This window comes from Amphibalanus amphitrite, unplaced genomic scaffold, assembly GCF_019059575.1.
Source record: "Amphibalanus amphitrite isolate SeventyFive unplaced genomic scaffold, NRLGWU_Aamphi_draft 000934F_arrow, whole genome shotgun sequence".
Lineage (NCBI taxonomy): Eukaryota > Metazoa > Arthropoda > Thecostraca > Balanomorpha > Balanidae > Amphibalanus > Amphibalanus amphitrite.
In genome coordinates, this window is record NW_024882428.1 from 28,138 (window position 1) to 87,703 (window position 59,566).

The 59,566-nt window shown below is 49.3% G+C and overlaps 2 protein-coding genes and 1 long non-coding RNA gene across 7 annotated transcripts; 1 reads left to right on the forward strand and 2 right to left on the reverse strand.

Annotated features, from left to right (window-relative positions):
• Positions 1-26,170: 26,170 nt before the first annotated feature.
• Positions 26,171-32,076, reverse strand: LOC122368255 (SAP30-binding protein-like). 5 transcript variants are annotated; one of them, XM_043342014.1, is made up of 6 exons: positions 32,014-32,076; positions 29,638-29,840; positions 28,870-29,090; positions 28,343-28,495; positions 27,821-27,931; positions 26,171-27,060 (listed from the first exon to the last, which is right to left on the reverse strand). In XM_043342014.1, coding segments are annotated over exons 1-6 (873 nt in total). In that variant the 5' UTR covers positions 32,016-32,076; the 3' UTR covers positions 26,171-26,877. The 5 variants fall into 5 exon arrangements, with proteins under 5 accessions (XP_043197949.1, XP_043197953.1, XP_043197954.1 ...); XM_043342018.1 differs by having other exon boundaries at positions 31,983-32,022; XM_043342019.1 differs by having other exon boundaries at positions 31,993-32,019.
• A 1,295-nt stretch (positions 32,077-33,371) lies between these two features.
• LOC122368257 lies at positions 33,372-37,983 on the forward strand. The gene is made up of 2 exons (XR_006254206.1): positions 33,372-33,599; positions 37,224-37,983. It is a non-coding gene; the product is annotated as an uncharacterized LOC122368257 (long non-coding RNA).
• On the reverse strand, positions 34,091-52,795 carry LOC122368256 (interferon regulatory factor 2-binding protein-like B). Its single transcript, XM_043342020.1, has 4 exons — positions 52,074-52,795; positions 37,263-37,463; positions 35,973-36,235; positions 34,091-35,599 (listed from the first exon to the last, which is right to left on the reverse strand). Exons 1-4 carry the CDS (start codon positions 52,732-52,734, stop codon positions 35,474-35,476), a joined length of 1,251 nt encoding a protein of 416 aa, XP_043197955.1. The 5' UTR covers positions 52,735-52,795; the 3' UTR covers positions 34,091-35,473.
• Positions 52,796-59,566: the final 6,771 nt, after the last annotated feature.

Genomic DNA, 59,566 nt, shown 5'->3' on the forward strand with positions numbered 1-59,566 from the left:
ATGGCCGCCTGCTGGAGCAATCAGCGCGTCGTCCAGACGAAAACAAAGTGGCGCACAGGCGGCAAACGAGCGCGTAATGCCGCGTCCTCTCGAGGCCGACACGGTCAGAGACGCAGCGTTTCCTAGCTGAGCGCTGATTGGAGGCACAGCAGGGAACGACTGGAATAGGAGACAACAAGAGCGGTAAATTATACGCACGTGTTTCTGACATGTGACCGATATTGTCAGGAAGTCGGCTTTGGTGCATCTGTATGATGTATAGGACGGTAAATAGATACTCAGACAGTTTGGCCTGAAGTGCAGGGTGACGGTAACTGCAACGCCGGCATAGAAAGATAGCACTAGCCACCGCGTTGTGTATTGCGGCGCAGCATACCTTCCCAGGCTGAGAGCGATGGGCGTAATACGGGACTGCGCGGAGACACCACTCACTAACTGAGATGTTATTTTTTGTGATGCGTACTGCGTAGTGGTTTATACAGGAAACTTGATTTTGACCAGCAGTCAACTGACACACATCAGCAATAGTATTTTATCCAGAATTGGAAGACTAATGTATTGTGGCCACCAGCGACCAATCATCATAACGTATTGAGAGTATACGTCTACGTGTTCAAACTACCTTCTGTTCAGTTACAAGCAACACTTTTCGTTCACGGCAAATGACTCTGTTTGTGCAGAGGGAAGCAATCGACAACTTTGGCCGCCGGACTGGCCACGCACTCGGAAAACGGATGATCGCCACTTTGCTGAGCCATTTCCCGTGGCAAACAGGCCCGGCCGGCTGAGAGGTCAGATTACACGGGGCGAGCCACGGGAGGGCGACCGGTCGCCGATCATCGGCTACTTGACCGTCATCGGTTCCTGGTGTGATCCGGTAGCGAGCTGGAAAAGGATAATGATTGGAAAAAAATAGTTATCAAAGTACGCAAAAAGAATAAACAATATCTTAGAAGAGGCATCTTGCTAGCACATGCCGTCACATTACTTTACTGAAGTGTTCAACTGCAATGCTCGCTGGAATTGATTACTTTTTCACTGTTGGTGTCAAAGAAACAAATGGCCAACAGCGATTTGTTAAAAAAAAACATTAAACCTAAATCAAATATATTTTTTCGGAGAACTTATCACATGATCTAGAGCTCGACTTTTGTTTTTATGATAGACGATCATACATCGCGTTTAGGTAAGCTGCTGCCCTGGTCAACACTCGTTCCTAATGCAGTTGGTCGTCGCACTCTGTCCAAGCACAAGACGAATAGCCGACACCGATCACAAATGGTGTCTGGTGCGTTCTATCTTGGCCGGCCGACCTACCGTCAGCTGTTGTAAGGAAGATTAATTGTCGGACAGATGACCAGACACTCACAGAGCGCATCATCTTCTCTGACTTACTCCCGTCCTCTCTCTATTCTCCTCTACTCTCCCTCATCTTCTCGGTGGTCAGGTCTGCAGAGTCTACAGTTGTAATCACAAACACAAATCATCCCTCTGTAGCAAACGCCCAACACGGGAAGTCGCGTCCCGTGCACCCAATTGGCTCCACCGTTACGTGTGCATATTAGCACAGCTGTATTGGTGAGTGGTGGGGTCAGAGGTCAACCGTGGCACGTTCTGGCGAGGTCAGGGGTCGTGGCGGCGGCTGCGGAACGTCCAAGGTCGATATCACCGAACATCCAAACGGGGCCGATGACGCTGACAAATCGGCGAAGCAAACGAGCAAGAAAGGCGAGGATTTACGGCCGGTTTCCAGGATAGAGGGACATGAGTGGCGCCCGCCGGGCTCTGAACGGGACGGAGGGAGGCGAGAGAAGATTGGCTCTTAGTGGCGTGGAGAAGGAAATCATCGCGTATGGCTGTCACGTTGTTGTGCTACAATTGTCTGCACTTATGGTCATTATTTTAGCGTGCTTTAATCAAGTCTAATTATTTGATTGTCAATAAATCTTGTGAAGCATTTGCTTAAATTCATCCACCAGCAAGCAAGCATACCCACTGGGTACCTATATTTCTGGTCAAGATGTGAAATGTTAATGACCTATTAATGTGGTTCCTTTTTCTGCTTATTTGCAGGCTGACATGCAATTTCTTGAATAGTTAGCCATCTGACTTTTGCATCGGGCATTGCCATTTAGGTATAGCATCTCATTGATTTGCAATTACAACCCCGCTAACTGTCACCTTCAAAGCTCACACGCTGAGCACACCCTCTTCGATTCCCAGCACTGCGGCTCCGCGAGGGCTTTGATGACCATCTTAAAAGGAGATCCTGTTTCAATGACAGAACTCACTCCGACACCGACACGACAGCACATCCATCGAGCCAATCACGTGGTCTCGTACTACCGCGGCCGATACTCTAAGTGACACCAGACCGCCGATACCTCTGATCCGCCGACAGTGACTCGAGTCAGTCCCGTTCCTACCAGAACTCGCCGTTCCGAGTGACCCGCACGTGCTGTCCGGTTCAGCCCGAACAATGGGTGTCTGACAGCGGCCGACGCGGCGCACGGGACGCGCCGCCGCTCGCCGACGCGCACGCATGCCGTCTCGGTTCGTATTAGCTGTCCTCGATGAATGGCCTGAACGTGGGTTGATCGTATGTAACCGCGAGTCGTGCCATCACTCACAACAAGAGTGGCGCCGCCGCACGCATGCAGCAGAGAACGCGCATTGAATAGAGCTCTGTGTTGAGGAAACTATTCCAAGTGTATCGTCCTGAGATGAAAATAAAACCAATTGGCAACACGCAATCCTCATTGAAGCTTGCTATGGAAACTTGCGGTCATAAGAGTATTGCGCATATCTGAGGCTAATATAACGCAGAGGGCTAGCGAATCAATTGACGCTCAGGTAACAGCCAAAATGCTTCAAAAATGCTTGATAACCACTAAATGTATGTAGTAAAAAACGTTTGTAGGGTGCATCTACTGATGTTGAGTTGTCTACCAGTGGCGGCGGAAGCGGGGGGGCAGCGGGGGCACGGCGCCCCCCCATCTTCCAGGGTGGGGGGGCAAACATATCTTTTTGCCCCCCCAAAATTGTTATCGACGAAGTACCACAATACTTCCATACTACCTACGTCAGGAACATATGCCAGTTTGGCTGAGTACCTTTTTATTAAGTTGATATAGCGAGTAACTTGGATTGATAATAGCCGTTTTCACGACGGGCTATCCGGCGAGCTAGTCCGTGACGGACTATTTCCACCAAACGCCCTCCACACATAATGCTCAGAAATCAAGCAGAGCTATCTACGAGCTACCGGTAACCGAAGTCTGGAAGAGTAGGACGGAACGCGAGTGGCCCGGCAGGCGGCACGGACGTCACGAAAGTGCGTCTGAGCGTGCCACAGGCCTTTCCCCGCGACTCTGCCAGACGCCAGCCGGCATAGGCGCGTGAGCCGGGGGGCAGCATGGGGGCAGCCTGCCCCCACAACTCTGGGGCCGTGGGGGTCTCTGCCCCCGCAAAGTTTCAAAGGGCCAGGAACCGTCGGGGCAGCTTGTCCTCCCCATATTAGCGGCCGAGGGCCTCAAAGAAAAGCTGAATGGAAGACAATACCTATTTAAGTAAAAAAATCCCCCTCTGTACGGGGACCCGCAGTTGCTATTGTACACGAACCCCAACTCTAGCCGTCTGTCCTGTCCAGTAACAACCGATAACATTGATATCGACTGCCGGTCCCTGCACAAGAGCAGCTGAGGTTTTCTGTGCGTGCCCTCTGACAGCTTATCGTTGTTCCCTGTGAGGGTGCTGGGACAATTTACTCAGGGTCGCTGTACAGTAGCAACTGCGGGTCCCCGTACCTGACTTGACAGCTCATGTGTGGAAGCTTTAAACGTTTATTCCAGGTTACCAAAAAGCTAGTTTCTTGACTCAGATGAGACTAATTATCTCACTTATTTGCAAATGTTTTATTTTTTATTTTTGTTGTAAAGGCCAAGAGGTGAAAAATAAGTGGCCTAAAACCGGTGAGAAAACTAGATTTGGGGGTACCCTAGGTTCCGGGAAGGATCAGGTGTGCCCCCCCATCCCAAAATACCTTCCGCCGCCACTGTTGTCTACTGAGCTTCTACTTACTTCAGGAATGATTTAAACATAAATACCAGAATGGGAAGAAAACGCTTTTACCGGTCATACCGCACCGATTGGACATACTTCTCGTGCTTTTCTAATGCTTTGCAGCACTCGCAACATGGCATAACAAAACGGTGGCTTCCATTATACCCCTCACTCTGCCTCATGACGAGACTACCATACCGCAGCGCTCAGGTGGTGTTCGTACGCTATATCTCGGCAGATTACCGCCCGTTCTGCGCTCTCTACCGTCCCAGAGGAAGAGTCGCATCCCCCGTGACGTGTCCTATTGCCTTCTTCTCCCCCGGTCGGTCGCCGCGCGAGGCGGGCACCCCTTCGATCGTGCCGCACTCCCCTGCCTTTGGGCACGTCTGAGCGGCCCGTGCCCTCTCCCTCCGCCGCTAACCCCTGTGTCTTCCTGCCTCGCCGGTCTCCCCGTCGTCCCTCCTCAGCCATAAGCGAGATTGATCGAAATCCGGCTCCCCCGACGGGAGGTCTTCTCGGTCGCTTGTCGCGTGCAGGCTCGCTGCGCCTGAGATGACGGCGACGCGGCGACGTCGGTACCGACGAATGGTGGCGTCGGTACCGACGAATGGCGCGTGGGGTGACCCGGGACCCGGGTTCCCCGTGGCTAACCAGCCGACGAACGGTCGACGAACACAAAGCGAATTATTTGCATTACTGATATTTGGCAGTATTAGTTAAAGTGATAATTCTGAGAGTATATAGAGTAGGCTACAAACGTGATGTAACAGCTGTTTTTCAGCCTTTCATTATGACAGACCGGTAAATAAATGTTCATTCAACCACAGAAGACTAGCATTCCTTCGCCCCAATTATTATTATTATTATTATTGCCGCCTCAAACCATTGATCGGGTAAAAATAATTCTGGTGCAGGAACCATGAGATGCGTCGTCCTTTGGTCATGCTCTAGGACGAGCAACAGATGCTACTTTCTACCGCAGAAAGCCAAGGCTCTTCGATCTTCTCATTTTTGTCACACCTGGCAAGTCACCATCCCGACTCGCCGTCGCGCAGGTGGGTGCCTAACTGCCTACTGCCTAGGCGCTCGCAATGACACTCTCTTCAATGACATTATCTGAAGAGCAGCTCACCGGCACAGTAGTCAGTAAGGTGAAACATGACACAAGACGTTATGATCGTAGACTTGGCCTTATTAGTGGTGACTCCGTAATAAGCGGTTTAGAGGCACGAGTGGCGTATGTGTAACATTTAAATGCCAAGATCTGGCAGACCACTTAGAAGAGCATCACATTTTTCCTCTTGGAATGGGCGAGTTGGGCAATTAAGAGTGCTGGTAGGGCAAGGATGTAGTACCGGCCTTGTGCAAGGGTATAACATGAGACACATATGTCTCAGTCATGACGCGATATTTCAGAGTTGCTGTAAGTGTAAATTATAGAGATCCTTACGGAAAGACGCTGGGACTCAGGATGAAGCTGCTGTGATTCTGTGTGCTCTTTTCTTGCTAAATTTGTATTATATTCTAACAATGAATGCCGAGATAAAAGCGATACTCTTAAAATGTGAATAAATTGATGCTGACATATCTCATTAGCGGAAATGTGAAACTATTTTGATAATGAATAGAACCGCTGATAGTTTATGTTAGTTTCCATATGGATTGTCAAATTCATTATAATAAGGTGTAATAAGGTATATAATAAGGTAGGTATAGAAAGTTTGACGTCGCGGGCTTAACGCGCTTAGGAGTTATTGGCGACCAACGGGAGGGGGGCAGATTATGCCCCCCTCCCCAGCGGGGCGCAGGATAATTGTTTCACAGGAGAGATTGAATCGCAAAAAGAATCCTACCCCATTACCAAAATTTCAAAAGATGTGCAAGCAAGGACGTTGGACAGCAAGCAGCAAGCAGCAATGGACAGTAAGTTATAGTGACGTTGGCGGTATACATAGGTCTAAAAGGTGCCAGGAGACTTTATCTGGCCTAACAGGACGACAGAAACCGTGACCTCCGGCTCGATAAAGCCTCTGCGTTCCTTTACGCGCACAAACCAACTGAAATTATAGATCTTACTCGTAAAGACCCAGACGCATTACATACTGCGTTACTCAGCATAATTAAATTGATCCTTGAATCTTTAAGGTACTGGTTAAGTGGATAACCACCCTCGGCAACATGCGTGTCACTCACAATGTTGCAAGAGCTCATCTAATATCTGCTTATTAAAATGGGAATCATCCACTCGTCACTGCGCCCTACTTGCTTGCTATTCATCCCATATTCATATCTGACGCAGGCCGAAAGCTAGATGTTAGGCACGGTTCCCATCACAGCCACTGGTTTGCTCCAGGTAACCGCCTGACTGATACAATTATCGCGCCGGGAATGGCGTCATTCATCATGTGCGTCAGATTTGTCGCCTGTTAGTGGCGTCGCGGTCGACTTTATGCGCTTCACGCACACCTGCAATTACGCTGCGTCCCGCCCCGCGTCTAGATTGAATCTCACCGGCGCGATATCGTCCGCTAGCATCGGTCGGCCGCGCAAATTGGCGCACGGAATGCGCCAGTCACGTCTCGCGGTGCTGTGCAGGCAAAACAGAGGGCTCCGTGATGGGCGACGCGGCGACGAAGAATCCAATTAGCGCAGCGCTCTGGCCGCCCCGATGAGCTATGGTTTCATCTCGCGGTTGCCGGGATGGCCGGCCGCTCAGCGATTGCCGCTTCTGCGCCGGATCTGCCGCATATCGGTCGTCTGGCGGCCCTGCTGCCGGCGCTGTGTGCTGAGGGCTGGTGTCGCTAACTGGGAGGAGATGGCCGTGGCACGGAACCGTCTGGAACGCGCTATGGCATTAGCCGACTGGTTGTCGGCACGTTCTACCTATATACCTAGCCTGCTGGACGCATGGTGCTAGCCATCTCAGACTTCATGATGCCAGAAATACCTCGCGCTCTGGAACGCTGCAGATACTGACATACCATCGTCCTGTAGGATGGAGGTCATAAATACAGGCGATTCCGTGCCATGGTGGACTCTTGTTATTGAAGACTGCCCGTGCTCTCTAAGAGGACTCACGTTTGGCAGGCTTCTGAATTTCTGATGCCAAGTGAACCTCGTGTTTTACAGGCTGATTGCACGGTTGTCTCAAGCGTTGCGGCGATTCTATGGAAGCCTGATGTCCTTCCATGATATAATAAAATATAACACAAACCAATGCATTTAATATTGACAATATTGTTCATAGATCATAGGGAGAGTCATCCTAAACAAGCTCGGTACCTCACTGATTTGTAGTATGCATCCACGATAAAAACAACGGACGCGTTGATATATGGTTATTGGTTACCAAGTTGATGCCTTCAATCAAACGAGCAGGGGATGGGAGGGTCGTTGTGCCTGTGTTTCCAACTTTGAAGTCGCATTTCTGCGAGTGGCATGGCTCACGGGTGACCGAGCCGTCAGTACTCTGATCAGAGATCTACTGTGGCAATATGCGCCCTAGGTATAGGTAAATCTTCATTACCAAACGTCTACAAAACGCTTTTCTGAATAAGTTCATCTTTTATGCTATCACTAGAAGATGGTCCTGCCTCCCCATGCCACTGTCACTAGCGTAGCAGCGCTTTGGACACATATAGGGTACCTAGCTCAGCGCTTTGGAATATGTAGCTTCATACAATGCATAGAAGTATGAAGGGTTACGAAGTCTGTCAAGTCTTAATAAAATATGGAATTTGAGTTCCAGTACCTATCTAAGCAAAACACGGGAAACATGCGAATGAAATGAAACCAAATTGTAACGATAAAATGAAGAAAAAAAATATATTGTTATTGGCAGAATCTAACGGGAATGTTGCTCAAAATCGAACACGGAGTGACTCTATCATTATTACCTATACCTATAGTTAGGCAGCCTCACAAACATAAAGAAGCATAAAGCAAACATAAAATAAATACGCGTAATCCAGCTTGCGATGCTCGAAATGCACCACCACTGCTAACTGAGACTTTCTTCTCCTGATCCAACCTCCACTCCGACCTGTCAATCAGCCCTGCCCTCCCGGGGCTGGTCTGTATATACGTCCGCAGGTCGACTGGACACCGCCCTCCCGCCGGGCGACCCGCCGCCCCACGAGCCGCAGACCCGCAGCGTCCACTCAGTTCCGCCGGCACTCATTAATAACGGGCAATTTACCGGCCGGCCCGTGCGTAACGCGCGGTGACCGGGCGGATCCGGTCCAATGCCGCTGGAAACATGGTAGGTGGGGAGACATGGAGCTGAATTGAACCAGGAAAGACTGATTGTGGGAGGTGTGGTCGGTCAGAAGAGAGTTTGGTGTTTGAAACGGTCAGCATTAGGTCAGAAGTAACAAAAAGGTTGAATGCTGATCGTGCTGAAAGAAAACTGATGATGCTGCGAAGGGCTGTTAATCAATGTCATGTAATGGTGAACCTTATGAATGCGAAATACCGGTGACCTCCCGGCGTGTGGTCACCGCACCTGGTGACCTTGAGCCGGCCCGCGGCCAGCTGACCCGACCCGAGCACGGTCGGCTGGTGCCGCCGTCGCCCACCGGACCAACAGCTGACGGCGACCCGCAGCCGCGGCGCCGTACGAGGCGCGGCAGGCGCGCGCCCAGCGCAAGGAAACGGGGGAGCAAAGGCGCAAAGCACCGGGAGCGACACCAGCGGCCTGCCGACAGCGTGTCCCTGGTCATCGGGACGCTGAACGTACAGAGCGTCAAGCCCAAGCTTCTGGAGCTCTCCACCCTGCTCCATGGACACAACTACGACCTGATGTGCCTCACTGAGACGTGGCTGAGGCCGACGACGCCGAACCGACTCGTGGTGCTGCCGGGATACCAGCTTCTCCGCGCAGACCGGTCCGACGGCAGGGGTTACGGCGGTGTGGCGCTGGCGACCAGAGACGGCGTCTCGGTATCGCCTATCAAGATGCCAGCAGACGCCTCCTGTCCCGGGAGTAAACTGGAGACGCTCTGGACACTCATCAAACCGGACAGCAGACGCCAGTTCGTCCTGTGCACGGTATACCGCCCGCCCCGTCACACCGTCGCCGACCTGACTGCCGACTTCACGGACCTTCAGGCGCAGCTTCAGCACGTGACTGTCAATTACCCTCACCTCAAGTTGTTTATTAGTGGCGACTTAAACTGCTGTTTTTTGAAGTGTGACACGCACCCAGCCAAACGTTGCCTTTTAGAGTTTTTATCGGATAACTCCCTCGTGCAGTGTGTAACGTCTCCTACATATTTTACTGGCTCTTTGCTCGATGTTTTCATCACCAACTGTCCCGACATTGTAAAGTCTTGTTTTACGAAGTTTTGTCATTTTAGTACACACAAAGTTGTTCGCGCCGCTATCGGCATGCCCCGCTGTAGGCCGTCACCGACTGTTATACTCTCGCGGAGTCTTAAAAGAACCGATTTTACTATGTTGAATCTCGACCTCGCACACACCGATTGGGACGCTGTTTTCTCCACGCCAGCTGTCACCGATAAGTGGAGCAACTTCTTGACGACTTTCTTTGACCCGTTCTGAACGCCCACGCTCCCATCAGAGCCGTCAAGATCCGGAACCCTACTGCCCCTTTCGTGTCCGACGCCACTAAGGATTTGATGTGTCGCCGTCGGGGGGCGCTAGCGCGGTACGGGCACGGCTCGAGCGAATACCGCAACGCGAACAGGGCGGTACGCAGCGCTATCCGGCGTGACAGCCGTGATGACGTGGAGCGGCGCATTCGGGAGAGTGGGCGCCGGGGCATGTGGCGCATTATCAGACCGTACGTGGGTAGTAGGCGGGGGTCGCGTGCTGTGCCCAGCACATCGGCGGACCACCTGAATGATTATTTTGTCAGTGTCGGACCGCGAGTAGCTGCCGAGGTACGCGGGTCGGGTGATCTGCCGACCGCCCCTTGCCGTTTGCCGCGTGTGGGCGCCTGTGCGTTCGTGCTGGCGCCGTTGTCGCTGTCAGAGCTGCGTGCTGTCGTCTTCGGACTTAGCAGCTCGTCGGCCTGTGGCGAGGACGGTGTCAGTATTCACGTGCTCCGTGCGTGTTTTGAGTCGATCGGTGAGGTGCTCCTACATTTGCTCAACTCCAGCATTACCCAATCCGACGTCCCGCACTCCTGGAAACATTCCCTTGTTCATCCCATCTTAAAATCCGGTGATTTGTCTAGCCCGTCCAACTTCCGTCCCATATCCATCGTACCTGTCATCACCAAAATCCTAGAGCGAGCTGTCCACCAACAGCTCTATTCCTACCTGTCTGAAAACCATCTCCTATCTCCTAACCAGCACGGTTTCCGACCTCACCATTCCACGGAAACCGCGCTCGCATCCATTTCCGACTATATCCTATCCGCATCTGACCATGGAGAGGTTTCCCTTCTCTGCCTGCTGGATTTGAGCAAATGTTTTGATGTGATTGACCACTCGAAGCTCCTTTCAAAATTACAGGCGCACGGAATTGACACTTCATGGTTTTCCGCATATCTTCAAAACCACACTCAGAGCGTCACCTTCACTGACAATCACGGTGGAATCAAAAAGTCCCGCCCGCTACCCAACAGCATCGGAGTTTTTCAGGGTTCAGCCTTAGGCCCCCTCCTCTACTGCGTCTTCGCCAACGACCTTAGTCAGTTTGCCGAAGGCGCAGTAGTAGTACAATATGCAGACGACACACAAATTCTAGTAAGCGGCAAGAAATCTCAATTTCAATCACTCGTCACTCGTATGGAGGACACATTGGCCTCTCTTGACCGTTGGTTCCGGGCCAACGGCTTAAAAGTCAACGCCGCTAAGACTCAGCTGATGCTGTTGGGCAGCCCCCAAAATCTTCGCACATTGCCTGAACTTAAAGTAAAATACCGCGATCACGAGTTGTCCCCAGTTTCCTCAGCAAAAAATCTCGGCATCATTTTTGATCGTCACCTGACCTGGGGTGATCATATTACAACGCTCACGAAACGCTGCTTTGGAGTTTTGGGTGGTCTCTCGCATCTCCGGGGGCACCTACCGCCCAATGTGATCTCCGTGCTGGTCAGCGCACTGGTCATATCACAAGTTCGATACTGCATCGCAGTGTATGGTGCTGGCACCAGACACAATCTCTCTCGGATACAAAAAATCTTAAACTACGCAGCAAAAGTCATTTTCGGCCGCAAAAAGTACGATCATGTTTCCGATTTGATGTGCCAGTTGCGCTGGCTCAGCGCGGAGAACCTCGTCACCTACCACTCCCTGTGCCTGCTGCACAAAGTGCGGTGTCACGCCTAGCCGGAGTTGCTAGCGGGTAGTCTGGCCACCGTGGCTGAGGCGCGCGGCCGGGACGCTGCTGTCAGCACGCGGCAGGACACACTCCTGCACGTGCCGCGATCCCGTACAGAGATGGGCAAACGCCGGTTCACCTGCCGAGCGCCGGCTGCCCTCAACTCACTGCCATCGGATTTGCCCCGACTGCCCCCGGGGGCGTTCGGACGACGCCTACGCAGGCATCTGCTCGAGGAGCAGAACACTAGCAACTAGTCATCATGAGTGTCTCTCTGTATATGTGTTCCCCTTTCATCTTTTATTGTATTTTATCATCACCTGTTTTACTGACGACGGGCAGTAATAGCCACATGTTCCAGTGGAATGTCCTGAATAAACTGTCTATTGTCTATTGTCTATTGAAATAGACATGCTACTGTTCAGTGTCGTAGGTCAAGGAGCGATAAGGAACGGGAAACGGAACGTTTCAGCATTAGCTGTAACAATAAAGCAGAGCCAGAGACCGAGCTTTAAACTTTTTAAATGGTCCTAATATTTGTGTCATTTAGCGATACATAAACAGCAAAGTTTCGAAAAAAAATCCTCATATTCTTCTTGAAAACTGCAGACTTGAATTACATTGCGACGTTGCCTAAGCCCTTACCATGTGAATAACCTTGAATTACCAAACAAGTCAGAACGTAGCGAAAGAAAAACAAACCCATTTCATTCGTTTCCCGTATCTCTCTCTCTCTCTCTCTCTCTCTCTCTCTCTCTCTCTCTCTCTCTCTCTCTCTCTCTCTCTCTCTCTCTCTCTCTCTCTCTCTCTCTCTCTCTCTCTCTCTCTCTCTCTCTCTCTCTCTCTCTCTCTCTCTCTCTCTCTCTCTCTCTTTCTTTTAACTGTCCGCCATAAACCCCTCGGTTGCTGGCCTCTCTCTCCACCCACACCCACAAGCCGCCCCGGGGGCACCTCTCGCGAGCAGGTCGTCTCGGGGTCAAGTTCGGGGTCACGGCGATCGCCGGGGGTCATGCTGTCCGCTAATCGGCTGAACGAACGATCGTGCCCCGCGGCGCCTGCGTGCGGCGACCACTTCCGGCCGGCGGCGCCCCCGGCCAAAAGGAGAGCGAGTGGAAAATGATACCCGATTGGCTTATTGACGGGGCGGACTGGATGCTGATTGGACGGCGCGAAACACACGGATAATGACGCGTGATTAGGTGTCGGTAATGGATTCTAGAGCACAGACAATTGCTGATATCGTTTGAGGTTTGAAATCATTTGAAGACGCCAACCTCTGGGTGTGATCATCATCAGTGGCTTTCATCAAAGAACGTGCCATTTATTTACGCCTACCGATGTCTACCGCTCAGTTTGTCCATTGTCCAAATACATTAGCAAGCTCGGGCTCTGCCAGCATTTCTCCCATAGGAGGTATTTCTATTCACATGCCATTCCTAAGTCACTGCCGGCCTCGGCACCTTTGTTACGGTGTGGCAAGTTCACACCTAGCACATTCTCCGATCAACAGGTGCCCTAATCACCTTCCGTTCACCGCGTGGCGGCCGCGTGAGCCTCTCATTACAGCGCGCGCCTCGGAACACGGCCCGCCTCCGGAACGCCTGCCGGTCACAGCCGACCGACACGCAGCGCGGCACCTAATGAGAAGACGTCATCACTCACAGGCACGAGGTTATGGCCCTGGGACACGGAAACACGGCCCCACCGACTGCCGTAAAATACTGCACTGATTGCCGGGGCGTGTTGTTTTGCGTTCGAGGATAACGTACGATTTAGAGGTTCGAAAATGATCTTGAAACCGAGTGTTTTCTCTGAAATTTAGGGTCATTCTCTAGAGATTGATAGCAGTTCACCTTGCATTCGTTGCAACGACTGATAACTTTTCAATTCACGTCTCACACGACTCAATCAGTGTGTAGGAAGGAAGGGAGTAGGAATTGGTGCGATATTCCCGAGTATAGAATAGAGGGGAGGGAGATAATAGCCGTTTTCACGACGGCCATCTGGTAAACATTTGGTGCAGATAAGGTGCAGATTTGGTCAAATTATGTTCAGTGTATCTCGTAATAGCTATCAGTTAGGGTTGCACTAATTGCTTATATGCCTGCTTTGTCATATTACGAGTATCAGAGAGTAGGGGAGAGCGGGGCCAGTTGAACCACTTTTTATATATTGACGTTCACAACGAGATATAGTTGTCATATCGAAAAATGCACAATGCCATGAAAAAATATGCTCTTTTGGCTTTATTCTAAGATATGTAAAATTATGTTTCAAACATATTTTGCTGCCAAACGCATGCTTATAAAACAGCTCTACGCCCGTTTCAAATGGCCCCGATGCGAGGGTCAATTGAACCAGCCCATGGGGTCAATTGCACCTATCCTTAACAATGGGATGTTTTCCTCTTTAAGGCCACTTTCTTAAGGAGATATTTTGTCCGGTTTACTTTTCTAGATGCTACATTCAATAGGTCGTTGGAAAGCTAAAAGTGCAAAGTTCCTCATAATAGGTGACATAAAGTACATAGACTATTGTAAAATGGGCGGATGAGAAAAATGAGAAATATCTCAGGCTATAGTGTGCTTTCAAACAAAAGGCTGGAGAAAAAGGGGTCAAAAATTGAGCTCTATTTAGCTACTATTTCAGTTTAACCCGCGCACCGACGGGGGTCTGCGCCAACTTAGTACCAACGGGGGGGGGGGCGGATGACCGCCCCCCCCCCCTGAGATCTCGAGAACGAAGCAAGATAGCGACAAGCGGTAAACGGCATCGGATACGCACGGTCAAGATCTACAATTTTTACAAAGGTCATTTTCAGGTCAGGTCAAAGATGACGTCACAGGGGTCGAAAAAGTCAAAATGGCGGCGCTAAATATGGAGAGAGTTTTTCTCGAATAACTTTCGAATTAGTCAAGATAGGAACAAACTAAGGGCATCATCGTGATCCTCTCGTCAATCCGCATCGAATGATATATATGTTGACCTCGAAAGGTCAAGGTCAAAGGTTGACCTCAGGTCACGTGACCTCGAGGTCATTATGTATATCATTCGATGCGTCTTGACGAGCTGAACACAATGAGACCATCCACGCGTCTGTATCTTGTTCCTGTACGGAGTTATTGGCCAAAAACCTTTGGTGACCTTTGATGACGTCACATGACCTCACAGCTGCCCAACAGCAAAACAGACCTCAAGGTAGTGAAGGTTGATCGTATATGAAGTCATGTATGGTATATGGGGCCATTCCGACCCGTTTTAGTGGTAAAACAGGGAGTTGATTTTTCCCCCATTGACTTATAATGGGGAGGTCGCGAAATTGACCTGACCTTAGGTCACCGATATCAAAATTCCGAGATATACAAATTGTAGCTACTAATGACCTAATAACATCCTGCGACTTTCAAAGGCCTCCGACATCTACTGTAGCTCTGGCACGGTGACAAAGTTGCAAAAAAGTGACCTGAGGTTGGGTCATTCAAAGTGACCTGGTGACCTGACCTTGAAAGGTAGGAGGTTCAAACTTGCACACCATGTGTAAAATTGATAAGGGAATAGTCATACCAAATTTCGCGGCGCTACGCGCCGCGGTTTTCCCGCTATTCGCGAAAAACCTCAGGGGGGGCGGATATCCGCCCCCCCCCCGTCGGTGCGCGGGTTAAAAGCTCATTTCGAAGGTGGACTATTTCCTTTAATGTTTACAGCCCCTGAACAATAACCATTGCAAAGGTCACCGGGGTCCATTGAAACGGCCTGTGGCCCTGTTTCAACTGACCCTCAGAGAAGCGTTTCAATTGACCCCATCCGCTCCCGCCATCTCGCACGCGCCGTAAAGCACATGTCAAACGAGCTGGAGGGACGGCATCATGCTGAATGAAGGGCCAAATAAGGTGTTATTCCGGAACCAGGAGTTCTTCTTTCAGCAAACAAAGGTATATGAGATATCACAAAATATTCATAAGAACGATTTCTCCCAAACGCCCCTCAAAAACACAAAAACAAGTGTCAAATCAAAATTACCGTCCGTTTGCCGCCCAAACGCCGTTGACAAAGGAAGTGGTCGAGCGCGGATGCGCAGTGGTGTCGGCAACGCCATATGTTGCATACTGTTGAAAATAAAGCCATGTTTCATCTGACCCCGTGTTTCAACTGGCCCCGCTCTCCCCTATATCGATTAAAACACTGAAATACATTCACAAAATGAAGATATTTCCTGTAAAAGAGATTAGGTGCAGATTTGGTCAAATTAGGTGCATTCGCCGGATAGCCCGTCGTGAAAGCGGCTAATGTCGCGAAGTGAACTCACCGCAAGCGTCGATGGAATAATTCGCTGATGGATTTCAGGGTCAATGTCAGGTCATTACCATACCTGACCTCAGGTAAACTTGCGACTTGCGTTATGCGTATGTTTACGATCAATGGGATTTTGTCAGGTCCTGAGGGCTGGGTCAGATCAATGGTTAGGTCAAGTCACTGACCCTTTGGACGTCACGTGAACCCTTTCGCTTCAACAGTTGCCGTGCTGCAGTTATCAGACCTAATCTTGTTGGTTTTCATAGAAAATGAACACGCCAGTGAGGATATGCAAAGAAACGGTGTGCACTGTACTGCATGTGCGTTTGTCGTATTTCACAAAAGCATTCTGTTTGTTTTGTGTAAGCGCAACGCGAGTTGGCATGTAAACTGGGTTGTCATTACTCATTGCCGCTTGACGGTATACCGAATTATACGATCACCTAAACAAACTAAGCCAAAACAATCGTTATTCATCCGCAGTCATTTACGTAAGGCGCAAAACGCTAAATAAACAGTAGGCACCGTTTGCCAGCGGAGCGCACACACAAAACAAATGACAGTGTTGAGTTTGGAATCATGCGGCTTCAAGACGGGAAGAAGCCGGGGAACCTGCTGCAGCCTGCGACCGATATTTTAGCGGACACCGTGTGTCGTTCCAGTGTCCTGGTGGCTGGTGTTTACATAAGTATAGGCACGAAGCCAGCCTGGGTCGAGCCTGCACTGATTAGTGTCCATCAAGTTAGCGTCGTATTCGTATTCGTTTTCAGCGTCGAGTTCAAAACATCGCCAAACTATGCCAAACGATAGATCTTGACACGCTGATTCCAAAAATATCACTCATTTTTTCCTAGGTCAAATATTTTGACCTCTAGGGGCAAAAAACCTCTCTGGCTATAAACAACAATAAGGTACTTCTTTATTTACCGTCCGATCGGGCTGAAACTTACACAAAACATGTGCCGCCACACAGGGATGCGTCAAAATCAACAAAATCGCCGATCGAGGTCAAAGGTCAAGGTCATATTTGCGAAAAACCATTATTTTTCGACGGGGTACCAAATAAAAACTTTATTTACCGTCCGATCGGGCTGAAACTTACACAAAACATGTGCGGCCACACAAGGATGCGTCACAATTAACAAAATCGCCAATCAAGGTCAAAGGTCAAGGTCATATTTGCGAAAAACCGTTATTTTTCGACGGGGTACCAAATAAAAACTTTATTTACCGTCCGATCGGGCTGAAACTTACACAAAAGATGTGCCGCCACACAAGGATGCGTCACAATCAACAAAATCGCCGATCGAGGTCAAAGTTCAAGGTCATATTTGCGAAAAACCGTTATTTTTCGACGGGGTACCAAATAAAAACTTTATTTACCGTCCGATCGGGCTGAAACTTACACAAAACATGTGCCGCCACACAAGGATGCGTCACAATCAACAAAATCGCCGATCGAGGTCAAAGGTCAAGGTCATATTTGCGAAAAAACGTTATTTTTCGACGGGGTACCAAATAAAAAACTTTATTTACCGTCCGATCGAGCTGAAACTTACACAAAACATGTGCCGCCACACAAGGATGCGTCACAATCAACAAAATCGTCGATCGATGTCAAAGGTCAAGGTCATATTTGCGAAAAACCGTTATTTTTCGACGGGGTACCAAATAAAAACTTTATTTACCGTCCGATCGGGCTGAAACTTACATAAAACATGTGCCGCCACACAGGGATGCGTCACAATCAACAAAATCGCCGATCGAGGTCAAAGGTCAAGGTCATATTTGCGAAAAACCGTTATTTTTCGACGGGGTACCAAATAAAAACTTTATTTACCGTCCGATCGGGCTGAAACTTACACAAAACATGTGCCGCCACACAAGGATGCGTCACAATCAACAAAATCGCCGATCGAGGTTAAAGGTCAAGGTCATATTTGCGAAAAACCGTTATTTTTCGACGGGGTACCAAAAAAAACTTTATTTACCGTCCGATCGGGCTGAAACTTACACAAAACATGTGCCGCCACACAAGGATGCGTCACAATCAACAAAATCGCCGATCGAGGTCAAAGGTCAAGGTCATATTTGCAAAAAACCGTTATTTTTCGACGGGGTACCAAATAAAAACTTTATTTACCGTCCGATCGGGCTGAAACTTACACAAAACATGTGCCGCCACACAAGGATGCGTCACAATCAACAAAATCGCCGATCGAGGTCAAAGTTCAAGGTCATATTTGCGAAAAACCGTTATTTTTCGACGGGGTACCAAATAAAAACTTTATTTACCGTCCGATCGGGCTGAAACTTACACAAAACATGTGCCGCCACACAAGGATGCGTCACAATCAACAAAATCGCCGATCGAGGTCAAAGGTCAAGGTCATATTTGCGAAAAATCGTTATTTTTCGACGGGGTACCAAATAAAAACTTTATTTACCGTCCGATCGAGCTGAAACTTACACAAAACATGTGCCGCCACACAAGGATGCGTCACAATCAACAAAATCGTCGATCGAGGTCAAAGGTCAAGGTCATATTTGCGAAAAACCGTTATTTTTCGACGGGGTACCAAATAAAAACTTTATTTACCGTCCGATCGGGCTCAAACTTACACAAAACATGTGCCGCCACACAGGGATGCGTCACAATCAACAAAATCGCCGATCGAGGTCAAAGGTCAAGGTCATATTTGCGAAAAACCGTTATTTTTCGACGGGGTACCAAATAAAAACTTTATTTACCGTCCGATCGGGCTGAAACTTACACAAAACATGTGCCGCCACACAAGGATGCGTCACAATCAACAAAATCGCCGATCGAGGTTAAAGGTCAAGGTCATATTTGCGAAAAACCGTTATTTTTCGACGGGGTACCAAATAAAAACTTTATTTACCGTCCGATCGGGCTGAAACTTACACAAAACATGTGCCGCCACACAAGGATGCGTCACAATCAACAAAATCGCCGATCGAGGTCAAAGGTCAAGGTCATATTTGCGAAAAACCGTTATTTTTCGACGGGGTACCAAATAAAAACTTTATTTACCGTCCGATCGGGCTGAAACTTACACAAAACATGTGCCGCCACACAAGGATGCGTCACAATCAACAAAATCGCCGATCGAGGTCAAAGGTCAAGGTCATATTTGCGAAAAACCGTTATTTTTCGACGGGGTACCAAATAAAAACTTTATTTCCCGTCCGATCGGGCTGAAACTTACACAAAACATGTGCCGCCACACAAGGATGCGTCACAATCAACAAAATCGCCGATCGAGGTCAAAGGTCAAGGTCATATTTGCGAAAAACCGTTATTTTTCGACGGGGTACCAAATAAAAACTTTATTTACCGTCCGATCGGGCTGAAACTTACACAAAACATGTGCCGCCACACAAGGATGCGTCACAATCAACAAAATCGCCGATCGAGGTCAAATGTCAAGGTCATATTTGCGAAAAACCGTTATTTTTCGACGGGGTACGAAATAAAAACTTTATTTACCGTCCGATCGGGCTGAAACTTACACAAAACATGTGCCGCCACACAAGGATGCGTCACAATCAACAAAATCGCCGATCGAGGTCAAAGTTCAAGGTCATATTTGCGAAAAACCGTTATTTTTCGACGGGGTAGGGTAAGGTGCCTAATTAGCGACCCTTTCCGATTTGCGACCTACCTCCCTACAGAAAAACTGGCAGGAGAAAACGGGGTAAAACTATCGTCAAAAGGTCAGCCATACTTTGGTTATCAAATTAAATTATTTTCCGGTCGTCGATATTTCTGGTGGGACGTTTCAGGTGAGTTTAAATAAAAATGACGGGTTTCTTATCCAAAACGTGTATGTTTGGGCCCTCTCTGATGAAAAACGATGCACCAGAGGTGAATAAAACTCAAAAGCTGTCACCTTCGCGATGTCTAGCTGTCACCAATTTTTTACAAGTAATCTTGAAAATAGAATGTACTTTTTTTGGCGTTTTCTCATCACCTTTTTAGGCCTAAAAAATGAAACTGAGACTAGAATGTGAAAAAATGACCTTTCAAATTTTGGACTCTGGGACCTTCTTTCAAACTTCGGACCTTTCAGATTTTGGACAACGCATCACCACATTTCAGTGACACAACACAACAAAAATAAATCACTACCACCCAACTTACCTTATAGGTCTGATCGACGTCCTAGCTCGTCCTGGCTTCCTGATCCAGTTCGATCAGAATTCAGAACTCACGAAAGGATTGCCAGTTGTCACTGATTCACTTGCCTTTGCTTCAGTAGTCAGAACCAATTATCAACGCTCCTACCAACACCAAGTTTCTGGGACCGATGGTCATGGACCTCACCCCAGTTGTGGCCCAGATGTGACGTCCCCCGTCCCAGTCGCCCGGTCCTTCCCTACTCCGGCGGCGGCCAAGGCCGCGCCGGCCGCGCCGGTCCCGCCACCGTTCAACCGGCGACGAGCGGGGACGTGAGCTGTCGCGCTGTCGCCGTTTTTCCTGCGTTGTCTATGGCGCTTCACAACGCACCGGCTGTCACACCGCCGGGATTTTTCAGCCCCAGCTGTCTACAAAGAGACGACGCTGTTCAATTTTTGTGCCGTGGTCCATAGTGGCCGTCTATGGGAAAACAGCTCTGATTTTAGCGGAAACGGACTAGTTATCTATTTTAAATGCATCAACTGAGATGCTCGAATCTGTCTCGTTATGCCTATTGGCTGTCACCTACGCACGCAGGCGAGTAGCAGGGTTTTTTCACCTCTGCGATGCACATTAGGATGATGCACCTTTATTATTCTGAATCGACATTCCTTTTTCAATTGATTGCCGTTTTCCCATAGTGAATCGCTCAGCTGTGCACAGCATGACGGTTAAAAATGTGTCGCAACTCATATTTCCTATTTGCGCCTGACATGGTCGCAAATAGCTCAAGAAGGGAAAGAAAGGGGACAAGAGAGAAATGAAAATGAGGTGTTGCTGAAGCTTGCAATGTGTGGCAGGGGATGCCAAATGTCGTCACCGACTGCAGGGGTGCCGAATTCAGCGCGGATCTCGAATATCATACGAGATAGCCCGCAAAATTTGGGTTTCCGCCTTCTTTTCGCCTTCGGTGCATCACGTGATCAGTTTTTACTTACGCAAATGTGTTGGATAAACGTTCCTGTTCGAGTAATTGAGTGCTTTGCGCATATGTTACCTTTTTGAGATCATATTTCATCTTTTCAGGCGTCGCATTTTTTTTTGCCATTTTTAATATGGGGGAACCCATAGACTTATTAGCGACCCTCCCCGGTCGCTAATCGGGAAGAGTTCCCTATTAGCGTTTTTTGCAATGGTTTGCCAAAATGCTCACTACAAATAAGTTAGTGAATATTGGGGCAGAAAATGACTATATTTTAATAGAAAAATGAACGATCTCTCCGAAAATCAAGCCAGTAATACAGTGGCACCCACAGAGCGTGAGCAATGACGGTTCAAATTAAGGGGGTCGCTAATTAGGCACCTTACCCTACCAAATAAAAACTTTATTTACCGTCCCATCGGGCTGAAACTTACACAAAACATGTGCCGCCACACAAGGATGCGTCACAATCAACAAAATCGCCGATCGAGGTCAAAGGTCAAGGTCATATTTGCGAAAAACCGTTATTTTTCGACGGGGTACCAAATAAAAACTTTATTTACCGTCCGATCGAGCTGAAACTTACACAAAACATGTGCCGCCACACAAGGATGCGTCACAATCAACAAAATCGTCGATCGAGGTCAAAGGTCAAGGTCATATTTGCGAAAAACCGTTATTTTTCGACGGGGTACCAAATAAAAACTTTATTTACCGTCCGATCGGGCTGAAACTTACACAAAACATGTGCCGCCACACAGGGATGCGTCACAATCAACAAAATCGCCGATCGAGGTCAAAGGTCAAGGTCATATTTGCGAAAAACCGTTATTTTTCGACGGGGTACCAAATAAAAACTTTATTTACCGTCCGATCGGGCTGAAACTTACACAAAACACCCCGTCAAAATACCCCGTCGAAAAATAACGTTTTTCGCAAATATGACCTTGACCTTTGACCTCGATCGGCGATGTTGTTGATTGTGACGCATCCTTGTGTGGCGGCACATGTTTTGTGTAAGTTTCAGCCCGATCGGACGGTAAATAAAGTTTTTATTTGGTACCCCGTCGAAAAATAACGGTTTTTCGCAAATATGACCTTGACCTTTGACCTCGATCGGCGATTTTGTTGATTGTGACGCATCCCTGTGTGGCGGCACTTGTTTTGTGTAAGTTTCAGCCCGATCGGACGGTAAATAAAGTTTTTATTTGGTACCCCGTCGAAAAATAACGGTTTTTCGCAAATATGACCTTGACCTTTGACCTCGATCGGCGATTTTGTTGATTGTGACGCATCCTTGTGTAGCGGCACATGTTTTGTGTAAGTTTCAGCCCGATCGGACGGTAAATAAAGTTTTTATTTGGTACCCCGTCGAAAAATAACGGTTTTTCGCAAATATGACCTTGACCTTTGACCTCGATCGGCGATGTTGTTGATTGTGACGCATCCTTGTGTGGCGGCACATGTTTTGTGTAAGTTTCAGCCCGATCGGACGGTAAATAAAGTTTTTATTTGGTACCCCGTCGAAAAATAACGGTTTTTCGCAAATATGACCTTGACCTTTGACCTCGATCGGCGATTTTGTTGATTGTGACGCATCCTTGTGTGGCGGCACATGTTTTGTGTAAGTTTCAGCCCGATCGGACGGTAAATAAAGTTTTTATTTGGTACCCCGTCGAAAAATAACGGTTTTTCGCAAATATGACCTTGACCTTTGACCTCGATCGGCGATTTTGTTGATCGTGACGCATCCTTGTGTGGCGGCACATGTTTTGTGTAAGTTTCAGCCCGATCGGACGGTAAATAAAGTTTTTATTTGGTACCCCATCGAAAAACAACGGTTTTTCGCAAATATGACCTTGACCTTTGACCTCGATCGGCGATTTTGCTGATTGTGACGCATCCTTGTGTGGCGGCACATGTTTTGTGTAAGTTTCAGCCCGATCGGACGGTAAATAAAGTTTTTATTTGGTACCCCGTCGAAAAATAACGGTTTTTCGCAAATATGACCTTGACCTTTGACCTCGATCGGCGATTTTGTTCATTGTGACGCATCCTTGTGTGGCGGCACATGTTTTGTGTAAGTTTCAGCCCGATCGGACGGTAAATAAAGTTTTTATTTGGTACCCCGTCGAAAAATAACGGTTTTTCGCAAATATGACCTTGACCTTTGACCTCGATCGGCGATTTTGTTGATTGTGACGCATCCCTGTGTGGCGGCACATGTTTTGTGTAAGTTTCAGCCCGATCGGACGGTAAATAAAGTTTTTATTTGGTACCCCGTCGAAAAATAACGGTTTTTCGCAAATATGACCTTGACCTTTGACCTCGATCGGCGATTTTGTTGATTGTGACGCATCCTTGTGTGGCGGCACATGTTTTGTGTAAGTTTCAGCCCGATCGGACGGTAAATAAAGTTTTTATTTGGTACCCCGTCGAAAAATAACGGTTTTTCGCAAATATGACCTTGACCTTTGACCTCGATCGGCGATTTTGTTGATTGTGACGCATCCCTGTGTGGCGGCACATGTTTTGTGTAAGTTTCAGCCCGATCGGACGGTAAATAAAGAAGTACCTTATTGTTGTTTATAGCCAGAGAGGTTTTTTGCCCCTAGAGGTCAAAATATTTGACCTAGGAAAAAATGAGTGATATTTTTGGAATCAGCGTGTCAAGATCTATCGTTTGGCATAGTTTGGCGATGTTTTGAACTCGACGCTGAAAACCAGGGGCGGATCCAAGGGGGGGGTCACATGGGTCATGGCCCCCCCCTTGAGGCCCGGGGGCCCAAAGACCTGCCAGGGGCACCACCGGCCTATCAGGGGTATCACAGTCCTGACAGGGGCACCACAGGACCGCCAGGGGCACCACAGGCCTAGCAGGGACACCACGGGCCTGGTGCCCCTGGGCCCTGACAGGACTGTAACGCCCCTGACAAGCCTGAAGTGTCCCCGGCAGGCACGTGGTGCCCCTGACAGGCCTGAGGCGCCCCTGCAAGGCCGGTGGTGCCCCTGGCAGGCCTGTGGTGTCCATGGCAGGCCTGTGGTGCCCTTGCTAGGCCTCTGGTGCCCCTGACAGGCTTGTAATGCCCCTGGAAGGACTGTGGTGCCCCTGGGCCCTGACAAGCCTGAGGTGCCCCTGACAGGCCAGTGGTGCCCTTGCTAGGCCTGTGGTGCCCCTGGCAGGCCTCTGGTGCCCCTGACAGGCTTGCGGTGCCCTTGGAAGGACTGTGGTGTCCCTGGGCCCTGACAAGCCTGAGGTGCCCCTGACAGGCCCGTGGTGCCCTTGTTAGGCCTGTGGTGCCCCTGGCAGGCCTCTGGTGCCCTTGCTAGGCCGCTGGTGCCCCTGGCAGGCCTCTGGTGCCCCTGCGCCCGGAGAGGACTGGTGCCCCTGAAAAGTCTGAAGTGCCCCTCGGCAGGCCCGTGGTGCCCCTGACAGGCCCAAGGTGCCCCTGCAAGGCCGGTGGTGCCCCTGGCAGCCCTCTGGTGCCCCTGGCAGGTCTGTGGTGCCCCTGGCAGGTCTGTGGCGCCCCTGGCAGACCTGTGTTGACTGGTGCCCCTGCTAGGTCGCTGGTGCCCCTCACAGACCTGTGGTGCCCCTGGGCCTTGACAAGCCTGAGATGCCTGGCTATGACAGGCTCGTGGTGCCCCTGATAGACCAGTGGTGCCCCTGCTAGGCCGCTGGTGCCCCTCACAGGCCTGCGGCGCCCCTGGAAGGACTGTGGTGCCCCTGCCCCTAGGGGTGCTCATGGGCCCAACAGGCCCGTTGTGCCCCTGACAGGCCTGTAGTGTCCTTGCTAGGCCTGTGGTGCACCTGCTTCCTGGCGGGCCTGTGGCGCCCCTACAAGGCCATAGGTGCCCCTGACAGGTTTGTGGTGTCCCTGGAAGGACTTTGGTGCCCCTGACAAGCCTGAAGTGTCAAGGACAGACCCTTTAGACGCCAGTGTCAAGTTCGTCGGACTGACAACGATTTGCTTACCTGATAACGTTCCTGGTAAGTACTCACTACTCAGCGTCCACAACATATACATATACACATAGCACATTCATATATACTTGCTTACAATTGGTAAATGTGGTTGTGGCTAAGAGTTAAGATACTGACTAAAAATAAAAAATAAAAATAAAAACTGAAAATGGGGCACCACCAAAATGAAGTGGACGAAATCCGTTGAGTTTTTAATTTTGGGTATAGGCAGGGGCACCACTTCGATTCATGACCCTCCCCTTGGAGTTTTCCTGGATCCGCCCCTGCTGAAAACGAATACGAATACGACGCTAACTTGATGGACATCACTGATTACTGGTTAGTCCTCGAAGCGGCATGGATGACAGTCATGCTCCAATTTTATATCATTTTTGCTGTGTGTGATTTCTCATTTCCAAGATGAGGACGTTGTAAAATCATCTATTCACCGCAGAAGTAGGTATCATCCACATTAAAATGACTCATAAAATTTGACATTTAATGAGTCACAGACGACACGGCAGTTTTACCGATCTTTCCATTTTTACATGTTGCTACGCAAGGTATCAATTCCAAACGACTCTAGGCTTCGAGGTAGACGGCACGGCAGGATATCAATTCCCAACGACTCTGGGCTTCGAGGTAGACATGACATCACTACCGCTCCACCCGCGTCAATGCTAGCTTACCACACAGAGGTTTCCAGTGAACCACAGCCCAGAGCGGCAGCGGTGGCAGCTTTTTCCGGCCTCAGCACTGACGTAAAGTTACGGGCACAGTACGGCAAACGGACGAGCCCAAGTTGCGCGACTCTGTCGATTTACGACGGTCATAGCGAGCCGAGTTATGTGCGGACGAACCTCGTCAACTTTGAAATATCAAAACAGGACGGCCGCTTCATCCTGCGACATTGTGACTGACGCTGCCGTTGATCTTTGAGTTGGGAGCCAGACATCTATTTTTCATGTGATAGATGCAGATCATGGATGTCCCGTTGGCCGCCAGGCCAGACCCTCAGCTGACGCCATGCTTGCACCTCAGTCACAATGTAAAGGCGTCATTGGCATAAGAATGCCAGCGATTTGCGATTATTTCAATAATGTTTGAAGTCGTACGCCCATCAATATTCGAACTATTTAATTATGGAAGCACGATATGAAACGAAAAGTGATATTGTATAAGGATCGTGTCCCGCCACATGGGATGCGTAACGCGTGTAACACACATCAGTGTTTTCGTGATCTGTGAGCGTTATGATGGATGACCATTTGTCATCGACAGACACCAAGTACAATACTCAACAGTAACACTTTAAGCGGGTGTCCGCTACGAAAATCCCAGCGGAGTCGCAAACATTGTTTAGAAATCAACCGAATATTTAGCCAACCATCAGTGTCACCACTCGCTCGATACACGAGGTACCAGCCAAAGTATCAACTCACAAGATTCATGTATTTCGCGCTGCAATGATAGCGCACAAAGGCAGACGATTTTCCACCACAGCATTTACGTGATCATTAAATGCAGGCGATGCTTCTGTGAGCGAGACCAGTGAAACACAGTCAGCCTGAAAACTGGCAACGCAGAATGCACAAAATGATGAGACAATTCATGATACAAATGGATAACACCGACCCGACACGTTAAAATATGTTGCGGCATGTAGCCGACACATAGCCTGCGCCTCGTGAACCCCACGCGGCAATCAGTGAAATTGTTAGTTCCATACTCCACCACTGGGGAGCGCCACGCCATCCATTGAACAGGGCCGCTTGTAAGATTCCAGTTCCCTCAGAACAAAAAGCAGCTTCTTTCCGGGGGAGAGACTCCCAGATAGCCTTCTGAGCCGTGCCAGAAACATAGTAATTCCACAGCGCCGCCGCTTTGTCAAGTAACGAAGCCACGTCAGTGGAAATGCACTGTCAAGCCCAGCACTCATCATTTTCACACAGAGCCTTCGAAGACGTCATTTCCCTCACACTTCACACTTCTCTCACTCCGAAAAATACCACATCACGACATCCTCTTCATGCTGTGACACCATCCACACAACACATTAACACATAACACTTTCTCCACGGCCTTCACTGAGCTCACCCATCACAAAACACACATCCACGCACAACCACTCTTCCCATCAAACCCCTATTTCTTTTTGGCTATGCTGCCGAAGGCCGGTATGGTTTTGGAGGGCGGCGCCAGTCCGGTGGCCAGGCCAGCCGGTTTGATGATGGGCACGCCGCCCGCGTGTGGGGCTCCCACCTGATCCCATTTGCTGCGCCGGGCCGGCTCGCCAGTCATCTTCTTCGTACCGGTCACCACCTCCACCTGAAATGTATTGTATTGCATTGACGGATTGTATTTAATTGACGTAGATAATGTACATGTAGTATGGTAGACATTGGTAGTGCTACTCAGATCGGTAAGCGAGACTAGAATTGATCGACGTTCGTAGCGCTGAGGTTTAGTAAATCAAAGTTCGTAGAACTGCATCGTCGGGAATCGGGATAAAACGAGGGTGTAAGGGTTCAGTGTCAAACGATTGAACAAAAATGGCGAGGTGTGAATTCAAACACGCACAAACACACAGAACACATTATTCATTAGCATACAGCCACCGCCCACAACGCTGCTAAGCTTCCAATCAACCCGGACCCCTCCCCCTCCCCCGCAGCAAGCTGACACACCAGCACCGAACAAGCGGGACGACAGGTTATTGGTTCAGAAAATCAGAACAGATTGGAGCGGGGTTCGCAGAACACATCTGTCCGCACGCCATCCTACGTCGCGAGGTACTCGACTCAAGAGCTATTGAAGAAGGGACCATGATCAACAAGCGTATGGAAAACTCGTGTATGGAAGGACAAAGGTCACCACCATCGGATTTAGTTACCGAACTGAGTAATTTTACTTGTGTGATAAAAATAAGTGAGGACAAGATATATTCATGGCAGTTGCTGAGCACCTAGCGTAACGCAATACTACCCATAGAAAAGCATGCGGCTCCATGAAAGAAAGATGGTAAGACTGATACACAACAACCATCCAGTTGAGGCTCCTTCCGACATTTCGGGGCTGTCTCTCTCACCTTTGTGCGTTCTTTCCTCTCTTTCTCCCTGCGTTCCATGTCTTCCTTTTGTACTTTGGCGAGCTCCTCATAGTATGATTGCTTTCCCCAGATGGACGGATCATATAGCTCCTGATGGCGATCAAAGAGAACGTGTGAGCACGGCCACACGACGAGTTTCTCATAAACAAAATCATGCCAATGCAATGGCTGGAGACGAGTTTCGGCCTTTATTATGGTGAAAAAAGTCCAACAAAATAAGTTTCGAGCAACTTCGTACGCATAGTTGTTCAATTGACATGTCAAACCGTGTGGGATGGCCAATGGTGGCCGAGTATAGTTTTGTAAATCGTAAAAATTGAGGAATAAACAGTTTACTCACTGCACTACGATAAAACTGATGACTATAATAGTGATCTCAAATTCAGGTCGTTCAAACTTCAGTTAGTGAGGTTAGCCAGTGTTGACAGGCCAAACGTTGGCAGCTCGTTCTCCCCTCCCCGGCTCATCGGCCAGTAGGTGATATCCCCGTCCCCGGCTCACCGGCGGGTAGTTGGTGCCAAACTCGTCAATGTTACAGAACTGGATCAGCTTCTCGTAGATGGAGGGATTACGGAAGTCCTTGTGCGCCCGCAGCTTGTCGTTCATGTCTGCGCCCGTTCGCAGCCTCTTCTGGCACAGTTTGGCCACCATCTCCTGTGAATGAGGCCGCACTTTGTCACACGGGCCACGGAATACCTGCACATGGTTCAATCGTTGGGAGCATTTCTAAACCCAGCTCGGTCGTTAGTAGTATTTCTGAGCAAAGGTCGTATAAACGATTTCATTACATCGAAATTAACAGCAGCGTGTCATCACCGGATAAAATTCAACGATTTCGAATCTATTTTTGAAGTTCACCACGGACAACCTCAGACTCGCATTAAAAAAAGTAATTTCGTACTGGCAATGTCCACACACACACACACAAAAATCAATAAAGGAAGTCAAAATAACAACCAAATCATGGTTTCATCAGCAGTCCCGTACCCTCACGCGTCCACCGTCAATAGCTGACAGTTGCTACCGACCTGGAGGTCTTTGGAGCAGCGTCCCGGCGGCTCCGGCGGGATCAGGTCATCATCGGCGCTGCGGGCGGCGGCTCCGGCTCCCTGCGCGTCTCCGGCGCCCTGCTCGGCCCCCTCGTCATCCGAGCGCGAGATGTCCATGTCGTCGCTGCCCGCCTCCACATCGTCACTGTCTCTGTCGTCCTCCGGGTCCCCGATGTAGGAGACCAGTCGTGCCGGGCGGTCTGTCGGAGGCAGAGGTGAGTGTGAGCTGCACTCAGCGAGTGCAGTTAGGGGTTCAGTGGTCAGGGGTGCAGCACTTGAGGGGTGCAGCAGTTGGGGTGCAGCAGTTGGGGGTGCAGCAGTTGGGGGTGCAGCAGTTGGGGGTGCAGCAGTTGGGGGTGCAGCAGTTGGGGGTGCAGCAGTTGGGGGTGCAGCAGTTGGGGGTGCAGCAGTTGGGGGTGCAACAATTGGGGGTGCAGCAGCCAGGGCCACTGCATTCAGAAAACTACAGTCAACAGTGGGGTTGTCTAGGATAAAGGATATGTAAAGTAAGATGGCCTTTACAAGTAAACCTAGTGTAAAATAAACATGTACACTCCTTTTTCAAGCATACTCTTATAAAAACTAGTGCTGCATCCACTTACACTTTGCAGGCCCGCTTTTGATGCAAATTCTCATTCTGACAGAACTAAGGCCTTCATAAGTGCTGAAATGCAAAGTATTTCCTGTGATGAGAATTAGGTTGAAATGTCAGACAGTCTGAGTCAGAAGCAAAAAATGATTTCTTACCCATGTTTGAGCTGCTCTCCTCATCAACTGGTTTGACTTCCTCTCTCTCAATATTGATAGGGACTTGTGCTGGTTCATCTTGAGAATTACTGTGGTGCGAATGGGAGTCATCCTCACCCTCAGAATCAGTGTACTGCGCACTCAAACTATTGAGTGCCGACATATTGCCAAGAAAGGAGAAGGCACCTTCAGCACACAGAATCCTGCAAAATAAATAAAATCAGCACATCGCAAGAGGAAATTCACGAAACAAAATCATGAAAAAAGAACACATCCTTCTAAGGTAGAGAAGTGAGATCACATGTAGTTAGGTACTTATGGTACTTATGATACTTTTTACACAAAACATTTATATGTCAAAGTTACACCCAACCACTCGTTGAGTCAGGTAAGGTTATGTGGCATATAAGCAGATTTAGGTTGTAGATTAGGTTGTAGGGTAGGTTGTAGGTTGGTAGGTGTAGGCTGATAGGTAGTAGGTTGCCGGTTGATAGGTTGTAGGTGTAGGTCAGTAGGCGGAACTATGGTCAAGCGTAGCCATTTTCGGGAACGCATTTTCGTTCCCATGTTTGGGAACGTTAAACCCAAATATGGGAACGCCATGTAGGCATTATTTAAAACAAGAAAAAGAACCGTTAAATGACGTCCAAAAAATATTAAACGATCGTGAACCGCCTGATATTTGTCTCAATATTGTTGGGAAAGAGTTTGCTATTGTAAGGCCCATCGTAGTTTCAAATCGTTCCCCTATTTCTAAAGCAGTCCATCATCCGGGCTGCGAGCCCAAATTTGGGAACGCTCTCGTACACTGGCGCTGCAAGCGTTCCTTATTATGGGAACGGCGTACCCAAAATTGGGAACGATTTCACCGACGTCTTTCAGGGGCTCTTTTCATTAACAAGCATTGAACAAGCATCACGTCCAACGCCGCAAATTATTGTTAACGCAACAATCATCAGATGACCTTTCCGGCAAGACCGTCGCATGTTTCGCCCGGTCTCTGTGCTTTTATTCCCGTCGATCTCGCAGCGGGCACGCACCCCTCTGCAGGATTACGTAATTCACAACGCTCAGCGATGTTCAACAAGGTCTTCCATACTTATATCCACCGTCCGCGCCGAGGGTGGAGACATGTCAAGCACCTGTCTGTTTATCACCGATAGTTGATGAGCACAAGGAAGTATCCAAAAATGGGAACGCTGAATGTGTTACACCCTCAAAACAACTAGTCCCAACGAAAATCTAGTTTTTTCCTTTCTTAATGAGTGTAAGTGGCAAAAGGTCTGGTAGGATGGGCACGAAGAATGATCGAAATCAGCATAAAAATTATAAATAAGCCACACAGAGCGACCTATATAAGAGAAATTCCCCCAAAACGATCATGCTTAGAAACACGGAAGACAAAAACCACGCTCATGACGCTCCTTATAAAACAACGCTAAACAGCTAGCATCCAAATAAAATAGTCTTTCCGGGCTGATAAAATACAGCTGAATAATTTTAAACCACTGAAACTGAGTTTACAACAGTAGTTCGGTAAAATTACTGACGTTCCACGCGGTCGTGCGCCCCGACACCAAAAGTCAACAATATTACCTCGGGACTGTCCGCGTGTTCGCTTGCATATGTCAGCATCTGGTGTTGCTAGTATGAAACTTCATAACCAGGCGAAAATTATTATACTTGACCTCAAAATGTAAAAAACGCTTCATTGTCCTTAAAATTGCATGTTAAATGTAGTATAACCCATGTTTTCACCATTCCGTCATTTCAAAAAATCACTAAAAATATCATTTGACGGTCAATTTCCTCGTTCCACGGTCAGATTAAAGATAATTTTATAGAGAATTAGTAGATACTTAAATTAGCGTGCACTTTTTTGTGACGTGATGCACTAATGAGTTTTAGTGGGCGAACAGCTGAAAAATAACCTTCCGTTCTCATAAATGGGAACGCCCGTTCCCATATTTGGGAACTCCGTTCCCAAAAATGGGAACGTTCCTATATTTGGGTACTCATGACCATAGTTCCACCTACTGAGGTTGTAGGTTTGTAGGTTACCTAGTAGGTAAGCCGTAAGGTTAGGTCAGCTTAAATAAGCTTTTTATTTTTTGCTTGTATTAAACTGATTTTTTAGCATTAAATAATTGCATTAACAATTTTCTAGGTTTAAAATGGTTTGTGACAGCATAGTGCGGTTTTTATTCAATTTTGAACCTAGGGTGCAAAAGTGGTGCAAAAGAGGGATTTGAACAAAATCCCCCCCCCCAAAAAAAAATAGGATGTAAGCCTCCAGCTCTTCTATGAACAGAATGGAACAACTTGGGGACAACCCAGGGAACAACCGCCGGATACAGGAATAAGTTTATTAATCACATAAACAATGCGTTCGTTGTTGGACGCAAGTTGGACGCTTCTGGACAACGAAACAGCCCTGTTCGGCATATTGCTATGTGCTCCAGTTTCCAAGGAGACTGGACTGGACCCAGTTTTCGTTACCGCAAAAGTTAAGATTTTTGATAAGTCAATGATCATGAAAAAATAAGAAATAAATTTTTGCAACACAATACATCGTATTATATAATATTCAACAATTTATGCCGGAACGCCGTTGATTTTTATATTTATACGTCATATGCAAGATCCCATTATGGCATACTACATCACGTCAGCTGAATATCGAACAGGATCATTTATTTCTGTTTGAATAATCTGCGTCGCATTCACTGTCATTCACACCCGTTTTCGACGGACAAGACTACTTTACAGCCACCTTGGCAACCACCCTATAAATCAGCAACCACACAGCAGATTAAGATAGAATTAGCACTATTCAAATAACGGTAGACAATTATACACACAATTTTGAATATGGTGACCTAAAATGACCTCGTTGAGCTTAAAAAGTTAACTTGACGATTTTGCCATATAGGTAGGTATCAGATATTCTATAACCCCACAGTTGAAATATATAACCCCACCCCAAGTGAACCCGCGGCCCCAGCCCCAGGGCACTAGAGTCCTATGATCACGGGGCGCTGCTGGACGAAGAACCTTGGCTGGACCCAAGGCCCTAAATACAAGGTTGCACGGACTATTTTCTACTAAACCTACCAGAATATAGTTACACGGTTGGGTATTTTAATAACTCTTCAATCAAAACTTCTTTATTATTTCCTCGTTATCATTTATAAGCAATTTTATAAGTTGACTTTCAATTTGCTTGCCTTTTACTGGCAAAATAACTTTCTAGTATTGGGTCAACATAGTTGTGTAGCAGTAGGAACCATATCTGGCAAAACCCCAATGCCTTCATACAGCAGAAAAGCAACCACCAGGTGTCGCCACAGTCGCCACTTGGTCGCCACACAGATGTCGCGCGCGTCGCCAATTGCCACACTACCGGTTTCCATAAGGACGCATATGTACGGATATGTATAGGAAAGTCGCCCTTAAGGATTACGCTTACATCTTTTGCTTATGAGGTCGGTGGTTGGAAATTGGGAGGGGCTCAGCTATTTTCGACCACGGATATGGCTTTATCACATGATGAGGAACATGCTGATAAGCGTTTTATATGTCATAACAGCACAAAAGTATTTTTAATCATTTTTCAAAAATAGCCGTTCTGCCGTATCTTTCAGTGCAAGGTGCCGTCGGTCATCCCCGACGTTACGTCACGCCGGGGATTGCCAGATTTTCCTACTAGACTTCGACGCCCCCTGGCTGGACCCATCGAATTCGAGACGAAACAGTCATTTTGTCGTCATATGCGATTCTGTTATCCTGATAGTAGGTATCTATGAGTTGACCGTGGATCCGTGCTGAATTGAATTTGGTGACCTTATGGGACCTCGGCGACCTTGGAAGATACCTATGATTGCCTATATCATAATGGCCGTCCGCGTTATGAAGATGGAATGGCTGCAATTAGCAATACCTACCTAGGCGAAAACGCTCAGGTACGTACATACAAGTGCATTATGGAGGTATAGTTCTGTTCTGGCACGGGTCGTGGTGCCCGTGCAAGTGGCGAGCCAAATACTGTGGTATTTTACATTTGATTTTATTCGTAAATAAGCAGTAGAAATATCAAGTTTTCGGATGCACTGCTTCCAGTTACTTAGCAGATGTGGATGTCACATGTGATCTGGACTGACGGAATCACCGCGGCATCTCCAGTATCGAGTGGCTGTATCAAGCAGATTCACTCATATTGGTTCTGACAGCATATCGCTTAGGTAAAACGAGTCTCCCAATAAAGTGTTCGAAAATCTCTCGGCACACCGTTAGATGAACATTTTACAATAGCAGGGCTTCTTTGTAGAAAATAAATCGCTGTCCTAACGACCTGGACCGTCGCTTCGATCTTTACAACGGTGTTTCGCGACGTTGTTATTGTAGGATGTAGACGTAGAGCCAAATATAAAGCACTCCACAGTCACAAAAAAAGCTTTGAGAAAAGTACCATTTCTTACAATGAAAAAACAACACTGGGATGCTTGCCACCTAATGCGTTGACATTAGTTATGGTTAGTCAGAGACATAGCACAGGGCCGTTTGCCTGCTAACCGTTTTAGCGTCAGGCTCCTGGTTCAACCACATCGCTTCAACCATTTCGGTCAACCTTACAGCCGCTTACTTGCAGTAAGTACCACGGACCATAGGCCAGATGAGGACGTCATCAGACAAGTAGGTAGGCGGTTTTAGTGCAACTGTCCCGCTCCTCCACTATGGCTGTCACCAGGAATAACCGCATACCAGCAACATCATCACACGCAGGTGCCTTCAGCGTGTTCAAGGTGTTCAACCAGATGCATCGTGTCGCGCTCAGAGGTGCAAATTTATGGCCAGTTCCGGCCTGCCCTTACGACAAACAATAGCACGCTTACATCGTACCCACAATCGGTCTCCTGAAGAACTACTCCACGACCTACACGACACAATGAGTGAAGAACAATGAAACCAGCGGCGCCGAGATCAGCAGCTGCTGATGCTGCAGCTCTCTGGTCCAAGGAAGCGAGATTAAACACGCGCGACAGTGAGCGGGGGTCCACCAGCGCTTGATGCAAGGACAGAACCGCACTATCGCGGTGTGCGATTCTACAACCGCCACTCAGGCTCGCCGGCTCCCGATGAAGCCACTAACAGGAGACCCTGATGGCTCGGACAAATACTGCGCCAAAATGGCGAGCTTGAGAGACAACCTACCGCGAGTAACAGAGTTCCTATCAAGACAACATGTATCGTACAGCTTAACTGACTAGGAATCCGCCACCAATAAAATGACGAGTGCTCCTAGGACAATCAAAAACATAATGCACCTGAAACGCCAGAAGAAGTTGCGTTGCTTCACGAGCACATATTCTCTGGTCTGTCTACACACAACTCACAATTGAACTCTTTTCTGTACACCAGAAGTAGAAGTACGGGTCAACACCACACCACCTGATGTCCAGCTCAAACGGAATGAGACACACCGGTGCCACGACAGTGCTCGAAAAGGCGCCACTTTATTCCAGGGCGACAAGTAAGTCCTATCCGATTACCCGGTCACTTGAGGTTCTGTCCGGAAATTCGGTCAGTTGAGGTTCTGTCCAAAAATTCGGTCAGTTGAGGTTTTGTCCGTAAATTCGGCCAGCTAGAGGTTATGTCTGGACACATGCCCTTCGGTAGATGTAGTGTCCGGTCAATCCGACCATTGAGGTCGTGTCAAAACATCCATCTGGCTTGAAGTTCTCTGCGAACACCCTCTTCGTCTGTCTGCAGGGTTGCTGAGTTGAACCTCGCACTGAGAACAGGAATGAAGCGTGTCTGTTGGCGGTGCCACCGGTCCTCACGGGTCCCGCTCTTTCTTCACGGTGACTTCCTCTCCCAGAATGGTGGTGATCTCATTGTGCATGAACGCCCACGGCACGTTGGAGTCCTGCAGCGGACATTTTTCGCCGCTGGGGCAGTACACCTGAAAAGCAAACACACCAACGTCAAGTTAGGGCAATGGCCGCCAGGTTTCACAGTGTCTAAACACTCGTTTGAAACTTCAAATCGACATGTCTATCAAAAGGCTGGAGCGAATCGTTTGCGTTAAAATTTAAGCGTCAGAGCCTGAGTTAGTCATAGAGGCTACGACTGTAGCCTCTTCGGAAAGAATAGGACCAGGAACACGACTGTAGTCACTCTACAGAAGAAAAGATATGACTAGGAACACTCCATTTCGCTAGTATATCGCACATCCGTTAATTAAATCGCAGACCAACTCAAGATGGACCAACTTCCGCAATGCACACCGTCTCCATGCGGCATGCTCACCAGGAGGGGTCAAGAACCGGGCTCACCTCGGTGTGTGAGCCCTGCCGCTTGATGCTCTCTCTGCTGCAGGGGAAGCAGAACTTGTGGTGGCCCTTGGAGGGGCACTGCACGAAGTGGGTGTCCTCCAGCCGCTCCTGGCAAAGGGTGCACTTGAGCAGCGCGTTGGGCACCGGGTCGGTGACGGTCGATGTGGCCACGCCCTGTTCGGCGGGACCGCCCTCAGCGGGGCCTGGCCGGGGCCCCGAGACACGTCGTCCCGCCGCCGCTGCCGCCGTGCCCGCGCCGCCTCCTGAGAACACAGACACGACAGAGGTCAGCACCATCGGGGCAGTGCGCCGCAGCTCACAGTCAACAGAATCCAATCAACGGAACGAACAGCGAACAGAAGGAAATCGCAAGCTGCTTTGGGAAGAGGCAGGCGTCGTTGTCGTTTAGGGAACATATCTGCCATTGCTCAGTTTTGTGCCACTCACGCCAGGATTGCAAAGTTAAAGCTGACGTGAGATTCCGATGTGGGTAAACATTGACACATTGTATATCGCACACACGTGCGTCAAATAGTCCCTGCCCCCAGCTCGAGACACGTGCCAGCCTCACAATGAGATCATGCGCTCGTCACCCTGCATCCCGATGTCAAATCACCAACGTCTACCCTGCAGAATGGGCCGGGGGATACCGGTATAGTGCATCGTCAGAGGAATTTTCAAACACACACATACAGCGGACCCCACTGCCAAGTGCCAACCCAAACAAACAGACTCGGGCTCGGCCCAAGGTAAGACCCAGCATCGACGTGCTATAAGCGCCCGACCCCACACCAGGCCTGTACGTTCATCTGAGCTGCAGCAAAGCTTTTACCATCCGCCTGGATAACTATTCATTTATTTATTTATTTATTTATTTATTTATTTTCACATTATAACCGTCCGTTCCATCCTGGGATGACTATTCTCGGCAGTCGTGTCAATATGGCAGAGATAGGGTTCTCACATCACACAGACACATACACGCACACGAAGGATACCAACATGTGCCATACGGTGCAACCGATAAAATAACACATCACATATACGTTTCGAAATCCTAATTATCACCATACTGCTCCCTGAGCAGCCGCGCGCGGTACTCCTTCTGATGGAAAGCAGGACGGATAGCGGGTCTGCGTCACCGATACCATGAGTTAGCAACAAACTTTGAAACAGTCTCCACTGAGACCTTAACCCGAGGCTTCTCCACTTCCGCCCCCGATTCATGACCCCGAGTGCCCCGTTCGGCAGGGGGACCTCATCCAGGCGTGAAAACACCGCGAGGCTGACCTGGACTGGGCGAGTGCGGCGATCCTCTGGAGGCGGACCGAGGTGGTGCCGAGCCGGGACTGGCGCGCGGAGAGCCGGCAGACAGGTCCTGGAGAGCGGCCATCGGCGAGGCGCGAGCACCGCCCGCCGGTGAGGCGCGTGAGACGGCGATGGCCGCGCCGGCGGCCGATACCGCCAGTGTTCCGTTCGCGGCTACCATCACTGTAGGGAGACACGGGCAGGGGTCAGGTCAGTGGCGGCGCAGACAGTGTGTAACGTTTGAAACGTCATTGGGGGCACACGGACAGCGGTGGTCAGTGGCGGCGGCAGACAGTGTGTAACGTTTGAAACGTCATTGGGGGCACACGGACAGCGGTGGTCAGTGGCGGCGGCAGACAGTGTGTAACGTTTGAAACGTCATTGGGGGCACACGGACAGCGGTGGTCAGTGGCGGCGGCAGACAGTGTGTAACGTTTGAAACGTCATTGGGGGCACACGGACAGCGGTGGTCAGTGATCGGTGGCGGGCAGACAAACGCCACAATAGGTACAGGTAGCTCGTTTGCCTGCAAAACACATTAATGCATAACATACCTACATCATACATGTATGTGAATTGTGATCGTGAGCTTCATAAATCGTGACTGGCAATTCTTGCCACGAATGCGCCAGTCAATAGCGTCATTTGCTAACGCGCAAGTCGCAAGCTGATGATCGAATGAATAAATGACAATGCAAGCGTATTGCAAGTTATAAACCATAACCGTGTAATGCATCCTATCGCGGGATAAAAAAAAAAACGGAAAAGGTGCCAGAACACATGTAGCCTATATCACACTACTTTCCTCTTACTGGCTTGTATTGGAAGTGCCTTTCAACAACAAAACCAGATCAGTATGTGTCTTATTGCAAGCGTGGTGATTTGCTATGGTGATTGGCTGACATATGATCGCCGACGGGGCCTTCTCTCAGTCGAAGCCGCGATACCTTTCAAACAGTATCCATAGAGACATTCGTGCAAATATGAAGTCGGCCAGTCTCCGCTGACCGGAAATAACACTGTGACAGCCGGGTCCCCACCTCAGCCCGTTCCCAGCATGACCAGCCGGCGCGCTCCCACCGCTCGCTCCGCGCCGGCGGCCGTGCGTGCCGCGCGCCACGCTCGCGTGACGCCGTCACGTCCGTCACGCCGGCGGCGGCGGCTCGTGACGTCGCTCGTCACCCGCCGACCTTGGCTGCGGCCGTCGAGCGTGACGCTGGGCTGCCGAGTGTAGCCGCCACTCTGGGCAGGATGGGGCTACTCGTCCGGCCACGAGGTGATAAGCTCAATGTCCCATCGTGTCCTCAGGTTTTTCCATTCTATTGCACCGCGGTGGCCGTCCCAATTCCAAGTTCTGACGATTCGCATTTCATCGCCACGACTTTTAGACAATTAATTTACCTAATAATCCGATAGTCGTGAAACCTGCGTCTTCGGTCTTGTATCTCCGAGATCTAAAACACGCAGGCACATACCGTATTACCCAGTCTCTAGCGATTGACGTCTGCCTTTTTATACCGTGGCGCCGCACCCTCCCCATTCCCCCGCGGTGGGGTTTGGGGCGTGTCCCGCGGGTGTCGTTTGCTCCCTGGCTAACCGGGCGGCCGATGCCCTGTCACGTGCACCCACCGCCGGCAGACGGCCGTCAGGCACGCCCGTCGGCTCGCTGACCAGAGGCACGTAGCTCGCTGATTGGCTGCGTGACCGGGGAGCCCGCCGACAGCGCCGTCAGCCCGCGGGGACGTAAGGGGACCCGTCGGTACCCTCTGGGCAGCCGGGACCCTAGCGGAAACACTTGAGGACCTCGCGGACACGCACAGGCGGGCGAAGGCACCGTGACGCCGTCCTGACAAGGGGGATGAGAGATATGATATTCGACCGTTGTATTTGGCATAGCTACCTAAATACATCAAAGCACACATTCAGAGAACTGTCTCCAAACAACAATGTTCTGTAGGTATTTGGTTTACCTTAAGACAGCTATCTGCTATTTGAAGTGTGAACCGTCCGACTCCGGCGTCTACACAGTACACACATGGTAGGTACGCAAAGTACACATGATCGTTCAGTCCAGAGTCCAAGTCCATGACCCACAGTTCACAGTCTACGTCCATAACCGCTCACGGGGCGATAGCACCGTCTGGTCCGGGACCCCACTGGGTTGGTCAGGGAATATGCTCTGTCGACAGCATATTTACGTCTGGACAACGAGTTGCGTTGGAGAGGCCGGAAATAGTGGCGATTTCAGGACCGCAAGAATGGACCGCCATTGGAATGATTCTTTTTTAAACCGTGCACTGTTTTCGGCCGGAATTTAATAGTTACTACAAAATATTTTCTAATTACGTTTCCACCAAGAATGAATGCCATCAGGGCTAAATTTTTACTACTTTTGCATTTTGTCAAGAAGCATATAGTGCTGTTATATTGCAGTTTTTGCGCGTTTGTTATAAAATATGAAGCGAATAAGCGTCAGTGTTATTCATCAGTGCCAGAATTGAGGAGAAGATGTGGTAATTGCTCTTGTCCATCCACTAGAAGTTATTAAATATTTTGCTTTGTGTATTCCAAAAGGAGTGGGAACTATTTTACTTGTGCCTTCATGTCAGAATTGAAGGTGGATCATTAAATTTTCAAGGCAGTTTATAAACAAGCATTTGGTCTTTCTCGTATATAAGCAGTGGCTAAGAAGAAAAGGTTGATCAATCCTGAAGTTCAGTCATCGTACCTCAACTTGGCAGCAAGATCCCCAAGGACAGAGGTTATATTGTATACCTGTCCTGTAAATCAAAGCATTTTTGTGCCTACAAAGGCTTAAGCTATTTGTGGTGTCAGTGTGTTCGGAGTGAGGCTATATGGCCGTTTTTGTTGTATGTTTATGTGGAGATTGAATATAACTGTGACCCTTTGCTTGTTTGTATACTTACTATGGTCAAACAGGGAACAGCACATTCACATAACATACTCACCTAGCACCTAACTCATTGCTGTACCCTGCAGGATCTGCACTTGTTCATGTCTCGAGCATTAACAAAGCACTAAAGTAGCTTAGTAATCATTTCCCACATTTTCTGAGCATCTAACATGACATACAGCAGTGCAGAGCAGCTTCAGAGAAGAAACACTTTCAATGCACAGACTCACACCAGCCACCCAATGAGCCAGTTCCTCAGTTGACTGTTTCCCTGGATGCAGCTTGGCAAGGTGAGCTAACTATAGGCAAGTTGAAGGTTAGCAGGTAAGATTGAGTTAGGGTGAGTACCTACCTATAACTGGGTGCTTCTGCTATGCAGGTCTTGGGTAAGGCTGCAAATATTTGTGATGATTGAGGTTAGGTCAGCTGTCAGGTTATATTCAGGTATGCTCATTGCTCAGGTCACATTTTTTTGGACACTTCGCAAATTAAAAAACTAGCATAACCTAATCTAAGCTAACTCGACTAAACCTACACAACTGCTGACTATAGGAACTAAGCACCTACCTACTTGTGCCTACATCTCATACCATGTCAAAACTCAAAGTAGAGTTCCTTGGTGGAAGATTACCCTCAGTACTTTTTATCCCAGCCCTGTGAAGAAAAGAAAACTAATGCTTCTAAGCTGTGAGTCACTGCTGGCCATCCACAGGAAGAAACGCTGAGACTGAGAGCTTTGCCATTGTATATTGGACCAACAATCATGAATCACTATCATGAATGACTATGAACACATCATATGATCACATCGTGGCATGGATTGTCACATTGACAATTTTATAACAATCCTTTTTTCAAGAAATACAGTAATGATTAACATCAAAATCAGCATTAAGTGGATTTGGTGATCCAAGCTTTCTCCTCCAGTTGCAGTAGCAATGAAATGATCGCATGTTTCATTTGCCAGACACTGAGTAGGATGCACATTACAATCTGCACAGCATCTAAGCATAGTAAAGCTGCCAAAGTCCATTCATTCTAGATTTTTAACTTGATAGTTAGCACTAATTTATCTTGCTGTTGTAAGTTATCATTCAATATTCATACCAATACATCAATATGCACTCATCAGTCAACATTTTCTGGCATGATCCTGCTCAGCGTGCTCTTCAGTATTGCTCCAGGATCTGCAATATTATAGCTTGTTTTCGGCCAATAAGCTCTTTTAATGTTACTTTTTTTGCTGATATATGAGCCCGATCAACTTGCGTTTATCAACCAAAATTTAATAACTTCAAGTTCAACTTGATATTGATATTGCTCAGGAGTCAGGACCTCTGTCAGCCTCCTGGATACTTCGGATTGTTTTCAGTCACATGCTTCTTAAATATGATATAAGTCAACCTTAATGGATCCAAAACATCCAACAAAACGACGTACAAGAGTACGGAAACCACCAGATAAACTTAAAAAGCGCCTTGGAACAGAGCCAAGTGGTCTTCCATTTGCTTGTTTACAATGATTGTAGTGCTGATGTATTTTTAGGACTCTGAAGGTCGGCTTATAAAAAAAAATGAAACGTTTTTACAAAAGTTGTAAGGCAAGTAATATTTATCTGAAAGAACTAAAATATTCAAAAGCCAAACACTATGAAATACATGAATCGGAACGAAAAAGTAACCCAAAAATCCAGCCTTATCACCGGCTCCTAAAACTGCAACAAAATCAGCACTTTTCCCCGCAACTCGTTGTCCAGACGTAAATATGCCTGTCGACAGACGACACCGTGTCAAAGATTCTTACAAATATGAAAAGCGATAATGTGAACACATATATTGCACAAACCGGTTTCGATATTAATTCAACAGTGTGCAAATATATAAATAAAACACACAAAATACAAAACGTTTATTTTTGTATTTTAAAATAAACGTTTTTATTTTAAACGTATTTGTTTATTTTAATATTTAGGTATCTATTTTATTAAATAAATAAAAATATTTTATTTATTTCATTTAAAATAAACGTTTTTATTTTAAAATAAAAACGTTTATTTTTGAAATAAAAACGTTGAAAAACGTTTTTTTAACGTTTAAAAGACAAATTTTGCATTTTGTGTTTTATTTATATATTTGCACACTGATGAAGTAATAGGTATCGAAACCGGTTTGTGCAATATAGGTATGTGTTCACATTATCGCTTTTCACAAACGTCAAACTGTCATACCACATTCTTACAGATAGCTGTGTCTACATGACTGTCCCCCGATATGGGTTGCGACTTGCGGACTCTGCGAGAAGGGAAATGCTACAATTTGGCATGCACGCACAATCAGAACGACAGTGCCACAGGGTTATTTTGAAAGATCAGGAAAATGGCCTTAGGCATGAGCACTGAGCAAGGCACATTGATTGAGAGTGAGTGATCAGTGAGTGAGTGAGTGAGTGAGTGAGTGAGTGACCACTGGCGGATCCAGTTAAGAGGGCAAACCATAACAATAAATTGTTTCTTTCCATGCACCGTCCTAAGCGTAATGCTAAATTTATGCCGTTTGGGAGGGGCAATTACCCTATTTGCCCTCCCCTGGATCCGCCACTGTGAGTGAGTGAGTGAGTGAGTGAGTGAGTGAGTAAGTGAGTGAGTGGGTGGGTGGGTGAGAAGTGACAGTGGGCGAGCGAGACAGAGAAATGCCGACGCTTTGTTCATGCCAGTTGCCAACCGCTTGCTGGACGAAAATGCCTTTTCATCCAGCGAGTGGTGAGGAATCAAACAACACAAAAAAACTTATTTGACCGAGACTTTGCGTAGGACGTCCGTCGTGCAGCTAAGAGGCACTTGTAAGTTGTAAGATAGGATCATATGCCACAGCCTGCATGTGTATGCGCTATAGAACTCGACGCACTCCGTACTAGTTATGTCACGGCTCTGTACCATTTCCAGGACGGATGGGAAATGACGTACCGGCGATGTCTCTTTGTATGTGCCGGGCCATTCCCAGCTGAGGACGGACGAACCATGTGAGTCACGCGAGGCGCGAGAGGCGCCGGCCGGCTGACCCTCCCCCTCCCCTCCCCTGGACCGTATCGACCGGCCCCACAGCTGGCGGCTCGCCAAGGCCACGTGACGTCACGTCTGGCACGCTGCCAGAGCGGCTCTGCGCGCCGCCGTCGGCGCGTAGCGGTTGTGGGCGACCGGTCCGGCCGGCCGGCCGGCGCGCCGCCAGAGGGGGTGCGCACTGCACAACAAGCAGCCCCCAGCCCCGACGGAGGGGGGTGGGGGACCGGAACTGGGCGCCGATCAATAGACCGTCTGCGCGGCCGGCCGCCAGCATAGCCCCGCGCACATGGCCCGCCACCGGTGTCGAGGACAAGGTGGCCCAGCCCCGGTCGATGGTCGCTCCTAGGTGTGCCCCCGAGCCCACTGGTCGATTACACGTGTGACATGACCTCCATGTCCGGGTGAAGCGCCAGTGCCTGCTCCTGCTCACAGTTCACATGAGCGTAAGCTGCACAACTAAGCTTATCTGTCAAATAATGACTGGTGAAATAGAGTCAAATTGCTGACAGATTTGGGAGATTTGGTGAGAATGTGTAAAAGTTATAACCACTCACACGCTCACGCTGGGCAGTAGCAGCCCAATGCGACGACGTCACATTAACATGATACCCGAGCCATGGATGCAGGCAAGCCAAGGTAGATTACTTCATCCATGCCCGAACCGTGGCTGGGGGTGGCAGCGGAGCGCGCTGGGCCGGTTCCCGCGCTTCTAGCGGCCGGTAGGCCGTTCTCGCGGTTCCCGCGGCCGGCGATCCGGTCCGCGCGGTGACGGCGGAGCGAGAGGAGCGCGACCGGTCGGACCGGAACCGGTCCCACCAGACCAGCCGGTCGGACCGGTCCCACCAGACCAGACCAGACCAGACCAGACCAGCCGGTCAGACCGCCGCGCCGCACAGTGACACTGCCCGAGCCGCGGGGTATACGCCCGGCCGGGAGAGTCAGTGGCGCTTCATAAACAAAGGAAATGACACGGAGCGTTCACAGGACAGAGCTCCACAGAGGCCGGAAGCAGACCCTCGACCTGGCGTCAGACCTAGTTCGACGGGTCCGGTCTACGTCACACAACACACAGAACATGCCCAGTGCACATATTTACACGCTGAGCGCTGGATTTAGAAAATATTCGATCATGTGTCCGTACGTAGCATATAAGTTCACGTGCCTATCTAGACGTTGGCCGCAGCATTAGCCTAAGAATAAAGTGGAGGAATGATCTCCCTATCTCCAGTTGCTTTTTTAGGGTTAATTCCGCATGCCTATCCGGCATCTGCAAATATTGTTAGTTCAATCACATAGGTAGCTAGAATCTAGGTACATTGGTAGGTATAAGGTGCAATTGCATTTAAATTTTCGGAGAATAGGATCCGACTCTCCAGAATGAGCGAAGAAAGCCTCTTTGAGGGCAACACCAGTGCTCAGTCAATGTTTTGATGCAGTTGAAACCGTTGTCCGACGATCACAAACCACGAATTGCGACATGAGCTATTGCCTCGACATGCAACGCCGGCACCGAAGCACGCGAGACGGGGCCGAATCCGGCAAAACACGCCGCTCGCGTGGTCGGGCCGGCCGGATAGCCACGCCGCCTGTCGGTTTTCCTTCAGATTGGTCCGGGCCGCTGCATGTCTCAGGCAGCCCGCACTCGGGCCCCACCGTGACCCGCCATGGACGGCGGCACACTATCCAATATTAAATCCCCGGAAAACGAGTCAGTCACGCAAATCTGACCACGTCTTTCTACCGGCCGGCCGAAAAACGCCTAGAAGTCATGCTGGATGACACGCGAGCGCGGCGCAGCGATCGGCATGCTCCGAGGGCGCGCCAAAAAAAGGGCGCGCGGGCGCGGAAGAGCGGACTCGGCGCACGCGAGATCGTTCCTGCCGAAGCCGACGAGCGCTCGGGAAATCGACAGCACGAGATGTGGAGCCGGCACGGCACGGCACGGCACGGCACAATATAGGCGGTCAGCGACTGACGCCTATAGGTACCGGTACCGCGGTCAGTAACTACTGTTCAGTGCACGGGGTCCTCTTCCGTTGGGAAAGCGAGCGGATAGCGTGAAAACTGCCATGCCTGCCTCAGTGTCTAGGAAAGTGGTAACTGCCTGGGGAAGCAATAACACTAAACATCAACGGCTGATTACAGCTGCAGTTTCAATTCATAAAGTTCATATACTTTATGTACCCTCATATAGTACCTAATTTTATTTAAATGTGCACAAGTTACATAACATGTTTGATCAGTTTACGGAAATGCGTGGGCTCACTGCAGATTTTAAGACTAACCCAAAGCGTTATTGGTCGTTTTTGAAGTGTGTTACTAACAAGTCTTCTATTTCGCCTGTGCTCCGTGCACCCGATGGTAACATTGTTAGTGACGATCTGGGCCGTGCGGAACTACTTAACAACGTGTTTGCTACGAAATTTACACAGCCGAATGTGACTGATTTGCCTGAAGCGCCTGAGTACGCTGTAGACAGACTGTCTCGACTTCATATATCCGAAGCTGCCGTTCGATCTGCCCTGAAAGCCGTTCCAGTAAACAAGGCTTGTGGCCCCGATGACATCAGTGCGCGCATCATTGTTGAATGAGCAGATGAGCTCGTTGTTCCCATCACCAAAATATGTAACGCCTCCGTAAGTTCGGGTGTCTTTCCGGAAAGATGGAAGCAGACAAACATTATTCCGATCCACAAAAAAGGAGACAAGAAGAATCCATCAAATTACCGGTCCGTGTCATTGCTTCCTCTCTTCGGAAAGATACTCGAACGCTTAGTCTACGATCAGTTATACCATCATGTTTCGCCGGCCCTGTGCAACGAGCAGCACGGTTTTATTCCTAGGCGGTCCTGTATTACTAACCTAACCGTTTATCTTAAGTCAGCGTGGGAGGCCATATCGGGCGGATATCAGACGGACACTATATATACAGACTATTCGGCAGCTTTTCAAAGTGTGAATCATTCCCTTCTAATTCACAAACTAAAACACTCCTTCAAATTGGAGGAGTTTGCTTTACAATGGTTCGTCTCATATCTGTCCGATAGGCGTCAGAGGGTCATCGTGAACGGAAAAACGTCCAAATGGACGGCAGTACTATCCGGTGTTCCCGAAGGATCCCTTTTGGCTCCGCTACTTTTTTCTTTGTTCATCAATGATTTACCGCGAGAAGTCGATTCCGGGTGCCTTCTGTACGCCGACGACGTCAAAATTTTTCGAAAAATTGTATCGCCATCTGACGGACTACTGCTCCAGCAGGACCTTGGTCGTCTGGCGGCCTGGTCCGTCAGATGGGGACTCACCCTAAACCCCAGCAAATGCAAATCGTTCACGATCACCCTCAGGCGCGCACCCGTCCGGACAGAGTATTTTATCAACGCCACTAAACTCGAGCATGTTGGAGAGATACGTGACCTGGGTATCATTTTAGACACCAAGCTTACATTTGCTGCTCATGTGAACAGCATTGTTAGCAGAGCAAACCGAAGCCTGGGCCTGCTGTTTCGATCCTTTCAAACAGGTGAGAAGGGAAGCAAATTTCATCGCAAGGCACTTTTGTGTGCTTACTTCTCCAGTGTACGCTCGATTTTAGAATATGGCAGTGTGATATGGGCGGGTGCGGCTGACACCCACACAGTGCGGGTCGACCGAGTGCAACACAAATTTCTAATATGGCTTTTATCAAACACGCACTCCGGACATTCCATTTCTCTGGATTACAGTGCTTTACTAAATCATTTCCGGATACAGTCATTGGCTTCACGTCGAATTCAGCATGATCTGATTTTCATCAGAAACGTGTTTCATGGGAGACACGACTGCTGCCACATATTAAACAGCTTTGCACTGCATATACCCACTCGGTCGACCCGCACACAGAAACTGTTTTATGAGCCCCGTGCACGCGTCAACACCGTGAAGCGGGGTTTATTCAACAGGGTACCATGTCTAGTCAATTCGTTTTTAAGCAGTGTTCCAGGGGCAGATTTTTTACCGATGCCACTGGGACTTTTAAATCTCATGTTTTGAAGTATATATCATCTTTTTAAAGTCATAGAGCCTTTTTACAAGCTCGTTTTTTTAGATTCATCTTAACTCACATATTGTTTGTGCATTATATTTTTTAGCTATATTTATCGTAATATTTACCTACTGTTTACTCTGCATTGTTTGCCCGTATATCATTGTTTATCATGTATAGTGTTAGTTTTACTTCGCCTGTCAGTGGGGGTCCGCCCTGTTGGTGATTACTTGAATAAATAAAAATAAATAAATAAATAAATACCGTCCTTGAAAGCTGGAAAACATTTATATTGCAGTCATCCGTTTATGTCGACCTGTCGCGTGTAAAATATTCCAGACGGAATGTGGCCAAGGTCGACGCTGGTCGTCGAACACGGTGGAAATATCCCTTGTTCCCTCATCCGAAACACCGCCTTTAAAATATTAACTTTTGATACCACACAGCACACATCGTGAATCACGATTCGTGACTTTTGAGTAGGTACCTATGCACGCCAGTATGCTGAAGCCAACTGTCTCATATAGATACCTACTACGGAATGCAGCTCAACCAAGGCCAGCAACACTGACGGGCCCGGAGGCCAACACCAGCCAACACTTTACTGGCATAACTGTCCACAGGCACTGTCCAGCAGGTATAACAGTCTACAGCATTATCTAACGTAGTGTCTGTCTATTTCAAACAACCTGCGGTTACTCAGGGCTGCGGAGTCGGAGTGGGAGTTGGAGTCCGTCGGAGTCGACAGTTCTGTCCGGAGTCGGAGTGGGAGTCGCCAAAATCTTTCCGACTCCGACTCTGCAGTCGGAATTAACGCTGCGTGGCTCATTGTCATGCACTGCACCTGTTTGATTGACGATACTGCGCTCGAAATTATATTTTGTCGAAAGAACTAAGAAGGTCATTTTGCTGTTTTGGACGACCGTTTTCGGCGAAAGAAGCAACACTGTGAATTCCTCAGAACCTGCTTTTTAATCCTGCATGTTATTTTTGATGCATATTTGCAACGCAAAGCCATGCAACGCACAAGGGATCGTTCCAGGCAAGATAAAAACATTTCCATTAAGAACTTCAATATCCTGATATGGATTTTAACCATACGGAGTCGAAGTCGGAGTTGGAGTCGGAGTCGGAGTCGATTTTTAAAGCCGGAGTCGGAGTCGGAGTCACCCTAAAATTCATCGACTCCGAAGCCCTGGTATTACTGGGCTGTTTGTGTCTGTATTACCGGACTGTTTAATTATGGTCTATAGACGGCCTTGGTTTATGGCTGTATCACCATACTGTTTGTGGTCACAATTCGCATCACCGGACAGTTTGTGGCTGCATTTCGGGACTGTTTGTGGCTGTATCACCATTCATCGGACGGTTTGCGACTGTATTACCGGAGGGTTTGTGTTGCATTACAGGAGTATTTGTGGTTGTATTATCGGACTGTTTGTGGCTGTATTACCGGAGTATTTCTGGCTGCTTCACCGGATTGTAATTGTATCACCAGACTGTTTGTGGTAGCTTTTTCACTCGACTGTTTGTGGTGGCTTTGCAGGGTGTTTGTAACCATTTCTGACTGGCTTTGTGGCTAGATTACCGGACTGCAGTGTTTATGGCTGCATCACCGGACTGTTCGTGGCTGTTAGTCCGGACTATTGTCTGTTTGCGGCTGAATACTGAATAGCCGGACTGTTGGCATCAGTATTATCAGACTGTAAGTGGCTGTTTCACCGGACTGTTTGTGTCTGTAACATCAAACATCTTTGGGGCTGTATCACGGGACTGATTGTGACCGCATCATCAGACTGCTTGTGACTGTATTTACTGGGGTGTTTGTGTTACATTTTAAGAGCGTTTGTGGTTGTGTCATCGGACTGTTTGTAGTTGTATCACCGATCTGTTTGTGTCAGCAACACCGGACAGTTTATGACGATTTCTGACTAGCCTTGCGGCGACTCATTCACCTGTTTGTAGCTGTTTTACCGAACTGATTGTATTGTATCTGTTTCACCGGATCAGGATAGTTTGTGGTCGCATCATCGGACTGTTTGTGGCTGTAAAATCGAACTGTTTGTGGCTGTGTTTCTGACCAGGGGCGTAGGCAGGGGGGGGCCACTGGGCCATGGCCCCCCCCCCCCTTGGGCGCCGAAGGCGCCCTTTGCGATTGGAGGGCGCCGAAGGCGCCCTCCAATCGCAAATCGATAGGCGTTATCACAAGTGTATTCGCGGCCATTGGGGCGACGTAAGAAAAGAAGAAACCAACTGGCCCCAAGAACTTTAAATTATCAGTTAGCATGCACCTTTTCCTTGATGTGTAGAGAATTTACCATTATTTGTTACAGAAAATTGCATTTAAAATCTTCCATTTATGCTTTTTTCATCGTTTGCGAAATATGTCCTTTTACTAAGCTAGAAACACTAATTAGAAATAGTTCCCGCATCATCAAGAACAATAGGGAAGGCTTGAAGTGAATAAAATAATTTAAACGGTTTTGTAATCTATGTGAAGGCACTTCTAAAATTGCCTGTAGAAATATTGAAGGCAAAAGTTCAACTTTTTCACAAGAAGGATGTCTATAAACCTATTTAACTTGTGACAACTCAGCCGGTATTTCGTCGCCTACAGCCCAGCTTTCCCTAGTGACCGATAGAGGCGCTGCTATCGATGTCCGCCCGTGCCGCCTAACGTGCAATTGTGATATAATCGAATCGAAAAACAATCGCGACTGGAGGGCGCCCTCCAATCGCGAATGTGTTTACAGAGAAAATACGGATGGAGGGCGCCCTCGGAGGACGCCCATTCCAAATACGCCCTCCAAATACGGTTGGAGGGCTCCCTCGGGCGCCCTCCAACCACATTTGTAGGCTGTAGCTCTCTAAGCGTAACGGTGGTCGCCTATGTAAGCCGCTGTCCTGTAAATAAGCGCCCTCTCACCCGAAGGCGCCCTCCTGTAGGTCGCCACCCTGCTACACATTGCCGCCCTTCTGCTGATCGGCGTCCTCATAATTATTGGCGCTCTCCTACCTATTGAGCCCTCATGTGAAATTTTGAAGGCCGCCTTTCTCCCTTTTGGCACCCTCTTGTTCAGTGCCGCCCTCCTACCTATTGGTTCCCTAGTCCTTCCTGTTGAATGTTAATCGGGGCCCTTCTCCTATTGGCGCCCTCGTGTAGATCGCCGCCCTCCTAACCACTGGCACCCTCCTGTTGATCACCGCCCTCCTATCCACTGGCACCTTCCTGTTGACCAGCGCCCTCCGCACAGACGCCCTCCTGTTCGTGTCATCCTCTTGAGCAAAGGCGCCCTCCTCACCATTGCCACCCCCATTTTAATCGTCACCCTTCCGCTCATTGGCGACTTCCAGTTGATGACCGCCCTCCCACCTATTGGCGACCTCTTGTTGGTCGCCACCCTCCTATTGGTGCTCTCCTGTTCCTCGCCACCCTCTTACCTGGTGGCGCCCTCCTGTTGATTGTTGATCGGCGCCCTCCTACCTATTGGTGCCCTCCTGTTGATCGCTGCCCTTCTATCCATTGGCGCCCTCCTGCTGCTCGCCAACTTCCTACCTATCGGTGCCCTACTGTCGAAACTCGGGATGTTGATCGGGGCTCTTCTACCTATTAGTGCCCTCCTGTGGATCGCAGCCCTTCTACCTATTGGCAACATCCGTTGATCGCTGCCCTCCTATCATTTATTTACTCCTTTGGCATGTTTTTCAACTTAGTCGTTCTATTGCACATAGTTGATGTCTTGCCTGTGAAAACTGCCACAAATGAACGTGCATTCAGCACAATGAATGAAGTATCTATACCTACCAAAACTATCTACGCTCTACGATGCATAAAACACGTCTTTGGTCTTAACGGATTGATCGTACTTTACGTGCATCATGGCATCTATATGGATTACGATTAAGTATTGTCAACAGGTTCGGGCGCAACAGCAGGCATCTGAAGTTTCGGTGATTGAAACTGGTTATGTGGGTACACTGTATGCATCTGTGAGAAGGCTATGAAGGCTGGTCTGAGGTAATTTGGATGATGTTTACGCATCTCGCGCTCCGGTATCAATCCGATACGGTGATCTGGTGCGTAGATATGCCACCGCCAATAAACTTTTATACATCGACACCCATGAGCCAAGCTTTCTGTACAGTTTGTGTGGCAGCGGCCCGACCAAACCTTAGGTATTTTTTACACCTTCAAATTTGGTAAAAGAGCGAGAGGAGCTTTGAACAGTGATCGTATAAAAGGCGTGCCTAAAAAGCGGAGGAAAAGGTTGTTTTAAAAAATTTCGCGCGCCTTCGGCGCAGCATTTCAAGAACACTTGACCTTTTGTGACCTGGAGTATAAAGAATACACACGATGCAAAATCAATGCAGCACGACCTATACGAGGTTACGCAAAAAAAAAAACTGGTGGCATGGTAAAAACGCCTCCCAACCCCCCAACCCCCACTGAGCGATTTTTTATCTCGCGACCGTATGGCGCCCTCCTTGGGTGAGGTGGCGCCCTCCAAACCCTTGGCCCCCCCCTTCGCGATTTTCTAAATACGCCGCTGTAATTCTGACTGTTTGTGGCTGCAGCACCTGTTTGTAGCTGCAGCACGGGGCTGCTTGTGGCTGTATCACTGGACTTGAGGCCGTATCATCACGGGATGTTTGCAGCAGTTTTACAGGAGTGTTTGTGACTACTTACCGGACTGTTTGTGACAGTTTCTGACCAGCCTCTGTAGTTGTACTACACGGCTGTTTGTGACTAGCACCGGACTATTTGTGACCGTTTCTGACCGGCCGGGCAGCGGCGACTCACCCGACTGTTTGTGGCTGGCGCTGTCGAGGCTGTAGACGCGCGCCGGCGGCTTCTCCTTGAAGCGCTGGTCGTACGGGTAGCCGGCGGCCGGCAGCGACTCGCCTCGTGTCAGCGGCGGCCGGTGGTGCGGCGCGCCGCCCTCCTCCAGCAGCGGCCGCTTGTGGTCGCTCTCCTCGGAGGGCCGCTCAGAGGGCCGCTTGTTGGGCGGCAGCGGCGGCCCCGGACGGCCGTGCGCCAGCTGGGAGGGGTGCGGCGGCAGCGGAGGGTGCGGCAGCCGCGGCGGCCCGGCCGGCTGGTGGTCGGCCACCAGCAGCGCTCCGCGTGCCCGCTCCGGCCGCAGCGTGTACGGTCCGGCGCCGGCAGACGGCGGGTGTGCGCCGCCGGCCGCCTCCAGATTCACGGCCATCACGCCGTTCTGCGCCTCGTGCGGGGCGCGAGCCGCCGCGTGTGGCTTGCTGTGCCGCACGTCCTGGAAGCCGTGCGCCCGCTTCTGGTTGCGCGCATTCTCCAACACTATCTCGATGCGGTCGGCGCCCTCGTAGTTGACGCAGCCACGGCAGACGGGCTCGCTGAAGTCGTGGATCATGGCCCACGGCATGCGGGGCAGGTCACACAGGTAGCACGACTGCCGGTGGCCGCGGCCATAGCCGGCCGAAGACATGGCTGTCACGTCCCAGCGCACGGCGGATCTGCGACACAACTCACGACACTCCAGCACAGCGACTGGCGGCGGTGAGGGACGCGCGGCGTGCGGCGGCCGCCCGGCCTCCCGCCCGGCGCGCCGGGCTGACGGCGCATGCGCGACATGCTTGGCCCGCTCTAACACAGATCATCGATCCTTTATAACGAATCGAGGCGCAGAACGAGTGCCGTTGCCGATAGCCGGCATATATCACCAAATTGAGATCTGGTATCGAAAGGTGACCATCTGTCATCCCACGATAATTGCCGACACCCGACTCTCCCACTGCCCCCGTCCAGGGCATATTTTAACAAATTTTTACTGCGTCCCAAAGTTGAGCAGAGGGCACGTGCTACCACTAAGGGCACAGGGCAAGGAACAGAGTAGGGCACTGAGGAGGGCAGAAAGTAGGGCACGGCAGGTTTCAGGGCATGGCACAGGACATTTTAGAGGGAATGGTTATGGTACAGGTCAGGGCACACAGCAGGGCACAAGTCAGGGAACCGGACAGGGCACAGGGCAGGGACGCAGTGGGTCAAATCAGCGGGGGCTATGTCCCAAGGCGAGGGGGCTGCGTCCCAGAATGGGACGCAGTAAGTGCCTTAAAATATGCCCTGCCCCCGTCGGCCCCGATGACGTAGGTAGGTATTTCTGGTATTTCTACAATTCCTATTTTCTAACTCCGATATCACTAAGTTTCTTAGCATTGGAAACACCGGCAGTTTGCGCAGCAGTAATTAACCCGCGGCCTGCACCAGATCGGTGCCCGTCGATTTCAGGTCCGGTCAAAGGTCAGGTCACCGGAGGTCCTCCGGTGACCTTGGTGACCTTGAAAGGTCAACTTTAAAATTACGCGTAATGCAGTCATTCTATGGCTCAGGAGTCAGGAACTACAAGGTCGATCGAAAACCCCACCAGTCGATTCGCAGCATGCGATTTCCTCTGCAGTTTCGAACATGGTGAGGAAACCTCAGGTGACCTCGGTGACCTCGAAAGATCAGCTTGATGCTTTCGGCTATTGTAGCCATTATATAAGACAGGAACTACTGGGCCGATCGAGACGAAAACACCATCAATCGATTCGCCGTATGCGGTTTCAGCAGTCGTTTCGACTAATCAGGTGACCTCAGGTGACTTCGGTGACCTTCGGAGGTCACATAACCGTTTTCGCATGGCAGCCTATAACTCAGGAACTACTGGGCCGATCGAGAAGAAAACACCACCAGTCGCATACAGCGCATCGTCTCGTGGTGTTTTCGTCTCGATCACGGTGCAGTAGTTCTTGAGCTATAGAATCACTGCAGTAGGCGAAAACGTCAAGTTGAACTTGCGAGGTCACCGACTTCACCTGAGTTCACCATACCTATCCGAAACGGCTAATGAAATCGCATACGGTGAATCGACAGGTGATGTTTTCATCTCAATCAGCCCAGTAGTTGCTGAGTTATACAATGGTTGCAATAGGCGAAAACGGCAAGTCGAAAACGGTCATATGACCTCCCAAGGTCACCGAGGTCACCTGACGTCACCATATTTGAAATGGCTGATTAGATCGCATACGGCGATGATCAACTGGTGGTTTTCATCTCGTTCGGTCCAGTATTTCCGGAGTTTCCTATAGAATGGCTGCCATTGGCGAAAACGTCAAGCTGACCTTTCGAGCTGTCACCGAGGTCACCTGTGACCTGAGGTCATCATATTCAATGGCCGATAAAATCGTCTACGCTGAATCGACTGGTGGTGTTTTCGTCTCGATCAGCCGAGTAATTCCTGAGATCATTAGCGTCGCCACGGGGGGGGGGCAAGCGGGGCAGCTTGCCCCCCCCCCCCCAACCTCGGACCGGGCACCCCTTGAGATCGATACAGATCCGATGAGATTTTGGAGTCGGGAAAAAATGGGGGTACCTTTCTGAGAATGCCTGTGAGGTCAGACTCGTTCAAGCCAGAGTCGGACTCGCAGTCGCCAACATCGTCAAGACGCCGACTCCAGACTCGGAAATGTCAATACCTACTGTGATTCATTTCATGTTCCTAGTTAGTTCTTTATTACATTTTATAGCTGATTTTCATAAGTTTTGAAATGCTGATACAAAATTTGCGTTCAAAGCGTGACACTAAATCTTCGGGCCTTTTTCAACTCTCGTCAAATGTCTGCGACAGACTCAAGTACCGTTCAAGTGCCACAGGGCTCATGACTGCTTGCATTTCACACAGGCTCCGAAGGAGCTCCACTGAGCTCTAAGAAGCCTTCGGAGGGCCCAAACCGGCCTCTGAGAGTCCCACTGGTGTTCATATTCTCTGAGAGCCCATACAGGGATCTTTGAGGACCTTACACATGCGTAGACCTCTGAAGGGCCACACGGATCTTTGAGGATAGGTACTTTCAAAAATTTCTGAGAACCTTAGGCCTCTGATGGCTCAGCCGAGCTTTTGAGGCGAGAGATTTTGCTGAGCCCAAGCCGGCAGTTTAGGGGTCACGACTCAGGTGTGCCTCAGAGGGTCCCAGCACATTTTTCTTATGTCCCTATGTTGGGTCCTTAGGGACTCGACACAGACCTCCAGGGTTCACACTGCTATTTGAGGGCTCCCTGCTCACCCTGGGCCTGGTCTCTTAGCGCCCGCCGCCCAAACTGGCTTCTGAGGGTCCCACATTGGGCTCGGAAAGCCCTAAAGCACCACATACACGTAACTATTTGGGGTGACCAACGCCGATCTTCAGGACCCTAAGCAGGCTTCTGAGAGCCCACACTGACCCTGAGTGGCCTAAAATGGTCTGAAAGTCCCAACCCTATCGCTAAAGGATCCCTTGCCGCTATGCCGTGCGAAAATTGGGTTCCGTTAAACATCTTTTCTTCGCGTTTGCAGCGCTTCCTTGCACACGAAAAACGAGAAACATTTTCTCTCACTGGAGCAAAGATGAATTACTTCCGATTCACACTTCCGACATTCACTCTCCGCCGAAAGCCCAACTTAGCTTCAATCGGCGGCTGGGATAAGCCCTATGAATTTCACGTAGAACCTCTGCATGCATGCGTGAATGAAGGTTTCAGCAAGGTGCTTCGATTAAACTGAGCGTTTTTAAAGGGAGATAATGAGCTTTCTTTTTTCTTAAATAAAAATTACTCGACATCTATACTATTTCTACTGTAGTTTCTATAAAATATGAAAATTTCCTAGCACATTTTCGTATGTGAAAAAGGTTTTTATTTTTGCAAAAAAAGAAGCAGTACTTGCAGTACTTGTAACACCCACGTCTGTATACTTAGCGAATTATTGACATTGACGTTCAGCGACAGATTCGCGGACCCCTAGGAATCCGCTGAAAATCCCTATATAGGGGTAACTTGGGGCGTAGAGTCGCGTGGTGCAATCCGTTAAACCCTACACCTAATACTTTTCCCGCTAGAGGGCAGCAAAGTTCCAGCGACAGATTCGCCGGACCCCTAGCAATCCGCTGAAAATCACTATATAGGGGTAACTTGGGGCTTAGAGTCGCGTGGTGCAATCCGTTAAACCCTACACCTAATACTTTTCCCGCTAGAGGGCAGCAAAGTTCCAGCGACAGATTCGCCGGACCCCTAGGATTCCGCTGAAAATCCCTACATAGGGGTAACATGGGGCGTAGAGTGGCGTGTTGCAATCCGTTAAACCCTACACCTAATACTTTTCCCGCTAGAGGGCAGCAAAGTTCCAGCGACAGATTCGCCGGACCCCTAGGAATCCGCTGAAAATCCCCATATAGGGGTAACTTGGGGCGTAGAGTCGCGTGGTGCAATCCGTTAAACCCTACACCTAATAATTTTCCCGCTAGAGGGCAGCAAAGTTCCAGCGACAGATTCGCCGGACCCCTAGGATTCCGCTGAAAATCACTACACAGGGGTAACTTGGGGCGTAGAGTCGCGTGGTGCAATCCGTTAAACCCTACACCTAATACTTTTCCCGCTAGAGGGCAGCAAAGTTCCAGCGACAGATTCGCCGGACTAGGATTCCGCTGAAATAGGGGTAACTTGGTCGCCGGACCCCTGGGATTCCGCTGAAAATCACTACATAGGGGTAACTTGGGGCGTAGAGTCGCGTGGTGCAATCCGTTAAACCCTAGACCTTATACTTTTGCCGCTAGAGGGCAGCAAAGTTCCAGCGACAGATTCGCCGGACCCCTAGGATTCCGCTGAAAATCCCTACATAGGAGTAACTTGGGGTGTAGAGTCGCGTGGTGCAATCCGTTAAACCATACACCAAATACTTTTCCCACTAGAGGGCAGCAAAGTACCAGCGACAGATTCGCCGGACCCCTAGGATTCCGCTGAAAATCCCTACATAGGGGTAACTTGGGGCTAGAGTCGCGTGGTGCAATCCGTTAAACCCTACACCTAATACTTTTCCCGCTAGAGGGCAGCAAAGGTCCAGCGACAGATTCGCCGGACCCCTAGGAATCCGCTGAAAATCCCTATATAGGGGTAACTTGGGGCGTAGAGTCGCGTGGTGCAATCCGTTAAACCCTACACCTAATAATTTTCCCGCTAGAGGGCAGCAAAGTTCCAGCGACAGATTCGCCGGACCACTAGGATATCGCTGAAATAGGGGTAACTTGGTCGCCGGACCCCTGGGATTCCGCTGAAAATCACTACATAGGGGTAACTTGAGGCGTAGAGTCGCGTGGTGCAATCCGTTAAACCCTACACCTTATACTTTTGCCGCTAGAGGGCAGCAAATTTCCAGCGACAGATTCGCCGGACCCCTAGGATTCCGCTGAAAATCCCTACATAGGGGTAACTTGGAGCGTAGAGTCGCGTGGTGCAATCCGTTAAACCCTACACCAAACACTTTTCCCGCTAGAGGGCAGCAAAGTTCCAGCGACAGATTCGCCGGACCCCTAGGATTCCGCTGAAAATCCCTACATAGGGGTAACTTGGGGCTAGAGTCGCGTGGTGCAATCCGTTAAACCCTACACCTAATACTTTTCCCGCTAGAGGGCAGCAAAGGTCCAGCGACAGATTCGCCGGACCCCTAGGATTCCGCTGAAAATCCTTACATAGAAGTAACTTGGGGCGTAGAGTCGCGTGGTGCAATCCGTTAAACCCTACACCTAATACTTTTCCCGCTAGAGGGCAGCAAAGTTCCAGCGACAGATTCGCCGGACCACTAGGATTCCGCTGAAATAGGGGTAACTTGGTCGCCGGACCCCTGGGATTCCGCTGAAAATCACTACATGGGGGTAACTTGGGGCGTAGAGTCGCGTGGTGCAATCCGTTAAACCCTAGACCTTATACTTTTGCCGCTAGAGGGCAGCAAAGTTCCAGCGACAGATTCGCCGGACCCCTAGGATTCCGCTGAAAATCCCTACATAGGAGTAACTTGGGGCGTAGAGTCGCGTGGTGCAATCCGTTAAACCATACACCAAATACTTTTCCCGCTAGAGGGCAGCAAAGTACCAGCGACAGATTCGCCGGACCCCTAGGATTCCGCTGAAAATCCCTACATAGGGGTAACTTGGGGCTAGAGTCGCGTGGTGCAATCCGTTAAACCCTACACCTAATACTTTTCCCGCTAGAGGGCAGCAAAGGTCCAGCGACAGATTCGCCGGACCCCTAGGAATCCGCTGAAAATCCCTATATAGGGGTAACTTGGGGCGTAGAGTCGCGAGGTGCAATCCGTTAAACCCTACACCTAATAATTTTCCCGCTAGAGGGCAGCAAAGTTCCAGCGACAGATTCGCCGGACCACTAGGATATCGCTGAAATAGGGGTAACTTGGTCGCCGGACCCCTGGGATTCCGCTGAAAATCACTACATAGGGGTAACTTGAGGCGTAGAGTCGCGTGGTGCAATCCGTTAAACCCTACACCTTATACTTTTGCCGCTAGAGGGCAGCAAATTTCCAGCGACAGATTCGCCGGACCCCTAGGATTCCGCTGAAAATCCCTACATAGGGGTAACTTGGAGCGTAGAGTCGCGTGGTGCAATCCGTTAAACCCTACACCAAACACTTTTCCCGCTAGAGGGCAGCAAAGTTCCAGCGACAGATTCGCCGGACCCCTAGGATTCCGCTGAAAATCCCTACATAGGGGTAACTTGGGGCTAGAGTCGCGTGGTGCAATCCGTTAAACCCTACACCTAATACTTTTCCCGCTAGAGGGCAGCAAAGGTCCAGCGACAGATTCGCCGGACCCCTAGGATTCCGCTGAAAATCCCTACATAGAAGTAACTTGGGGCGTAGAGTCGCGTGGTGCAATCCGTTAAACCCTACACCTTATACTTTTCCCGCTAGAGGGCAGCAAAGTTCCAGCGATAGATTCGCCGGACCCCTAGGATTCCGCTGAAATAGGGGTAACTTGGTCGCCGGCCCCTAAGATTCCGTTGAAAATCCCTACATAGAGGTAACTTGGGGCGTAGAGTCGCGTGGTGCAATCCGTTAAACCCTACACCTAATACTTTTCCCGCTAGAGGGCAGCAAAGTTCCAGCGACAGATTCGGCGGACCCCTAGGAATCCGCTGAAAATCCCTTTATAGGGGTAACTTGGGGCGTAGAGTCGCGTGGTGCAATCCGTTACACCCAACACCTAATACTTTTCCCGCTGGAGGGCAGCAAAGTTTCTGCGACAGATTCGCCGGACCCCTAGGAATCCGCTGAAAATCCCTATATAGGGGTAACTTGGGGCGTAGAGTCGCGTGGTGCAATCCGTTAAACCCTACCCCTAATATTTTTCCCGCTAGAGGGCAGCAAAGTTCCAGCGACAGATTCGCCGGACCTCTAGGAATCCACTGAAAATCCCTATCTAGGGGTAACTTGGGGCGTAGAGTCGCGTAGTGCA

Bases quoted from the DNA above. Each gene is read 5' to 3' on its own strand.
- LOC122368255 (XM_043342014.1), bottom strand. The intron at 27,932-28,342 runs GTGAGCCGGGGA...GATCGCCATCAG, and splicing joins TTGGCACCAACTACCCGCCG to GAGCTATATGATCCGTCCAT. The intron at 27,061-27,820 runs GTGAGAGAGACA...AATACATTTCAG, and splicing joins AGAGGAAAGAACGCACAAAG to GTGGAGGTGGTGACCGGTAC.
- LOC122368256 (XM_043342020.1), bottom strand. From the start codon at position 52,734: ATGTCTTCGGCCGGCTATGGCCGCGGCCACCGGCAGTCGTGCTACCTG. The intron at 36,236-37,262 runs GTCAGCCTCGCG...CTGTGTTCTCAG, and splicing joins GCCGCACTCGCCCAGTCCAG to GAGGCGGCGCGGGCACGGCG. The intron at 35,600-35,972 runs GTGAGCCCGGTT...TTTGCTTTTCAG, and splicing joins GGCAGGGCTCACACACCGAG to GTGTACTGCCCCAGCGGCGA.